General features: G+C 35.7%; 4 protein-coding genes across 4 annotated transcripts; 1 reads left to right on the top strand and 3 right to left on the bottom strand.

Moving 5' to 3' along the window:
• Positions 1–8,061: 8,061 nt before the first annotated feature.
• LOC133864664 (probable N-acetyltransferase HLS1) lies at positions 8,062–10,535 on the bottom strand. The gene is made up of 3 exons (XM_062301066.1): positions 10,249–10,535; positions 9,918–10,045; positions 8,062–9,129 (listed from the first exon to the last, which is right to left on the bottom strand). The coding sequence occupies exons 1-3, from the start codon at positions 10,465–10,467 to the stop codon at positions 8,274–8,276; spliced, it is 1,203 nt and encodes a 400-aa protein (XP_062157050.1). The 5' UTR covers positions 10,468–10,535; the 3' UTR covers positions 8,062–8,273.
• Positions 10,536–15,623: 5,088 nt separating this feature from the next.
• On the top strand, positions 15,624–23,087 carry LOC133863006 (phosphatidyl-N-methylethanolamine N-methyltransferase). The gene is made up of 2 exons (XM_062298969.1): positions 15,624–15,882; positions 22,683–23,087. The coding sequence occupies exons 1-2, from the start codon at positions 15,638–15,640 to the stop codon at positions 22,930–22,932; spliced, it is 495 nt and encodes a 164-aa protein (XP_062154953.1). The 5' UTR covers positions 15,624–15,637; the 3' UTR covers positions 22,933–23,087.
• A 259-nt stretch (positions 23,088–23,346) lies between these two features.
• LOC133863005 (photosynthetic NDH subunit of subcomplex B 1, chloroplastic) lies at positions 23,347–27,374 on the bottom strand. Its single transcript, XM_062298968.1, has 6 exons — positions 26,761–27,374; positions 25,093–25,283; positions 24,701–24,958; positions 24,407–24,512; positions 24,008–24,093; positions 23,347–23,658 (listed from the first exon to the last, which is right to left on the bottom strand). The coding sequence occupies exons 1-6, from the start codon at positions 27,334–27,336 to the stop codon at positions 23,493–23,495; spliced, it is 1,383 nt and encodes a 460-aa protein (XP_062154952.1). The 5' UTR covers positions 27,337–27,374; the 3' UTR covers positions 23,347–23,492.
• Positions 27,375–40,686: 13,312 nt separating this feature from the next.
• Positions 40,687–42,677, bottom strand: LOC133863781 (probable WRKY transcription factor 40). Its single transcript, XM_062299873.1, has 5 exons — positions 42,432–42,677; positions 42,274–42,333; positions 41,857–42,177; positions 41,636–41,752; positions 40,687–41,356 (listed from the first exon to the last, which is right to left on the bottom strand). The coding sequence occupies exons 1-5, from the start codon at positions 42,504–42,506 to the stop codon at positions 40,982–40,984; spliced, it is 948 nt and encodes a 315-aa protein (XP_062155857.1). The 5' UTR covers positions 42,507–42,677; the 3' UTR covers positions 40,687–40,981.
• Positions 42,678–61,549: the final 18,872 nt, after the last annotated feature.

Raw genomic sequence — 61,549 nt, 5'->3', positions numbered from 1 at the left:
ATATTTGGGTGTGCACTTTTTTCGTATTGTTTTTAAAATTGTGAATACCCAACAAAAAAAAATTGAAATTATGTTTGCGTGGTTTATAAAACAAAAAGTAAAATTGGGTTTGTGTAGGTGAATTAATTTGAATATAATACAAAATTCATGTTTATGTGATTCTGGTTTTTGGTAGTTTTTCTTTGCGAAAATCAAAGGATTTAAAAAAATAAAATAAAATTGGATTGAATTTTTTTTTTAATAGGGTAACCAATGAATTGAGGTGGGTTGCAAGCCAAACATAAATTAAAAAAGAAAAAAAAAAAAGAGTTTTAAACATTTGGTCAGCCAAACAAGCCATTAAACATTTCCTTTTTGGGGGTGATGATATTTACAATATGGCTAAAAAAAAAAAAAAAAAATTCAATTGCCTGTAAAGGAGGAGGGCCTATGTTCACTGTACGATGTGCTTTTCTTTACAAGGATGATTTAACCTAATTAATGTACTAGAATTATAGAAAGCAATTTCCAAAAAGATTGCCTAAAATGTGTTAACTTTATTCCTTTTCCAAGACTCTTTCCTCTCATCACTATTTGAAAAAGAAGTTTTACAAACAAAATCTATTACTCCAAGTAAACTATGAAAAATTAAAAATAAAAGAATTTTTTTCTAAGCACGTGCATTGTTTATAGAATATTATTGGGTAAATCACACATATTCCTCTCAAATTACTATCCAATCGACAATATTCTCACAAAAAAAAAAAAAAAAATTGCAATTAGGACAATACCCCAAACTACTAAAAATTGTTAATATTCCCCTCAATGACGAAAATACTTTTAATAAAATAAAATAAATACTAAAAATTAAAAAAAAAATGAAAAAAATAAATACATATTTTTGAAAAATAAAAAAAGTTTGGGGTAATTACCATTTCTCCCATGAACTACCAACTTTTGCGCAAAGCCCGCACAAACTACCAACTCGACCAAAATAGAGCATTCAACTACCAAAGACAACTATTTTCTCCCATTCTGTCAGTTAAAAGGGTTAAAACAAACGGTCAACGGGTCACGTAATCGTCACACGCCGTTTTACCCTCATTTTCTTCATCTTTTCCCCCATGAACTACCACCATCTTCCAACATGCCCCCATGTAAAACGGCACATGACCTGTTGACTGTTTCTTTTAACCCCTCTAACTGACGGAAGGGGGGAAAACGGTTGTCTTTGGTAGTTAAATGCTCTATTTGGTCGAGTTAGTAGTTCATCGGGGCATCGCGCATTTTTTGGTAGTTCATGGGGGGAAAAAGGTAATTACCTCAAAAAGTTTTTTCCTTTTTTTTATAAATTAAAATTTTTGTTTTTTTAAAGAAATTATAAATCTTCGTTTTGTAAAAATAAAAAATAAAAAATTTCGTTTAGGTTTACCAAAAATTGACAACTCCAAAATTACCAAAAATTGTCAATGTTCCCCCTAGTGAAGAAAATGCCCTTAGTAAAATAAAAAATAATAATAATTAAAAAAAAATAAAACTAAAAAAAATACGTAAAAACCATGGGTGGCCAAATTTAAAAATTAAAAAGTTTTTTCCTTTTTTTTAAAAAAAAAAAAAATATTTGGTTTTTTTTTTTTTTTTTTTTAAAGAAATTATAAAATTTCTTTTAAAAAAAAAATCAAAAATTTCAAATTTCATTTTTTTTTTTAGGGGTATTTTCGTTTTATTGAAAAAATTTTAATGTCATTTTTGTCTTTTTGCTATCCTTACGCCACATTGACAATGTTGTAGTAGTTTGGGGGAGGGGGAGGGACATTGTCAATTAGGTGGTAGTTTGAGGGGGTTAGGTGGAATTTTCCTAAATTAGCTTTTGTTCTTTCCTTCTTTTTTTTTTTCTTTTTTTTTTTTGAATTTATAGTGGGATTTTTGTTTTATTGAAAAAATTATAAATTATTTTTATCTTTTTGCTGGCCTCTACGGGACATTCACAATGTTTTGGTAGTTTGGGGAGGAACATTGTGCCGATTGAAAGTTTGAGAAAACGTTGTCAATTAAGAAGTAGTTTGGGGGGATATGTGGACTTTTCCTAATATTATTTATGATATATATGATAAGTCTTGAATTATTCGATTCAAGACCCCTTAATTTGCATTTGTTAGATCTAGTTTGTGTTGTATATATAACGTTTTGTTGTAGTTTTATTTTATGTCTTATTTTCAGGTCTTAGTTGAAATCTAGTTTAAAACACTTAAATTAGACTTGAAAATACATCAAGGGCAATTTGGTCATTTCTAGAGTTCAAGGCTGATCTTGAAAAGATGAAAAATTGACGAAGGGAAAATCAATCAATCGATTATTTCTTCAGTAAAGAAATCGATCGATCGCATTATTGGTCGAAGAAAATCTATTGATCCAAAGTCGATCGATCGATTATTTATGCAACCACGAAATCGATCGATCGAACCTAGATATTTTTCGAGAAAATCTCCGGATGTCGACATGTTTTGTGTGGATGAAATTAATCCAATTTGGGCGGTTCACAGAGGATGTCAACACTATTTTGTACGTCCAAAAATCGATCTTTGATGTCACCTTTGTAAATTAAATCTCTATATATATGAGATTAGGATTTAGGGTTTAAACATGCATCTTTTAGGGATTTCGGATTTGCTAAGGTGTATCAACTTAATTTCTTGTATTTTTAGTTTCATTTGATGCTACTCTCTGGACCGAAATCCAGAGAGCTTAATTCATTTGTATTTCTTCCTTAAATTTCATGTTCTTAGCTTAGTTTGTTTTTATTTTCCTTTCTTTTCTTGTAATCCGAATTTTAGAAGTTTTAATCTACTTTTTAGTTCATTTTTTTCTTGTTTCTTTACTGTTTTCCATAGATTTCATGCTTAGATTAGATTCAATTATGCATAGCTAAATTAGTTCTTATAATTTGATCAAAATCTTTTTCGAAAACCATGAAGTGTTCTTGATGTTCTTGAGTTTTTCTAGATGTGTTTAATGATTGTAAAGGGCTAGAAGATCTCAAAACCCATGCTGAAAGATTTTCTTTTCAAGATTCCAATCTACTTATTCATGAAAAAGAGTTGAACTTGTCTATGAGTTTTCTTAGATTTCTTGAATAAAATTAACGTTCTTGAAAGAGAACGATGTCTTTTGCAATGATTCCATTTGACATGATGTGTGTTTACCTATTAGAGTCACCTTATAGGGTATGCTAGGGAACATCGGTCATTTCATACCTTTGGTAGTGTAAAATGTCTTTCCATTGTAGTTTAATCTTTACGTGGAATAGATCGGTGTGAAACTAGATACCTTATTATTGTGGCCTAATTAGGGTGTTCACGCATTGTGTATACTTATTAGGATGTGTTATAGAGTAGTAAGTAAGGGAGCATTAATCCCTCACACCTTTGGTAGTATAATCGTTTTTCAATTATAGTTTAAATCTTTACGTGGTAAGTGTTTGATATGAAACTAAGTGCTTTATGATTACGTCCTAACAAAAGTATTTTCATGTTGAGGTCGTCGTAATGGTTGACACCCATTACGCGCTCATATCATGCATGTTAAGAAGATCCATATAGACTTTTAGCATTTCATTGGTTGAGGATTAGATAAAATCAATACCCTAAGTTTCATTTAAGTTTGTTTTCATTTTCCGCTTTCATTTCTTCATTTTACTTGTTGTAGCTTCAATTCTATAACATTTACTTTTGTTTTCTTTTCCAAAGTCAAGTTTCACACACTCGTTAAGTATTCTGTTAGGCAAAACAACCTTAAATCTCTGTGGTTCAATAACCCTTACTATAGTACAATTGATTCGTACTATTGCGAAGTGGTTCAAACTTATAAATTTAAAATCCACATAGTCAGTTTGCGACTACCAATCTACTTGTAATAGTTTGTTTTACAAAAAGAAGTTTTTTAAAACTAAAATTGATACAATCTTATTTAAATCATCACCTTTATCATTAAAAAAAAAAAAAAGGAATAAGAAGAAGAAGAAGAAGAAGAAGAAGAAGAAAACTTACATGAATTGATCGACCTTTTTATCTGTTGCAAATAATATAAAGTTTGGTATGTAAATTTAATTAGTAATTTTTCATTTTACAAAGTGAAAAAAAGTAATTCTATATACCATTTTTTTATATTGATCATATAAATGATCATTTCTCTCATCACCCAAGTGTATAATATTATTCAGTAGTCCGTTAACCTTCCATCTTTTCCTTTCTTTCTACCTTATTCATATTTGATTATCCATATTAAAATGTTTGAGTTGCTAGCTGTTGCCTAAAAATTTGTAATCTATCCTTTCAATTTCTAGCTCTATCTTTAATAGACAAGTTATTCATAACTTTCAACCAAAATTTAAAACCATTGATTTAAATATCTTAATCTGTGAAAATTAAAGTACATTTCATTCTTTTATTGTATGTAAGAATTAATTAAACTAATTTTCTTCTAATTCTTTCCCAATTACATTTCATTCATTGAAATCTCTCGAAAAGTGCGCCTTTGTCATACATATTCTAGGGATGGCCCCTCGTAGGGGTTGTAGCAACCTACTTAAGAAAAATATGAAAATAAAATGAAATTAGGATAAAAATAAATAATATAATGAAAATGGAGAAAGATTATGGTGTTATATATATATAGATGGATTACGAAGAGATCATAGGTCTTTGATCAATAGAGTGTCAAATTTGGACAAAAACCCTTCAAATAATTCAAACATGCATGTGTAGGTTCGATCAATCGAAAAGGAAATCTCCATGTGGAGAACGATCCTATGTGCACGCAGGAAAAATCAAGCTGTCAAAATTTAAAGTTGAAAAAGTTGATCGATTGAGATTGGGGTTTGTTCAATCGAAATAGCATCTTCATGTAACAGTGCTCTGCAAGAGCGGTAGGTAAAGATGGATGGCCAAGATCGATCACACATGTGGGTGTGTGAGATTTGACGAGTATTTAATGCATATTAACGTGTTTCAATCTATTGAAATTAGATTTTGCTCAATTGAAATTGTTTAATTAGCAGCATGCATGAAAAGCTTTTAAACAAATGGGTCAAAGAAATTTTTCGTTTTCCTTCACCCACATTGAGGGGGGGAGAGAGAGAGAGAGAGAGAGAGAGAGAGAGAGAGAGAGAGAGAGAGAGAGGGTGGAAAAGAGGAGACCGGAGGAGAAGTGCTACAAGGGTAATTTTATGTAACGCTCCAAAATTAGTTAATTGTATTTACTTAACTTGGAGTGTTACTGGCGATTCTTCCAGCTCAATTAACTAGTAACTAATTAGTGGAATTACCCATAAACTTATCAAACTAGAAAACATGTAGGAAGCGGTAATCATGATCTAAGACTTCTAACAACAACCCTTTAGACATGATCATACATCATTAATCGTAAACTCATAGCTTCCAAACAAACATTACTATAGCAATAAACCACTAATTACGTACCCAACTTGATAGTATGAGTCATTCGCTTGGCATCTTCATCTCAACGAATTTCTCACTATATTGCCTAGTAACCTGCCTTTACAGTGGAAGAGAAGTAACTCTGTAAGTTCACGACTAGTTAGGTAAGCAAATTATTACAAAATCATTTATACACCGAGCCTTAATTGACAGAACATAACCTTGAAATATTAGACATGGGTTTCACAAATATATATATATATATATATATATATAGAGAGAGAGAGAGAGAGAGAGAGAATTTCACTACATATATGTTTGTGATAAAGAATAGCAGTAGTAGTACCTTAGGGTAATTATAATTATCAAGATGCATTACGGGGAAGATGCGGCCACCCCTCATCTCATTTGGTGAGGGGTACGTGACCTCTTTAATTTGTTTTAAATTTTAGTACTTATTTTAAATTTAAAACAAAAGAGGTAAGAAATTAAAATAGACGGAATTGGAGGGATGACGGATCAATTTAATACAAAAAGGGAAAAAGGCTTATTACAAGGAACTTTAATTAAGTAATCTTATACAAACCTAAACTTCAATTAATTAGTATGATGAGTTTAATAATTAATTTGTTTTAGAAAGAAGTACCAATCCTTCCTTCCGATCCCTTTGTGGAATATAATCTAGCTAGGGCAACTTCAAATATATATTATTTTAGTCCTTGGTGCATGCATGCGTAATTGCCAATTAATGCTTATGGTGCATTTTGCATGGAAAAACAAATCGATCGAGGTCGATGGTCACGTAAAATAACCAGAAATGAGGAAATGGGCGGCACCTGGCCTTCATGCCTTTCTTTTCATTATCCCATGGACATATACATATATATATATTAATTAATTTTGACACTTGTTAGATAGGGCATTTGTAGTGGAGCTAATTAAAGTTGACACGTACGTACATCCCCCACATTCGATCTGGCCGGGTATTAATTATTTAACGTTAGTTTAGATTAATTAATTTGCTTATTTATTTTTATACATTTTATATGATTTTAATTAATCACACTTAATTAATTGCTTCAATTCTATCGATTCTTTAGCCGAAAGGGTCGATCTGCATGTTATAAGTAAGTGGCCGGCCGGGGACCTAAGACTGAAGCATTCTATCATGACACGTCTGTACGTTTATGATATATTAAGGCTGTATAGTAATTAATTAGTTTCTAATTAATGAACAAGTCTTGATTAGCTAGTGGCCGGCTGCATCGTTACATTATTGTGCTTCATATGCTACTTAATGGCCAACACGTGCATATATATATATATATCATGCATGTTCTCTGGCCTGCCGGGTCTTTTCTCTCTCTCTCTCTCTCTCTTTATCTTTATTTATTTTTTTAACAAAAGAGAAAAGTATATTGAGGTTTCTCGAGATTTTCACAACCATGTTTAGTTTGTTCGATCTCCCTATTTCTTGAAAATCTTTCTCAATCCTTCCCACTAATCTACAAAAACCAAGGTCGAAGGGAACAACAATGAAGCATACAATTTTTAATTTTTATAAAAATAAAAAATAACCACAATCGAGCTCGAGCGAGCCAAGTACTCGATTGAGGCTCGGCTAGAAACCCTTGCCGAGTTTGAGCTAAGCTCGAACAGTCCCGATGAGCCAAGTTTGAACATGAATCCAAATCTTGACTTGAGTTCAAGCCAAATTCGAACAAATGTGTGCCGTAGCCGAGTTGAATTTAAACACTCAATAATCGGTTCGATTATATCCTATTCATGGTTGCAAGTATGAGGCCACAAGCTCCCTCTATATATCTTATCTCTCTTTCTATCCATTGATATTAAGTAAAGATTTGAACCTGGCCCATGCAAACCTAAAAAAAAAAAAAAACATAGAAGAAAAAAAATTTGAAAACATTGGAAACCATAATTTCATGGAGAAGGATTCTCTCTATTTCAAATAAAAATGAGAAACCAATTAGTGTATTTAAGAGGGGTAAAATCGTTCAAAAATTAATTAAAATGACTATTTTACCCTTCCTAAATGCACTAAACAGAATGGAGAAGGATTTCGTTTTTGTAATTTCATCCGATACGGTACATCTGATTTGGATCTTACACGGTAATATTTTGGTAAAATAGATTTGCGCAAGAGGGAATATATATATGTATATATTGATCCACTTATATATAAACCGTTCAGATCCTTTTTTATTTTTTCAAATCACAAAATCAAACAAGGAGAATCATGATAATTAGCAAATATATAGGAACGTGATTAATTATGTTTATCTTTGATTAGATGCTTCCACCTTGAATTGGACAATATGTTAGAGCATTCTCAATGGTTTATGTATTTTTCAATTTAGAATAGCTAATCAAAATCTATTTTATATAGTTTAGCTAATGAATTTTAAATGCACTATACATCCGATTATCTATTCTTAACTCTATATTATTTTTTTATTATTTTTAATTTATTTATTTCATTATAGTATTTGGTGGAGGGAAAAAGGAAAAAAGCAAAGCTAAAAAAGTGGAGATAAAGAATAAAAAAAATAGATAAGTGAATAGTATAACTCTACATGTGGAGTTCCACTATTTATGGAATTAAGGAAAATCTATTATAGAGTTGGAATACATAAGCTGATGGAGTCTCTTTTTAACACTTTTATTATCTATTCTAACTTAAAGTTACAAATAGATAATCCATTGGGAGTGCTCTTACAATATGCGCGTTACAACTTAGCTTGTGATCGATCATCTTTAATTTCTGTTCTCTTTGAGAAAACATGAGTTCCACGTGATCGATCAGTCAATCAAGGTTAAAAAGAAAAAAAGAAAAAGGTGTCAGAAATCACGTGGATCAACAAAAATCACCGATGAAGACGATTGGTAATAATTCATCCAATCATCAGATTGCTCACATTTTTCACCTGCATCTCCAAGCTTCTTAATGCACCACATATCTTCAGCCCATGAAAATCTCTTCCAATGTGGGATGGCCTCTCGAACCGGGTCCCGCTGTCCCACCTCGGCCACCACCGCCCCACATCCGACGTCGTCCCTAGCCAGGTTATGCGCAAATGCGCATAGCGAGTTCATGAGGCGCGATGCATCCTGACCTTCCATGTGTAGCCCGTACAAAACGTACACCCCAAACTGTCTGAAAACGTCTGGAAATGAGGGCAACCTCAGCCACGGCATACATGCATCCAACAACCTCGTCCCCATGCACCCCACGTACGTTAATGCCGACACGCCCTTCACCTGCAACTTGAACACGTCCTTTGTGTTCCACACGCTTAGGATTGCGAAACTTGCCGGAAGAACTCCAGCCTTTGGATCCCAGTCGTACTTCTTTTGGACGGCCATGAAAGTGCCATAATTGAGCTTGTTTCGTAAAATGTTGTCCATGTCTCTTGGGAAGAACTCTGAATTTGCAAAGATTCGACGATATATTGACTCAGCGAGTTGTGGGGTGAGTTTGACGATCTCATGGCCCGAGCCAATTGGCTTGTAGTGAGCGTGAACGGGCTGAACCAACATGGTAGGCGTGCGAAATTTCTTGTATGCACATTTTATGGTAAATAAATTGATGGAGGCCTCATTGGTGCAGTCTGTGGCCATGTATGCATATTCCGCGCCCTTTTCCTTGCACCATTCTTCTAATTTTTGTACTAGTTTTGTGCCAATTCCGAGCCTTCTGCAAGCCAACAAGTTTAATATAATTTAGAATTAATTCATTCTGGAACGATCAAGCTAGGAACTGAGAACTCCTGACCAGCGAATTGAAAAAAGAAGCAAATGGTACCCTAAAGCATGTTGAAATATATTAAAAACATGCAGGTGGAATGGAATAAATGTGAAGTAGTACTTTATAAAGCGGCTTTATTGGGAAAAAGCAAGGAACATTTTAGAAGATACAATAACATGATGAAATAAACAAATCCTGGTCTCAGTCACAGACAAAGGGAGGCTTCAATTCGCCTGATGACATATATATCCAATATTATATATCTAGCACTCTATAATTGAAAGAGATGGAAAATTTTAGTTAATTAAGAAAGGCCAATTATTTAGGACACACACCATAGACGTGGGTTTTAAATCATTTGTAGCGATCCGTACTAGATAAAGCTAGCTTCTCTTTTTCAATTCCTTGTTCTTCTCAAAAGAACATATATAACAATATAAATATATTAATACGACATATATAATATTAATTAATTAATACCAAAGAAGAACGAACCAAGAATTGATCATGAAAGAACAAAATAATAGTACTAGTGGACCAGTCTCTCTCTCTCTCTCTCTCTCTCTCTCTCTCTCTCTAGCTTGTTTCCATGATACGAGGAATTAACATTATATTACCCTCTTTTTTATTGTCGAATCTAATCCTTTTCCTTTCTTTTTATTGTGGGGTGGCAATGGGATTAGAATCTAGAAAGCACACAAACACAGAGAGAGAGAGAGAGAGAGAGAGAGAGGAACCTGTGCGTGGGGGAGACCCGTAGGCCGAGAATATAAGCCAACTTTACATAAACAGAATTCCCTCGTGTCACAGTTTTTACACACCCTCTTATCATCCCCACAATCTCTCCCTCTCCATACTCGGCAACCTGCAATTAATCACATGATCGATCAGTAAAAGCAAAAACAAAACTTTTAAAACCGATCGACAAGTGCAAACTGTACAACGTACATATATATCAATCGGTGACGTCCACATTAATTACACAGTTTTTCTTTCAAAATATATAGTTAAGTACTTCACAACCAATGTGGCGTTGAATATATTGATGTAAAATTAGAAATAAATTACCAGCATGATGTGATGTGGGAAGTGACGGACGCGGCAAATGGGATCGCCCATAAGGTCAGTGACAAGCGAAGCCTTGCCCTGCTGCCCCAGTACTTCACACTCCCTCTCCAGCTCTTCCACCTCCACCTTATCTCTCCCTTCATCATACTCTCTCACCGCCACCACTGCTCCAGGTGGCAGCTGTTTTGGCAAGTACTCGGCCGCGATCTTCACCGACATATATATATATATATATATATCACAAGAAATACGAATGCTAGCTTAATTGAGAAATTATCTCAATGATCGATCTCAGCTCTGTTTGTGCTCTCTATCTCCTTATCTATATATATATATATATATAACATAAGGGGCTGGGCGCCTGATCGACGTGGCAACTCCACCAGTTTCAGTGGACCTTTTAATTAAATTCAGGCATTGTTACACTAATCATATTATGTCACATTCTCTCCATCCATTTGAATAGTCTAAGAAAGACGGAAGATGATGAATATACTATATCATTGGTGAGAACCAGATATTCTTTCAATTTTATATATCGCTTCATTAATTTCATTATAGTAATTAATACATATGTTGATCTATGATATGATGTCTATAAATCAAACAAAAGAAAACAAAGTACTTACATATTTATGATCATGTGTAGTACTGTCAAAGTCTTTATTATATATCCTGTGTATACAATGATGAGAACGATGACGGCATGCAGTAGCTTTATAATTTATATGCATGGCACCCTTTGACATAAATAAGAGGGTAATTATAGAATAAATTAAAATTGGTTTAATTAATTGGTTATTCAATCCTATAATTTCTGAACTATATAGTAGTATATATATAGTGGATATAGTAATTAATTGGTCCGACACCTGCAATGATGATGCCCATATATATAGCCTAATTCCATAAAGGAATATCTCTTCGATGACCAATTATTGATGAGGTGGATGCATGGTATGTGGTGCAACACGTTTTTGTTGAACATGCATGGTAAGGGACACATGTCATTTTATTAAACTCGTTTGTGACTAATTTATGTCCGGTAACTGCTATATATATATACTACTTCAGATTAATTAATGTTATACACCACTAATTTAGCCACCAAAAGGAACCATTAATGGCCGGGTAAACTATGAAGTAATAGTTCGAACTCGGGACCTTATAGGTATGATACCGTGGTAAATCATCATTTATCTCAAAAGCTTAAACTTTTAAAAAATAATGAATTTAATCATTTAATCAATACTTCAACAGTTAAGCATATATGTTTTCACAAACGGCTCACTCACAACTTTTAGCTTTTGACATGCAATTAATGGTGCATGCATGGGCAGATAGGTCTTGTGCATACAAGATAACTTAGAATGTATTAGATAATTATATATGGTCGAGCATATTCTGCTCCAACAATATTGTATTGGCAGGTAAGAATGATCGTTTAGATCTTTGGAAAATATGATTCGATCATACTCTTCTTTTCATCTCCCTTTTGAGATTTCTTGCATTTTTTTTTTCCCCTCATTTAGAATGGTATAAAGTTCAACATAGAATCTGCCTAGTCTTATCTTTTCTCATTCCTATTGTCCAGTAAGATTGATAGGTGACAGCAGCTTCTTATAATTTGTAGCTAGGGCCACTGGTTTTACTCATCTTTTTGTCCTTGTAATTAATATTGGCTCTTGCATGTATTAATTGCTGCTTAATAACACTAAATATTCGGTTCTGAGGTTCATTAGAAATGATTATGTTGACTATATTCTTGATTGATTACAAGCAAACCAAGAGATAAATAGGATGATACATGGAAACTGATCATTCTCATATGAAAAGATCCTTCGAACAGCGAATGAAGTTTAATGTGGTGGGAGTATAAGAATATGAACTTATGCGAGTTCCCTTTATAAACCTACTTTAATTAAATTATATAATTAGATGGTCTAAGTGCTTAATCCAATAATTGTTAATTAAGCTGTGAAATAAATAATTAGAAGGACATTTAGCATTAGCGTATGCAGCAAGTATAGGTTTCCTTCAAATTGATCATTATCCTTTTTGTCCAGACATCCGGCAAAAGATGTGTACTTCTCAATCTTAGATTGTTTAATTATTCTTTCAATATTATTTTCCTTGGCAAAAATTGCACTTGCAACTCTCAAAATTCATACATGCACTTCAGGTTACTTCGAAAGTGGAAAAAGAAAAAAAAAAAATTGAGTCAAACAATATAAAGAGAAGGGAAATTTGGTGAAGTCTTTCACCAGTGGAAAAAAGAGATGAAAGGAAGATGAGTCACACCTTAAAAGAACAAGTTATTTTTGTTCATCAATTATGTCTCAATTGGAGTACAATAATTCTCTTAAATAGATTTAATGACTAAACCCTAATCCTGATTTGACTAACTTTGGGCCAAACCCATGTATGTATTAAATTACAAAATAACAAAATTCTTAAAATTTAAATAAAACATAGAATTAAATACTAATAACCTCATTAATTAATAAAATCCAAATAAAACTAAGGACCAAATTAACTCTGTCTCATCCCATGCACATTATCAACCGTTATCAGTTAAAACTTAAAATTTGTGGTAGTAGAATTAATCGTACTTATACAAGTGCGGCCTTAGCTTAATTTGTTTATAGATTAGTTATTGGGGAATGGAACACAAATTTAGCCTAAAAGATCACCACAACGCTTGTACCCCTCAGGCGCAACGAGGTGTCGAGACCCAATCCCATGTTGAGTCTTTCAGAGTCGATTGCTAATCTAGGGATAAGTCCAACCCCTGACCTTAATCACAATATGGGGACGAAACCACGACGCATTAAACAAGGTCTTGTCAGAGTTATTAGACCCTATTCCCAATTCGACTGTCTCAAGGCACGAGTATTGTCCCTTCGAGCAAATAACAATGAAGGGATAATATTGGTATCCCACGACACCTAAGTTCAAGCTAAGGTCCTTTCTAGCGATTGGGTGGTCGGTACCGATCTTTCGATCGCCACCACCCGGATTCGACCAACTACAAAGCTCCCTAAGCACTGCGATGTTAAAAGAGAAAGACTCTTAATCTGACCATCAGCAACAAGTAATCACAATAACTATTGTTCGATCTCAAATAACCCTTCTGCAAATGGGACCCAGTGTGGTCTAGTCACTTCATCTTGAGTCTCCCCAAAGCTTCAAGCTAAGAGTACGAAAGTTCCCCCCTGCTAATGCGCGGTAGGAAGTGACATCAAACTAGCTTTTGAGATAAGCAGTAATTTAATATGGTATAAGAGCGGAGATTTTGAGTTCAAATCATATCTATGTCATTCATCTTTCATTTCAATTAAATATTTCACGTGTTGGATATCACATATTAAGGGATCGGTCCACACGTGAAAATGAGTGTTGGAATATAAATTAAACAATTAAATTCATTATTTCTTATAAACTTAAACTTTTTATACGATCGATGATTTAATAATTTGTAACCGCACTAATTCTTCGTAAATATGTGATGACTGAATTATGTCTACTTTTTCAAAGAACAAGATGCATTTCTTCATTTGGAAAAGATGCATGTATGCATCATTCACAGGAAGGAGAAAAAAAAAATCTTTGCCGATTATTTTTCTTACTTGATTATCGTGAAATCACTGAAGAGAGTCGAAGCTTACTAAAATAAGTATAGTATTAGGTCCGTTTGAATTTGAGATTTCAAAAGGTGCAATTTAAGAATAACGATTTTAAAATGTACGATTTGAAAAAATAATTTTTAAAAAAACAGTTAAGTGTTGGACAAAATAGTTTTGTCTTTAAAATCGCAAGTTAGGCTTTAAAATTTTGTATTTTCAAAAAAGCACCCACTTACATTCGATTTGGAAAAGCAAATTTTCAGCGTTTTCAAATCGCAATTTTTTAAAAACGCAATTATCAAACGATTCATTTTCTCAATCCTAAACGTACCCTTAGAAATATTGCATACTCAAAAAAGAGTTGATTTCTTTTCAAAATTGATTTAAAACACCCTCGTAAGTGTTAATGTGTTATAATATAAATTAATGATTAAATTCATCAATTCCTATTAATTTAAGATTTTTTTGAATAAATGATAATTTAATATTCTATTATAGTAGAGGTCTTGAGTTCAAACTCTACTAAACTATGAAAACATTGTCAATGTCCCCACACGGCCAGCAAAAAGACAAAATTGACTTTATAATTTTTTCAATAAAACAAAAAATACTCCTATAAATTCAAAAAAAAAAAAAAAAAAAAAATTCTTTTCTTTTCTTTTTTTAAAAAAAATTATTTTTATTTTTTGAAAAAGGAAGATTTATAATTTCTTTTAAGAAAATAAAATTTTAATTTAAAAAAGAAACGAAAAAGTTTTTAATTTTTATTTTAATTTTAATTTTTAAATTTGGCCTCCCTTTTTTTATGTATTTATTTTTTTAAATTTTTTTTTAGTATTTTTATTTTATTTTATTAAGGGCATTTTCGTCATTGGGGTAACATTGACAATTTTTAGTAATTTTGGGGGACATTGTCAATTGAGTGTTAGTTTGAGAGGGGTATATGGACTTTACCCAATAATATTTTATAAATAATGCATGTGCTTAGATTTTTTTTTTTTTTTTTTCTTTGTGTGCATAGTTTACAATTTCAATTGGAGTATTAGATATTGTTTGCAAAACTTCTTTTGCAAATAGAGATGAGAGGGAAAGAGTCCTGGAAAAGAAGTAAAGTTAATACATTTTAGGCAATCTTTTTGGAAATTGCTTTCTATAATTCCATTACATTAATTAGGTTAAATCATCCTTGTAAAGAAAAAGCACATCCTACAGTGAACATAGGGCCTCCTCCTTCTTTACTGGTAATTGATTTGTTTTTTTAGCACATCCCTTGATTTTCACAAAGAAAAACCACAAAAAACCACTATCATCGAACCAAACATGATTTTTGTATTATATTCAATTTAATTCACTTTCTTAAACATGTTTTTTCAATTTTATTTTTTATTTTCTAAACCATGCAAACATAATTTCAAAACTTTTTTTTTCTCGGTATTCACAATTTTAAAAACAATTTAAAAGAATACAAAAAAATCGCACACCAAAAGATTTTGAAAATAGTTTTTTTTATTATTATTATTTGTTTCTCGGAGATAGGGAGGAACTAAACGACATGTAGCTTAGTTATGAAGTGTCACCTAATGCCTAAACTACCTGTAGTTTCTTCTGGTCTGTGGACTTCTACAGATGGGCTTGAAAAAAAAAAATGAAATTGCTTGAGGATGAGTTGAAGGGCTGGACCGTGTTGGCCCAAACAAAATAAGAAATAAATAAATGAATATAAGAGGGGGGAAAAAAGAAAGAAAGGGGAAGCACTGAAACAAATGGGGATAGCAGCAGCAGTTGGGGTTTTGGTGCCGTTCCCATTTTACTACTGGCTTTGGACCAGACCACAGTCATGGGTGGACCTGTGTGGGAAGGGGCGGGACCCATCAAAGGTGATGGCCCACGTATCTCATTTGCTGAAGGTGGTTCAGTTGGTCTCACTCTTCTCTGTGTCCTCCCTCTCTTGGCCTCCCCCTCTCTACTTCTGGCCCCTCCTCGCCTTTGGCCAGTTCCTCAACTTCAGGTCCGTCGCTTCCTCTCTTTATGCAACATACATGTGCGTGCGTGTGTGAGATGGGATCTTGGGATGCTGTTAGGTGTTTTGAATTCAGATTTTGGTTCTGGGGTTAACTTAGAATTATGAATGTGTTTGTTTTGGAAAATATTTATGTCCCACCTTTAACGTCTCTTTAGAAAATCATTTTAAGTGTGGTGTTTGCAAATGATGTACTGTGTAATTCTTCTCCTTATGGTGCCTTGTATTTTTGAAGAATAGAAGTATCACTATGTTTTTTGATAGGTAATAAGTAGGTCTTATTAAAAGCGTAAGGCGCCCCTCAATACACCGGCAGTATACAAGAGAACGCACCTAGCTAGAAAGAGAAAAACGAACAAGAAATTCATCAAAGGTAAACGACAACGGTGACACAAAAGCCACCGTCCAAAGATACAAAGTATGAAAAAAAGAAGCTAAAATTTCCTCCAATGATCTCTCCAAGTCCTCAAAACACCTATCATTTCTTTCCTTCCAAACACACCAGAGAATGCATGTTGGCACCATCTTCCAGATAACAGCACTCCTTTGCCTCCCAGCCGTCCACCAACACTCAAACAAGTCAAGGACTCTTAAAGGCATAACCCAAGACAGCCCAAAACGAGAAAAAATAGCACTCCACATAGCGTATGCAACATCGCAGTGAAGGAGAAGGTGATCCACTGATTCCCCGCTTCTCTTACACATGCAACATCTATCCACCACAATGATATGCCTCTTCCTGAGGTTATCCCCCGTTAGGATCTTGCCTAGAGCCGCAGACCAAGCGAAAAAAGCCGCCCGCGGAGGAGCCTGAGTCTGCCATACACTCTTCCACGGAAAGTGACTTCTCACATCGCAAGTCAGAGAGCTAAAGAAAGACCCTACCTTGAACAAACCTTTTTTGGAAGGGGTCCACCACAATTTGTCTTCACTGCCTCTATTAAGACTGACCGAGTGCAATACCTGGAAAAACGCAGCAAAGGTATCCACTTCCCAATCATGCGCTTCTCTAAAAAAGCACACTCTCCACTGATTGAAGCCCCCCACAGGCTCCACATTATCCGCAACTGAAGCATCCTTCGCACGAGCAATTCCAAATAACACAGGAAAAGCTTCCTTAAGAGTTGAGTTCCCACACCACAAATCATGCCAAAATTTTGTTCTAGCCCCACCTCCCACCTCAAATCTAGAGAATCCTACAAAATTCTCCCACCCTTTCCTGATGTTCTTCCATAACCCCACCCCAAAAGTACATGTAGGCTCTAGGGAGCACCAACCTCCCCATAGACTTCCAAACTTGGAATCCACCGCTATTCTCCACCAAGCATCCCTCTCAATCCCATAACGCCACAGCCATTTGCCTAATAGAGCCTTGTTAAACACCACCAGATTTCTAATACCCAACCCGCCTTCTGAAACTGGAGTGCACACTTTAGACCATTTCACCAAATGATACTTGAACTCATCACCAATTCCTCCCCAAAGGAAGTCTCGTTGTAGCTTCTCAATACGAGCACCTACACTTGCCGGGATAGGAAAAAGAGACAAAAAATACGTGGGCAAGTTGGAAAGAGTACTCTTGATTAGGGTAACTCTACCTCCCTTGGAAAGGTATAACCTTTTCCAGCTGGCCAACCGACGTTCAACCTTCTCAATAACACCATCCCAGATATGAATAGATTTGTAGGAAGCCCCCAACGGAAGGCCTAGATACTTCACCGGTAGATTAGCAACCCCACACCCTAGAATATCGGCAAGACCTTCCACTTGAACTACGTCTCCCACAGGGATTAAAGCTGACTTGGCCAAATTAACCTTCAAGCCCGAAGCAGCTTCAAATAGAAGAAAGAGGCTTCTAAGATAACGCAACTGAGCATGGCGAGCATTGCAAAAAATCAAAGTATCATCTGCAAATAACAAGTGTGAGAATGAAACATTACCCACACTAAATCCTTCGAGTAAGCCCCCCCCTACCGCAGCTGAAATCATTCGACTCAATGCCTCCATCACAAAAACAAATAACAAGGGTGAGAGAGGATCCCCTTGTCTCAATCCACGTGAACTGCTGAAAAATCCATTGGGAGAGCCATTAACCATCACTGAAAATCTCACAGAGGATATACAATGTTTTATCCAAGAGCACCATTTTTCTCCAAATCCACATCTCCTCAATACAAACAAGAGAAAATCCCAATTGACATGATCATAAGCTTTTTCCAAATCCATTTTGCACATGACTCCAGGCTCTCCAGATCTTAATCTACTATCCAGACATTCATTAGCAATAAGTATTGGGTCCAAAATTTGTCTCCCCTTGACAAAGGCGCTTTGAGATTTAGAAATAACCTTTTCCAGAACCGTCTTAAGCCTATTTGCAAGAACTTTGGCAATGATTTTGTAAACACCACCCACAAGACTAATAGGTCGAAAGTCTTTTAAATCGTTAGCACCTGGAATCTTCGGAATAAGAGAAATGAACGAAGTATTGAGGCTCTTTTCGAAAGAACCCCCGATAAAAAACTCCTGAAACACATCCATAATGTCCCCCCTCAAAACATCCCAACACTCTTTGAAGAAGGCCATAGAAAAGCCATCAGGACCTGGCGCCTTATCTCCTTCCATTGCTGAAACTACATTCCTGACCTCCTCCTCCTCAAAAGCTCTCTCCATCCAACTGGCCTCAGACTCTAGAATAGAATCAAAGGATATACCCTCAACCGAAGGCCTCCACCTGCACTGCTCCGTAAACAGCTTCTTATAGAACTTGACGATGTGCACACCGATTTCTGACTGATCAGAGGATATAGAGTCCCCTATCACTAAGGAGTTCAGAGAATTGTACCTTCTATTGGAATTGGCTATAGAATGAAAGAATTTAGTGCACTTATCCCCTTCCTTTAACCACAACATCCTAGATTTCTGCCTCCAACTCACCTCCTCCAAAAGAGCACACTTCTCTAGCTCCCTAACAGTCTCAGCCTTTCTCAAGATCTCTTCTTCCCCTAATGCCCTTCTTTCTTCAATAGCATCGAAAGCCTGAATACCTTCAGTCAGCTTCCTCTTGTTATGCTCTATGTTGCCAAACACCTCATCGTTCCATTTCTTCAAATCCTGCTTCAAAGCCTTCAGCTTACACGCTAGAACAAAGCTAGACGAACCTTGGAACGAGTAAGAATCCCACCATTGTTTCACCAAACCCACGAACCCTTCTTCCTTTAGCCACATGTTTTCAAACTTAAAAGGCCTTCTCCCTCTAGAAACATCGCCGCAATCCAGAAGTATCGGAAAATGATCCGAAAAAAGGCGAGAAAGCCTCTTTTGCGAAACCAAAGGAAACCGGGCTTCCCAATCATGTGACACTAGGAAGCGGTCAATCCTTGACCACATGGGAGGATCATGAGCAATCGACCAAGTAGAGGTGCCTCCAGCTAGGGGAAGATCTATAAGTCTATGGTCTGCAATAAAATCCGAAAACTCAGTCATAGCCGAGCAAAGACGAACATCACCAGATCTTTCACTCGGAAAGCGTGTAACATTGAAGTCTCCCCCTATACACCACGGCAGACTCCACCAACTACACAAACCAGCCAACTCATCCCAAAGACGTCTTCTATCGAACCCAGAATTCGGGCCATAAACCCCTGCAAAGGCCCATACAAAATTATCCGCAACGTTCTTGAATGAGACTGCGAGAGTGAATTCCCCCACACACTTCTCGACCATCTCCACCACCCTTGTGTCCCACATAATAAGAATGCCCCCAGAGGCCCCACTGGAGTCTAAAGAACACCAGTCAAAATGGTTGCATCTCCATAAGCTGCGCAAAACACTGCGAGAGAGACTTTTAAGCTTAGTTTCTTGAAAACAAATAACATCCGCCTTCCAATCTCTGAGCAAGTTACTAATCCTAAGTCGTTTTCTCCTCTTGTTCAGCCCCCTCACATTCCAAGAAAGGATTCTTGGCTTCATAACACAACTTGGTCCCCCCTTACCTTCCTGTTCCTGCGTCTGGAAGAAGCGCCTCTAGCATCGTAATTGACTGCACTTTTCAGATTCTTGACCTCCCTCTTACCTTTCTCCCCAATACTAGACCGCTCACCCATCGCTTCTGAACGTCGTTCCCCCTCCAGAAATGTTAAGAGTGCCAACAGTTGTAGCTTGTGACCTTCAAACGAAATTCCCACAATGGGATAAATTTCATTTGCACACTGAATAACCCAATCAGAATACCCCGAAAAGCCCCCTGATGTTGGAGAATATGAATGAAGGGGAGGCAGTGTACCCAAATCAGCAGCACCTCCCACCTCCTCCGCTACAGTCAACGCTCCTGCCCCCTCTCCAGCAATACTCAATTCCTTCCTACTTCCAGCTCCTTCAAGACCCCGAGTATCCTCCTGAACCTCAGCCAATTCAGAGCATCCGGAACAGACTGCAAGCTGCCTTGGCCGGTTCACATGAGGAGAGATCAGCGGACTCTTCAACCCGTTCTGCCAGGACACTGAAGAACCAACACTATGTGTAATGATTATATCGTACGCTTGTACCTTGTGAATTGTTTTGCATTCATTCATTAGTTCCACTAGTTTATTGATTGAGATGTCAATAGCATCACTGAGAGATTTAAAGTTTTAAAAGATTAGGAGAGGCATGCCACAAGGCTCTTATGTGTTTATAACATCCAAAAACGATTTTTGTACTTCAAGCTTTTTGAAAAGAATGACATATCTCTAATAGGGCTTACCAAATTCTTGCTTGGATAATCGGTGTCAACTAGCCATTGGGATGATCTCCTTTTCCCGTACATATGGTTTTTGATAAAATGATTTACTTCCTTGATTGTGACTTAGTACTGATCCATAAACGGTTTTCACCGTAGAACTAAAGGGTCAGAGCAAATGCAGCCATGGTCCTCTAGAATGTATGTCATACTATAACAATTCCGAGGCTCTAATTGAATTTCCCTTCTAATTTGAGAAATGGTACTGATGTTAGGTTCATGTTGATGCCCCAAGTGCACACATTAATTTTCACCGGCATGTGTGTTAGCATCCTTGTCATTTAGACTCGTAGGAAAATGGAATGGAGAGCGGTATATGGAGAATAATAAGGAAAAAAAAAAAGAAAAAAAGAAAGAAAGAAAAAAAAGAACTTTTAACGAACAGATTTGGTTGGGGTGGGGAGCAGAAGTCGAAGACAAGTCTGCAGGTAGAGTGATTGGAACCTAATCGTAAGTACCAGATAAGATGAAGATAGGGAGGCTAGAGCGTTAGTTCAATTGGGTTTCTTATTGTTGTTCGTTATAAGGGGTGTTAGTTTACTTGGTGTCCTATTATAGTCGATAGGTTAAGTTAATAAGTGCTCTGTTTTGTTATAATCAAAACAAAGAGTGGGATGAGGATGTTAGGATTTGTTCTCTTTGATTTGGGTTATCTTGAAGTAGTTGAATATGGATCGGGTGAACCTTTTATATAAAGAAGTGAACTTTATCTATTAGAGTTCAGTGAGTCATTTTATCAAAAACATTGTTTGTGGTTTTGTCTCCCACCCGAAGTAGAGCACTTTCTTCAATCAATAAACTTGATTATCATGTGCATATCCATCATAGAGTGGTTCTTCATCTCCTTGTCCGAGAACTATGTGTGTGGGGCTTCATTTGAAATTTTGAATCCCAGCTGAGAATGCAATAGTTACAGTCGTGTGATCCCAGGTACTGAAGGAAGGAGAAACGCACACCGGAATAAAAATAAAAATACAAATTACAAAAAAATAAAAAATAAATAAATGTTAAGGAGAAGGGGAAGAACCTGTAATAGTCAGGTTTGGCAGTGCTTCAATTTGAAGAGCAGATGTAGTTTTTATTGTTTGTAAATTTACTGAATTGCTAGATAGTTTCTGGAGCAAATACTTGTTTTCTTTGTAGGGTGCAGGAAATCCCCTCTGGGGGGACTGAGGGATCCGGTGGATATAAAATTTCAAAATGCAAAGCCAGCCTTTGGTAGGGGATTGTTGCTATTGAACTATGTAATAAGAATGGCCAAGGATTGTAAGGGTGAATCACCTTCTAACCATAACCATATCTATGCCTTAGGGTTGAGGATTCCCTTCCTAGATTGCAAAAGGAAAATTGCGACAGTCAGAGAAACTTTTGACGATGTCTTTTCCTTTCTTCTTTGCCTCAGAAGTATGTAGCATCTTATGTAGCAGCAGGTCATTTGTTTCCCATGATGATATCCTGGCATTTCTTATATGTTATGGTTTTAAGAACTGGCGGAATGAGTTTGTTAATAGGAACTAGGAAAGCATATTCAAAGCACTGCATTAATCTTATTTGTCAAAAAAAAAAAAATTGCACTAATCTTAACATAGAAGAAAGGCATAATTTGTCTCAACCAGAAATAAAACTAGAGAAGAAAACCATGAGAGCTGTTAGATCATGCTTGTAACTTTATGAAGGATGTAATACTTTGTTCTTCTAGTTATCACTAAAGTGTTGCATACCATGGAATGACCAGAGCATGCACAGCAAAATGAAAAAAAGGCGAATGCTGTGTCTTCATTTTGGAGGACCATTGTTTACTTTCAGATAGAATGTCAATTGCTTATGCTCCAGTGGTGGTTATCTTAAATATTTTCTAAACTACTTAGAAATTTAGCCGGTAATTTATTTGCTTTCCATGAATAAATTTGTGGTTTGGATTATTGCCTTTGCTTCGGTTGAGTTTGTGGTGCCGTGTTATTTTCTTTTTTTTTCTTCTCTTATTTGTTGTGCTAAAACTGTCAAATTACAGGGTGTATCAGTTGCTTGGTGAATCTGGTACTTACTATGGAGTTCGCTTTGGACAGAACGTTCCCTGGGTGACAGAATTCCCGTTTGGGGTTATTAAAGATCCTCAGTACGTAGGAAGCATTATGAGTCTTCTTGCATGCCTTTCTTGGGTGCCCTTACAATACATTCTCCTCTGGTCACTCGGCTATGCCTTCATGGTATATCTAGAATCAAAGGAAGATCCATCCACTCGGGCAAAGCTAGTCTCATGATTGCAGCAGTTGCAATGGACCAACCATTGATCATGGAAGAACCAACTGTGCCTCAGATTGTCCAAAGTAGATTGTCTAGAGGTGTTTCTTTTCTTTGCTTGTCTTTCTTTTTCCTCTTAATAAAAAGAGAACCGTTTTGCTCGATCGAGCTTACACCCGATTTTTTGGACTTGTCTTCTTCTTTTCTTCCTTATCAGGGGATTTCTCTTGTATACTTAGGGTGGAGAATGACTACGGCAATGTCATGAAACCTCAAATTCCTAATGTGCACGAATAGAATTATAGAAGAATCTGCCAATGTTGGTGTCTATTGGATTAGGGGGCATCAGAGTGATGCTAAACCCAACATCAATAATTGCAATGGGTTCCATTGCCATATTTGAACCAAACGTTGGCAGAGGTCCCCAGAAAATGGATTGAAATTTGTGAACTATTTGCAGAAAATTTGATATTCTTCTATACAATTGAAAGGGAAACACATCCAAAATAACAGTAAGAATAAAAAATAAAATGAAAAATGAAAAAAAATAAATAAAAAAGGAAGTGGCCCTCTTCCCCTTCTAGGCTAGAGCTAGGGACACATCAAAAATTTGAAGTACTTTCTTAACAGCTTGAATGTCAATATCTATTAATTTTCCGGTCTTGGACGAAACTATGACACATTTCTTCTCTTCTGCATTAGGAACAAATAGCTTCCCCTTTTCTTCAGAGCAAAACAATGCAATGCTGCAACAAATATGTGTAAGAAGTAATATATGTTAAATTATTACTTATTTCAAAAGCTTAATAAGTGTGGTTCAATACATGAAATATTTAATTTGAATGAAAAGTAAAATGTGGAATCAGGGTTTGAACTCAAAATTTCTAACTTTGATACCATGTTAAATTACTACTTATTTTAAAACTTAAATTAATAAAAAAATATTAAATTAAATTATTTAATCAATACTTTAACACACATATCAAACTTATGCCTTTTTAAGTTCTACATAAACTTACCGAGTTTTACCGAAGGTTCCCATTAGCATCTCAAAAAAAAAAATAGTGAGTTTATTTGTCAGATGAAATTAATTACCTGGGTTTTTCCCGTGTATTTGCAAGTTGGATGGCTGCTGTGTTTGTGGCAATCACCCCTGCTGAGTCATTGATAAGGGCTGCCAGCTGAAGCAGAGAAACCCCAAAATGAAGTGACAGTATTGGAACTTGAAAATACTCCATGTTTTTAATCATCTAGCATTATCATTCTTTATCTTTTTTTTAGAATATTCCTACCATTGTTGTATGTTTGGAACATAAGATGCAATATCACGACCAGAGAAATGCTACAAGTATATCCAAGTACTTACTTGTGGCAGTAAAAATCACCATGAAATTTTAGACTGATTAATCTGTTTTGGCTAACATTTGCTTCTTCTTTTTCCCTTTTCGTACACAATTTTTCTACAGAAAAATATGTGAAAGAAGAATTTGTTACCTGGCCAGGAGTTGTAATGAACACAATACTTGCATCATCTCCAACAACTTCTTCAACATTCTCCCTTTCTTTCTCATGTGGAATAACAAAAATTGGCCTAGGTCCCCTGTTAACAAATACAATCTCATGTCAATGCTTCCCACATGAGAGTGTCTTTTAACTTGTTTTTTTGGCTAAATAGCAGATTTAATGACTAGTCATTGCATTTAACAGAAAATTTTAACGGTGGAATGAGATTGCAAAAGCGATGAAGTTCAAAAAAGTTGTATGAAGTTTCCCTAATAAATTTAGTACCTTATAGAATCTGCTATTTCAGCCCAAACTTCGATTGGTAGCAAGCTATCAGTGTCCCCCCTAGACTGCATTGAGGCCTTTGAATCTGATTTTATCCCATGAATGACAACATATCTTCCTTTCTCTGCACCTACTTTCCTATATTTGGCCTCAACAACTGCCTTCAGCTTCTTTGAAATAGCTACTTTGAGAGGGGGCACAGGTTGCCTTGGCACGCTTCGAAATGGTCTCCCCAACCAATCAAGCATCTGATGATACCTAACCAAACAAACAAACCATGTCAACACAACATAGTAAGCCTCTCTGTTCTTGTGTTTTTCTTTTCTGGTTAATCCATATACATTTTTCTGCTAATTTAATATTATATATCTTGTCTTGTGTTGTACACTCACATGTGATATCCTTCGTCAGAGAGATTATTACTATCTGGTGTAAATGTTTGGGATAGAAGTAATCCTGCCCCTGCAGAATTTACATTTGGGTAAACGTAGCTAACTCTATCTCGAGCTGTTGTCATGAACAAGAATGCCGCATGCCCTAGCCCTGCTAGTCTGGTTGATAACACCATGTCATAGTACCTATTCTGCAGCAACAATTGAATATAAAATTGCAATTACTTATAAAAAAAAAAAAAAACAATTGAATAATAACTTGTTATATATAAATTAAAGTTGCAAAGAGAAACTTAGCTTTTGAGATAAGCGGTAATTTAATATGATATTAGAGCAGAAATTCTGAGTTCAAACCCTATCTTTCTCATTCATCTTTTATTTCTATTAAATATTCCACGTGTTGGATATCACCTATTAAGGGAGAGTTTCAGCTCACATGTGAGAATGAGTGTTGGAATATAAATTAAACGATTAAATTAATCATTTCCTATAAACTTAAACTTTTAATACAAGTGATGATTTAATAGTTTGTAACCGCACTAATCCATTGTAAGTATGTGATGACTAAATTATATCTACTTTTGCCAAAAACAAGATGCATTTCTTCAATTGGTAAAGATGCATGAATGCATCATTCACAAAAATATTTAAAAAATATATAAATAAATAAATTCACTAATTATTTTTCTTACTTGATTATCGTGAAATCACCTGAAGAGAGCATAAGCTTACTAAAATCAGTATAGTATTAGGTCCATTTGAATTTGAGATTTCAAAAAGTACGATTTAAAAATAACGATTTTAAAATGTACGATTTAAAAAAATTATTTTTAAAAATGCAGTTAAGTATTTGACAAAATCGTAGTTTGGCATCTAATCGCAAGTTAGGCTTTAAAATTTTGCGTTTTCAAAAAAAACACTCACTAACCTGCGATTTGGAAAAACATATTTTTAACGTCTTTAAATCGCAATTTTTTAAAACGTAATTATCAAACGATTCATTTTCGCAATCTCAAACGCACCCTTAGAAATATTACATACTCAAAAAAAGAGTTGAATTCTTTTCAAAATTGATTTAAAACACCCTTTTTAAGTGTTAATTTGTGTTAACGATATAAATTAATTCATCGATTCCTATTAACTTAGGATTTTTTTGAATAAGTGATAATTTAATATAGACAAAAATTTCCTACAAACCAGTTTGTATGAAATTTTATACAACCCACATATAAGATTGACATGTGTCCCTTAACATGTGAGAATCACATGTTTTTTTAATAGCATTTGCTTCTCATATGCTTTTTTAATAGCATTAATAAAAAAAAAAAGTGATTCTCACATATTTAAAGGACACATGTCACTCTCATACGTGGATTGTACGAAATTCCCTACAAACCAATTTGTAAGAAATTTCTGTCAATTTAATATTGAGTAATGCTACATATCATCTATTTATCTTCCTTTTATCCTCCTAAAATTGATGTGGCTCTTAAAATCATCATTAAATTTATAATAAATTATTATTAGATTTTGATCCAATGGTATAGCATTACTCATTCTACATATTGAGTTACTCTCAAATAATGTTAGAATATTAATTAAATAATTAAATTTATTCTACCTTGCCAATTTGGAAGGACAAAGCTAAAAGAAATCGGAGGAACCAACCTTAAGAAGTCCAACCATGTCAGTATACTCGGCGGGCTCGGGGAAATCATCGTCAGGATCATAAACATTAGCCCACCTCACATTCTTGTTCAACTCGTACGTCTGCTTCCCTCTCGCCGACGCCAACACATCCACCTGAACACCCGGGTACCTATCCTTGATCAGCTGAATGGTCGGAAAGAAGAGCAAATTCTCATACACACCGCCAGAGACCATGCAGCAGCACCTCCTCACGTCGCCTCTAATTTTCAATCCCAAGGACGCGATTTCCACGCTGTAACCCGCCGGGAACTTCAGGAACCCATTGGGGCTGTTGGGGTTATCCGGCGGCCGGTCGTCCTCTCCTTGCTTACCGTCGGAAAACACTGAGCCGTACTCTATGTCGGGGTCCTCACCGTCGTCGAAAGGATCGAGCCAGCGGTTCTTCTTCTTGGGTCGGGCGTTGAGACTGCTTGGTCTCTTGGCGCAATGAGGGTGCAAGAAGGAGAGTTTGGTGAAGTGGAGTGAGGGAGACGAAGCTGGGTTTGTGAGAAAGGGTGAAAGGGGTACTTTGGGAATTAGAGAAGTTGTAGCCATGAAAACTGAGGTTGAGTGAATAGTGAGCCGTGAGCGCTTCTTCTGCTTACTTTTTTTTTGAGTTTCTGGTTTTATTGTTAAAGATTTGAGTGTGTGGACGGTGGCTGGATAAGTGGGTCACGTCAATTTAATAATTTTTAAAATTAAAAATATTTTTAATTAATTCTAAGATAGTTTCTATTATAAAATGGTTTTAGAGAAGTCATTTTTCAGGAAAATATTTTTCGTCAAAAGCATTTTTTTATGTTTAGCGCGTACGAAAAATCACAAATATTTTTTATATTTTCATTCAATCATATTAACCTATAAAAATCAATTTTTATTCAGAACATATAAATATTAATATAAAAATTACTAGTGACGAGATTTCGTCACTGATCGACAGGATTCTGGCTACTATAACCAGAATCCGAGATAAAAGCCAAAATTCAGACATATTCGTCGGAAGCTAGGTTGGCCGAATTCCGGCGAAGGTGGCTAGATTCCGAAAATGGCCAAAATCCGGCACAGAATAGCCGAAATCCCGCCAAAACGGCTGGAATCCGGCCATTCTGGCCGGGATGTTCTAGCTAGATCCGTTCGGCCAACGGCCGGGATCCAGCCAATTTGGCCAGATCCTGCTAGCCCGCCAAAATACTACTTTTGGTTGCCGAAATCTAGGCTGATTAGATTCCGGTAGTTGGATTCCGACGATAGTGACTAGGGGTGGGGCGGGGCAGTTTTCCGCCCTTTTTGGCCTCGCCCCGCACCTATGTGGGTTGGAAATTTCCAACCCGCAAACCGCACTTAATAAAGATAGCCCATGCGGCGCGGATCACTGCGGGGCAGGGCAAGTATTTTGAGTGGCATTTACGTAATTTTGATTTTATTTGTAAAAAATAAAAATTCAAAAAAATACTTATTTTTTTAATAAAAAAAATTAAATTCATATTATTTTTTCACAGAATCTTATGAATGCAAAGTCAGATTTTAAGGGATTGCACTCTGTTTCAGTAAAGAAAAAAATTATAATTTCAAAGCTCCTTAAATTTGGTCCTTCAACATGTTGACACATATCTTTTAATCGTTCCTAGTTTCATACAAGAACATTTTCCATGGAATTAGCCTTGTAAACTAAACTAAAAGCCCTATTAGTTATAAGATAAAATTCTAAGAAATATGATTTCTATTTTCTCCCATCAACAAAGCATAATGAATCAATGACAAGAATAAAAAGCTATAATATTTCACTATTCCATGTCATCAATTTTCTTGCCTTTTCCAGAAGTAATGAAAAGATTATTTCCCATGAAATTGAACCATAAAAATTGTATTTTCTACACAATGAAATGAGTCCACTAGTTAGTAAACAACTAAACATACAAAAATATAACAGTCCATTGGTTAGTAAACATGCAAAAATATAATAGTCCACTGGTTAGTAAACATGCAAAAATATAACAGTGAACCAAAACAAATTAAAACAAAAGGAAAAGAGGAAGAAGATGAAGACAAAGAGAGAGAGAGAGAGAGAGAGAGAGAGAGAGATTTCTTCTTCTAGCCTTCTAGGAAGCTTCATAACCTGCAACACAAACAAACAAATCCTAAAGTTTCAACACAACCAAAATGTCCAAACCAAGCTAGTAGCACACATAAAATTTAAGTTAAATAAAAAAACTAAAAGATAATAGCAGAATGTCAGAATGCAACTTCAGTCTTCTTCACTCTCCAATTTCTACTCTTCAGTCTTCACGTCACTAATCCTCCTCAAGCAAAATATTGATGTTCTTTAAAATCATTTCTACAAAAAATCAAACAAAAAATAAAAATAAATAAAAATAAAAAAAAAAAAAAGAAAGAAATAAAAATAATAATAAAAAAAAAAAAAAAAAAAGAATTACATTCTCGATTGAAATCAATAATTAGTATTTATAAATAGCAAAATAAATTAAGAAATGAATAATAGGAAGCTTACCTGAATCAAGCTTATAACTTTCAACATTTTCAACTATCTCTGTGTCACTGCTTAGGGGTTTAGAGCTTAACCAATTTTGTGCACATATCAATGCTTCAACCGTATTTGGGGCCAATGAACTTCGAAAAGGATCCAACACACGCCCTCCAGTGCTAAACGCTGACTCTAAAGCAACTGTTGTAATGGGAATGGACAACACAATACGTACTTTCTGGGCAAGTACTGGAAATTTAGTTGAGTTCACCTTCCACCAATTTAAAATATCGAAATTTGCATTTGGTTTTTCAACCTCCTCCATCAAATATCGATCTATCTCCGATTTGCAATGAACATCACTTTTAGAAGTTAGGTACTTATAAAACCTATTCATAAAGTGAAGCGAAATGTTTTCAGTTTCTTCTACATTGATTGAGGAACCTTGAAGAAATGCACTAGCACTACCATGTTCAACTTAAGATGAACTCTCTCCAACATTAAAGTGATCATATAATTGTTGAAGGTTGTGCTTCGATTTTTTCACCATTTTAGTACATTTCTCTTCACTAAGAACATCTTTGAACCAATATTCTAATGACCCCAACTTGGTTTGTGGATCAAGTATAACAACAATAAACATCAACACATTAACCCTATCAAGATCCCCCCAATACTTATTGTACTTCGTCAACATTTTCTCCGCCATAGAACTCAATATATAATCCCCACTCTCACTATAAGCTTGTAAATGTATTTGAATGCCACAAATTTCTTGAAAATATATATTACATGTCACATACAAAGACCCCTAAAGTTGCATTGTAACTTCATAAAAAAGTTTGAGAAACTTGAGAAAAATCCTAATACGAGCCCAATCATCATAATTAGGAGGTCCCAAACCTTTTCTACCATTCTTTTCATCAAACAACGAAGAAACATAATTTCCATCATGCTTTTCCATTAATTCAAAAGCACTTTGATATTTTTCAGCACCTTCCAACATCTTAAATGTAGAGTTTCATCGAGTTGGAACATCAAGACTTAACAAACCCTTGAAAGTAATTTTTTCTCTTTCTATACAAGTCTTAAAGTTCTCAAATCTTGAAGGAGAATGCTTCACATATTTCACAGCACTTCTAACCTTCACAATTGAGTCATCAACATCTTTTAAACCCTCAGACACAATTAGATTTAAAATGTGTGCACAACATCTCACATGCATAAACTGATTCTCTAATATGGTGCCAGCCTTATGAGCAGTTCTCTTCCTCAAGCAATCCAAAGAAGTATCATTCGAAGACGCATTATCAACTGTGACAGTGAAAATGTTACTAATACCCCACTGAATCATACATGTCTCAATCTTTTGCCCAATTGTCTCACCTTTATGATTAGAAATTAAACAAAAATTTAAAATATTTTTGTGCAAGTTCCATTCACTATCAACTCAATGAGCAGTGACATACATGTAATTAAGGTTCTGTACCGAAGTCCAACAATCAGCGGTAAGACAAACATGGGCACCAGTTGTCAAAAACATTGCCCTCAACTTTTCCTTTTCAGACATAAAAAGCTTAACACAATCCCTCATTATAGTATAACGGAAAAGGATTAAAAACCTAGGTTCAACTGTCTTCATGAACTCCTGAAATCCATCACCTTCCACAAATTTAAATGGCAACTCATCAACAATTATCATCTTAGAAATTGCTAACCTTATTTTTGAAGTATTGTATTTAACTATCACAAGATTACCACATGATCCTTTCCCCCTTCCCACTCCCACTCCCACTTGTCCTTCTCTCTTAGCCTTAAAACTTAACTTTGATTGGAACTTATCAAACCTACCAGGAAATTTTTTGCAGCTTCTCCTAATATGTTGTAGCATGGATGAAGTATCATGGCTTCTAGGGTGACAACTAAACAAACCTCCACAATAATTACATTTTGATTTAGGATCCTTTGGATCACCCTCCTCTAACTTAGTAAAATGTTCCCAAATCGATGATGTAGTCTCAGTTTTTTAAAATTTTAATGGGAGAGCTGAACTAAGATTTTGAAGGCCAATAGTTGCTGTAGATCCAACCCTAACACATTCAACATTATCATTATCAATGGGAGGCATGGTACTATCCAAAAGACTAGGCCTAGATAAAGCAAAACTAGAACCAATAGTCGTATGACTCTTATTACTACTACTTGAATTACTATCCATGACTTGAATCTATATTAAGTGGGAAAAAAGAAAACCATAATCAACAACAGCTAGAGCATAAATTGATAAACATATGCCAAATGATATGATAAACAGGAGATGGTTGCCAAATGATATGATATTTCCAACAGGAAGGTTGCTGGGATGTTCTGGCCAGATCCGTGGCCAATCGGGCCAGATCCTGCCAGCCCACTAGAATACTACTAGTTTGGTCGCTGGACTCTAGGCTGATCGGATTCCAGTAGCCGGATTCCAGCGATAGTGACTGGACGTTGTCAGATTCCAACACCGGCCAAATTTCGGCGTTGGGCAATTGCTTGAACGTGAAGGTCGAATGCATCTGCCGTCTTCGAAAAATGATATACGCTTTTAAAGCGTAAATCATATTCCGAAATTTACTAAGCAATTTTGGTCAAACAGAAATCATTTTCCGGTTGACTTTTATTTTCGCCCTCACCAAACACCGAAAAATACCGAAATTATTTTCTAGAAACTATTTTACGCTGAAACAAACGGAGCATAAATAAATAATAAAGAAAAATGTAAAAACAATTTATGTTGTTGGCCTAAATTACAAATCGCTCCTTATTGTATCAACATAAATTCAGAGGTATCTAAAGTATGTCAAAAAAATAATTTAGTCCTTAAAGTCAAATTCCGTTAAAACATTTGATAGATTTCATTATGTGCCAAAATTTAGTCTCTTGGGTCAAAATAAATTAATTAATTTTGTTGGAAAATTATCCCGACCTGCCAAATGGATCAAGCTTCATATCAACCGAGCCCAGCAACAAATCACAGGAATCAGATCCATTGGGGGGTACTTGGTAAAAAAAAAAAATGCCGAAAACAAAACCACAAGGCAAGGAAGATAAAAACTCCGAAGTATCAAGTTTTATTAAAGATGGAAAGTTTACACGAAGTATCAAGTTTCATTAAAGATGGAAAATTTACATGAAGTATCAAAACAAAAAATTGCTGAAGCTACAAAAAAGACTAAAAAAAGAAGCTAAGGCTCCTTGGCACTCGAGTCATCTAAGTCTCGGTTAGCCGCAGAAGCCTCAACGTCAACAGTCTTGGTCGGAACATATGAGTACGCCGGCTTAGCATCCTCTCTAACCTAATCGGGGACATCTGGAATCAAGTCTCGGCCTATCCCTCTAAGCACTTCGATAACTTCTTCAGGAACGTCCATAAAATCTGTGAACTGCAGGTCAGTGTAATTCGGAGAAGGCGTCGAAGGGTTAAGAACAAAGTTCTTAAGAGAACCAAAACCCCAGCTAAAACCATTAACCCAAGTTTGGTCTTGAACTTTGGTGAAGGCCAGAATCTGGTTGTGATATCGATCGGCCTTCGACTTGTAATGTGCAGGCTTCGACTTATAGTGCTTGGATTTCTTCTGATGCTCCCGGCACTTGGACTTAGACTTCAGCAGATTTGCCTGAGCGGCCTGCCTGCCGGACTCGGCCTCTTTCAGCTTCTCTTCCGCTGCTCGTTGAATCTCCTCTACATCCTTCCAAGCTTCTTTGGCGGCCCTCTTTTGCCCCATTGCTACGCCTAATTTAGCCCGCAACAGAGTATTGCTGGATGAGGTGGCTGAGTACTTCGCCTCGACATTGTTGAAAAGAGTCTTAAACTCCGACAATTCTCGAACCCTCACATCCAGCTCGACAGAAAGTTCACGGCTAGTTTACTTGGCCGCATCTCGCCTCAGCCCAGCGTCCACGATCGACTCATCGTATTTAACCAACTCCAGCTCCCGCTTGGCAAGGAGCTTGCTCAACTTAGCCACTTCAGACTCCAGGGACTGTCGTCAAAGAAGCTTAAACTCAAGCTCGGAAACACATTGCCTAAGCCCAGCAACAACCAGAACTTGATCCCGGGAAAATTCCCTATACTGGTCAAAGAAAGTAAGGGTGTCCACCAGGCGGAATACACCCGGCTATACTCCCTCCAAGATAATTGGCAAGAATGAGGGCCCGAACCGCGTTCATAATAGGCTCGGCCAAACGCTTTCCTCCAAGGCCTCCTCATACTCTCGAGCAGGCCTGAAGAACTCGATGGAATCAGGAAGAGACCTGTTGCTTGGACCGGTTGTGTCAGCTCCAAGGCTAGGGCATGTTGCTCGGCCTAGCCATGTCAGCTCTGAGGCCGACAAAGGGCCTGCTGCTCGGCCCGGTAGCTTCACCACTTGACCTAGCTCGGGCATCTATGGACCTCGTGGCCCCACCAACACTAGCAGTCGCATCCGACGTAGGTTTCTCCCAAGTCTCAACCTCAACTTCAGCACGAACAATCGACGACTCTGGCTGATCTAATTCAATCACTAGGATTGAAGTAACTGTAGCCTCAGTCTTGGCTGTTGACGGGGTTGCTCCACCCTTGTCCAAAGCATTTATCTCGACCTCATCTTCATCACGGAGCTTCAAAACTCCATCGATTTCGTGGCTCGAGGCACGGCCTCCTCAGCAGCATTCTAAATTTGTTGGACCTTAGGGAATAACGATCGACAGCGGCTCAGCACGAATTGGGGCATCTCAGACCGCCGAACCCAGGACGATGGATTTAAGATACGATCGAGCGTCCTCCATCCTCAATTTCTTCTTGGTTGGCACTTCTTCTAATTTTTTAGGCGACCGAGGTCTCTTCTTGGTAGCCTTCGCCTGGGCAACCTCCTCCTCGACGGCCTTCACCTTGGCAGCCTCCTTCTCAGCGGCCTTCTCCTTAGTGGCCTTTTTCTCAACAGCCTTTTTGTCGGCAGTCTTCTTCATCTTCAACTCCTGCTTGACTCAATTCACTGGGCGTCGGCCAGGAGCTTCTTTACGGTTTTAGGAGCCTCATTCAGCTCCTTAGACTTTTTTGATCCCTCCTGGACCTTTTCTTTACCCTTTTAGGCAGCAACCTCATAGCTCTCCTTCGGCTTTTGAGACTTGTTCTTCCTCACTTTTAAGAAAGGAACATCCGATATTGGGATGTTGTATCCAAGAACATTCCGCATGTTCTCGTTCGTTACAAACTGGTCAAAATCTAGTCTTTCTTCGTTGGACTTAACCATAGAGAAGGCAATCATAGCATCAACATTATCGGTATGCTCGTTGGTAAGCTGAGGAAGTTCGGTTGACTCAGCCCTCATACTGGCCCACTCCTGAGGCACTCTCTGGTCCTCGAGAAAAAATGACAACTCGGCCCTTTCCCACTGGGCGGAGATTCTAAAGACTTGCTGCTTTCCATTCTTTGTTATTTGAGAACCTCTAAGCAAGATGAATAAACGTCAGCTTCTTTCGGACGGTGAACTCCATAGTGCCGTCCCGTTGGAAAGCAACATGGTAAATCGTGAGGAATTCGGCGATGGACATCCTCTTTTGGAGCTTGGTTCTCCAGATAATGAAGGAGGCAAACAAGTACCTCCATCCATTCAGTTTGATTTGAGAGGGAGTCACCCCTAATTGCACCACAAGCTCTCGAGCTATTGCCAGGAAAGGGAATCGAAAGCCAGCCATTAGCATCCGTACAATCATAACCACATCGCCTCTTGTGATGGAAAGCTCACCGAGCTCTTGAAAGTGAAGCTTTACCGAGTTTGGAATGTTGTAGCTTTGGTGAAGACAAGTTTCGTCAGATGCTAGAACCAATGTCTTAAATTTGTCCTCGTGGGGAATGAGATTTCGAAACACCACCACCAACATGACCTCCGTCAGATTCGGAACCAGATGCCATGAAGTATTGAAGACGCTAGGAAAAAAAAGGAAGAAATGTTGAAGACAGTCGGGAAAAACAGAAAAAGTTTGCCAAAAAACAGGAAAAGTTCGCCGAAAACTTAGAAAGTTTGAAGGAATTTGAGAGAGTAAAAAGTGAAATGCGAATAGGGGTTTATATAGGACTTCCTTCAGATACCGAAAAGACGCGCATTAAATGCGTTGAGTCGAAGGGACAGTAACTGTCGAATTGACAGCTTGCCTAAAAAGACAAGTCACACGCGTATCTTCATGCATGACTCGGATATCAAGACTGAAATAACTAGGCGTAACTGCACGCGCCATATCAGAAGTCGAACCGACCTTACAGCATCACCCCAAATCTCATCATGACCAAAATAACGTCATTTCGGACGTTTCCGTTTCCAAGGACATTTGAATTTCAAATTTTTCGGTATTCTTCAAAAGAGCGGATAGACATGTTTCAAATTTACGAAGTATCTCCAGTGAACCGGCGCAACCAGAATCTGACTTGGAAGATATTGACCTCGGCAGAATCACACAAAAAATTCTTTTCACCAAAGCCATCTCGGACAAAAGGAATTGGGGGGAGGAGGGGGGGTAACTATTGGGAAATTATCCCGACTTGCCAAATGGGCTGAGCTTCATATCAAACGAGCCCAGCAGCAAATCACAGGAATCAGAACCATTGGGTTTGTCTATGGCAAGGCCCAATGGGTTCATAATGATTTTCTACCCAGTCCACCTCATCTAGAGTCGGTAAAACACCGACTCCCTGATTATTATGGCACACACACCACAATCCCTAGTCGGTTGTTTAACTGACCCTTCGATCATCACGGAAGGTACTCCATAATCCAAAATTGGTTAAAGACCAACCCCACAATCATCGTGGCCCATGTACCATGATCCCACGATCCGGATTGTTGACAAATGCTTCAAGCCCGACTCGTGACCCAATGAAGAAAAATGGATTACTCTCACCACTCTAACTATAAATACCTCACTAATACGCGGGTATGAGAGAGATTGCTTTCTATTATTCCAAAAATATATACACTTGAGAAAAATACTGACTTAATCATCGGAGTGGAATTGTCGGATTCTCCCGACGCAATTTCCTTTTTTACAGGTTAAAGGTTCTTGCAAATCGACGAGCCACCAAACCGAAATCTGTGCTAACAAATTTGTTTAGTGATATATATATATATATATATATTATTAAAAGTGACACATGTCATTTTTGTATTGGTGCTGACGTGACATCTAGCGGAATCTATTAAATGTTTTAACGGAATTTAACTTTAGGGACTAAATTATTTTTTTGACATACTCGAGATACTTATAAATTCACTTTAATACGGTTGAAAGCGATTTGAAATTTAGACGGCACTAAAACTGATTTTAAAATTGTTCTCTAAATAATAAGAGTTACAGTTGATTCATTTTATCCAATAAAGTCAAAAAAGAAAAGAAACAGAAATACGTGGCACCTGTATATCCACTAATTTTTTTTTTTAATAAAAGGACCCTTTCAATAATTATAAAAAAGAACAAAAAGTCAAATGTTTAGGATTACAACAACCTCCTAATAAATTAAGTTAGAGGCAGGGGTGAAGTTGTCTTTACCCGTGTAAAGTCAGACTCAGCTACTAAAGTATAATCTGAATAACAAAAACTGTCTCTACGTTTCAAGAAAACTTATAAACATATAGGAGAGGAGAGGCCAGACATTCTCCGGGTTTAATCTAAAAAAACAGTGCTGGCTACGTTAGAATACTGAAAAAAAAACAAACAAACATAAAACAGAAAAAAAGTTCAAACTTTTCCTGCCTATCCGTACTGTTGGTCGGGTAGTCAAAAACTCCAAAAGTTTTTGAAAAATAAACTAACCATAGGCCATAACAAGTTCATTACATGACGTGGCAAATTTGGATTGGTAACCTGACTACCTGAGAAGCTTTTTCTCCCTCTCTCTCTCTCTCTCTCTCCGATATTCATTTATTTTCCGACCAAAATATTCCGATTTTCCTTTACACTTCCAGAGGCCAATTTCGGAATAGTAAGAAGTAGGAATCGTGGCAATACGGGCTCATCGCGAATCCAGTCGATGAACATCGCCGAGTCCGAGTCCCGGCCTGTCCTCGGCCCACCCAACTCCAAAAACCCACGAAGAAATCCGATACCAAGCACAAGAAATCAACAGCTAGCTGCTAGCACCGTCATCGATCGCAACCGATTCCCGTAAAAGCGAAACGGCGCCGTCTGTGACTGGGTTGGCAGGATTCAATGAGCTGCGTCGTCGTTGTTGAGCGGGAAGGTTGGGGTGAGGCGGAGGCAATCTGGGTGGAAGATGGAAGAGGTTGAGAAGGTCGAGAGAGTACGTCGGTGGTAGTGTTGCTTGGATTACACCCAATACCGGTATGCTTATGTGTCTCTTCTTTTTAATTTCATGTTACTATAAAGTTGGGGAGTCTTCGGATTTCTTTTAAATGTGAAAGCTTTGCTCTTCTGATTTTGGTAACTGCAAAAGGCTCAATGGTTGTTCTTTCTATTCTAAAGAGTGATGAAGGTGAAATATTTTTCTTTACATTTGCTTCTTCTCTTCATCTCTTGTATGTATATTAAGCAGATCGACGATATGCCCTCTGCACCTCTTAAAAGGGGTGAAAGAACTACTTCTACACCTTCACAGGAGGCGCAGAGGGGGGTGGTTAGAACTTAGAAGACCCCAGACGGCTAGACCTATGAGGGGGTGGAATACCCACCCGGTGCCTCTCCTCCGGGTAGGTTTCCATCCCCCACTCCCCCTTCTGCAAAGGTGGACACCGAAGGTGGGGAGGGAAGACCTACCTCTGGCGAAGGGGCAACCTCCGCCCGGTGGAGCCGAGCATCCACTTTTTTTTAAAAATTTTTTTTTTTTTTTATTTTTATAATAATTCCATATTTCACATTTAAAAAGAAATGAGTATGTATTTTGAAAATATTTTCTATGAATTTATGAAATGTTTTCTGAAAAGTGTAAAAACAAAATAAATAAAGAAAATTGTGGTTTGTTTTTCTAAGTGTAAAAGCTTATTATTTGATTAACTATGGTCTGAAAATTGTTTTTTAACGTTTGAAAATCAAAACAATTTGGGGATAAATCCAGTCATTGTGGTCTAAAATAATTCAGAAATTTTTGAGGTGAGTCAAAATAACAATTTAGTCCATATAGTAAAATTTTAATGAATTCCATTAGTATGTTACGTTAACGGTAATAAAATGATGACATATGTCACTCTTAATTAAAATATTTTATATATATATAAACTGAAAAATTGAAAATATAAAACTAAAAAATTAAATTAAAAAAAAGAAAAAAATACTGGCAGCCATCACTTGGAGAGGGGCAAACCCCAAAGGAGGATGGGGTTGGTTTGTTGCTATTCCCAACCACCCGAGAGGCGGCCAGTAGTAACCTTTGGGCCACTCTTATCTTTGGAATGGATCGTAGGCCATCCCCTCTCTCAAAGACTTTTGAATTAGTTTTTATACAATAATAAACAATTTAATAATTTTATTATTATTATTTTGTTTTTAACTTAACAATTTTATAATTTAAGCTAACTACATAAGATTCATTTTACATTTATCCCACAATTTGGTACCCTTTTTAGAACACATTTTAGTTTTTAAACACCCAATACCGAAAACTTTTTTGTTTGGTAAAGTGTTCAATTCAGTATTTTTTTTTTTTTTTATTATTTTTCTTTTTCTTGTTAACTCTTTACCGAAAAGTGTTTTATTTTTATTTTTTATTATGCAGTTTGTTTTGTTTTTCTACTGAGCTACAATGGGTGGGTGAGGTGAGTGATAGCCTAGTCCCACCCAACCGCGTTTGTTGGACTAACCAGTCATCACGGTAGCTGGGTAAGCCATGTTGAACAGCAGCAGCACCGCCTCTCCCCCTCTCTCTCCACCGGCATTCTTCCTTAGAAATCTCTGTTATAAAAGAGAGGACCTTGCCTCTCTCCTAGAGCTGTGGTAAGTGAAAAGTGTGTAGAATTGGTGTGTGAGGTCTTCGGCCGTGTGTTTTGTGTGCTGCTGTTTGTCTTTAAGAAGGAATGTTACGTACGGGTCAAATGGCCTTTAGAATTTTGTGGGTTTTAACGTGGGCTGGCTTGGATGACTTGTATCTGTCCGCAAAAGTGGTCTTTATGTACTTTGACCCAACTGCTGTCTCTAAGATTAAATGAGAAAACAAAAAAGATAGGAATCCCTTTTTCTCAAAAAGAAAAAAGGGGGGGGGGGGGCTTTTGACGGTATAGATTTAATCCTAGATATTTTATGAGAAAGAGAAAGAGTCAATTAAAATGCATGACAAATGTGCAAAGGTTGAGACCATAATTTCTTGTTCATGTCATCTTGTGTGTTTTTTTTTTTTTTTTTTTTTAACAAGTATTCATGTTATCTTGTTATACATCAATGATATTGCAGAATGAAAATGAGCGTCTTTTGGTTTTGAGAATTGTTGATGATTTGTTTGGTGAGAAAGCTCTTGATTATAACTATGTAGTGCTGTTGATCGAAAAATCATTCTTCTCCCATTAATCTCAAGCCACATTACCCATACAAATTACCAATACAAATGAATATGATATTCTCTATTTCAAATAAAATGGATAATATTTATTTCATGGTTAGAATTTAAATTTGATTTGTACGGTACTTTAACAACATTCTTGTGTGTTATATTGATGAGTTTGGGTCGTTCAACATGTACGTAGGTATATATGGAACTTTGCGAACCATAAGCCTATAGTTAGCCAGTTCTGGTACCCTCGCTAGGTTCGGTTCCCAATAACTGGAAAAGTTTATCAATTTTGATATTTTCCGAATTGATCGATATTCTCAAATATAAGTTTTTTATTTTTCCAATGGCAATATTCAGTTACACAACGGGTAAGGATCCCCTATGAATTTAAACAAATTACAGATTCTTAAATTATGTGAATTCAAGCCTTTGTTTTGCATCGAACGACATAAAAAGTGCTACTTATTAAAAATGTGACATGTTACTAATGAGAATTGAGTATATTTTCATCATATTCTTGCGTTTTATATCGTATAATAGGTAACTTTTTCAAGCCGTTCGATACAAGGAACGGCCTGATTTAACATAATTTGAGAATCTACAATTTCTTTGAAATTGTTGTGAATCCTGATGCTTTACACAACATAGCAATATTCCTCATTGCCGATTTCAGATTGAAATGAACATATATAGCTGTTAGATTTTCTAAAACTGGTTTATTTTATAGATAACTTGTTTCTTGGTGGCCTGAGGTGTATATATAGGCTTCCTACTTTCGTAGAATTAGAACCTTACAGAAATGAAAGGACCAGAAAGGTTGCAGGAGTGAGACCAGCAGCCTCCCATTGTTATATATCGAGGTTTAAGAATGCATGGTTTATGTAAGCAATCCATACTATGATGTCAAGCGATGTATAAAGAGGCTATGATTGAGCGCTAGAACCAGATTCTTCAAGTGTTTTACTGCTTCAATTGATCAGCTGGCTCTAATGCTCAATCCTTAAAACCACGAATATGATTACCAGTGGCTCAAACTGAGCTTGGATTGCCTAGTGTACAACCTGCCCAAATTGCAGTCCCTCACAGTTGAGGAAGTTCAACAATATATATGTTCCAAACTCTTCTTTCCCCCTTCCCAATGTTGTATTTACATAAACATCCTAATTAATCCTCTAAATAGTCCAACAAAGCTATGGAAAACATCGTACTCAATTTCTTGACCATTTTTCTGTTGGATTTTGGTGTAAAATTCTTCCAGAAATGGCTGCCGCAAGTGCTGCTGTGAAGTTGGGATCTTTCGTCAAGGAAGAAGCCATCTGTTCCACCAAGAACTGTCTGACTTCCGGCGAATCCATTTTGGCCACGGGTTTTGATTGCTTGGCAATAATTTGATCAGTACTACTGGGTTTCGCTTTTGTCAAGTCAAGAGCTGTGAGGGTTGATCCAGCCGAGCAAGGTAGTGAACCGATGGTCACACAGCGATTCGAGCCATTTGTTGCCTCCAGCTGAGAAGTGTTTGGATGGTTGTGCTCACCTTCGTAGGTCGCAACCAACACAGATTGGTCTTCCACACTTCTTTGCACCTGAAGAGCCAAATTCGAGCACAAACACCTTAGCATATATATTCTTACTAAAATAGATTGAGTTTGTAGTTGGAATAATTCTATTTGATAGACTCATGTACGATTATCATATAACTGCAATAAGGTAGACAATGAAAATCAACTCATTTTCCTTTTAACAAGTACTTTCAAGTTATATATAGCAGTAAATTGTAATCGGTTCATTTTCTTCATTCTATGTATGTAAGTACTGCAATGAACTGATCAAAGACAACAGAACATTTCATGAAGTTCACTGACCTTCTTTTTAACGGGGCAGCTTGGAGCAAAAGAACATTTGAAGTAAGCTCTAGGACAGGGATTGTCTCTGGTGACCTTCTGACCATATTTCCTCCATTGATATCCATCCTTAACAACCTACAAATTCATGCGAAGGAAAAGCTACCATGTTATTTTATGCCCAACATATATGGCCGGAGAGAGAGATCGAGAGAGAGAGAGAGATTTTGCTAAAGACTTACGAGGCTGGAATCGGATGCTTCAGTCCTGACATAAGCCTTGGAAATCTTTGCCTTGATGGTTTCTTCTCTAGCTTTCTTGCATGGCAATTCCTCATCAGTTGAGCTGCTCTCGGAATTTCCGTTAACTCCATTAATGTTGTTGTTACTGCTTTCGGACTTTCTTTTCCTTGAACCGCTAAGCTCCTTGTCGGAGTTCTTGCTCATATAGTCCGACAACTGGTTCCTCAAAGCGTTGTAATTCTCGCACATCACCGTTAACATTTCCGTCAGCTTCTTATTTTCTGCGCTCACACGGTTCATCTCCTCCACTAAAGCACCACTCTGAACATGCACACCACAACAAAATTTGAGCACCCACATCTAAAAAAAAAAAGGAAAAATAAAAAAAGAAAAAAGAAAGTTAATTAATTAACCCACCTCTTCTTTTACTGAAACCTTCCTTGCAAAGTCTACAAAATGGCTTTCCACCTCTTTGTTCTGAAATCGAAAACAGAAACTCCGATCAATAATATATTCAAGTGAACATGATCGATGATCAGTGGGTAGGTAACTAATAAGAGCAAATTTCGACGTACCGAAGCATCCTCAAGAACTCTGACAGGATTAGCGTTAAGATCGAAGTGAGTGCTTCTCCATGAAGAGCAATCCATAGCCGCCAATTAAGATCGAAGCTGTCTCAGTTTTGACCAAGAGAAAGAAAAGATCGAAGGCTGTAATAACAATTGAGCGTGTGAACCAAAGGAAGGAGGGTCTATATATAGAGAGGGGCTGCGAGGAAACTGGGTGGAAGGGGGAGAGAGTGGCCGTGGGTGAAGATCTAGCTGGCATGAGATTTGTAATGGGTACATACAAAGATATATATATAGGGGGAGGACTCAAAGGAGTGTCGTTTTGAGAGAGTCCCCTGAAGGTTTTGTTTGGTGTGCGTTAATTGGGAAAAATAATAAAGAATGTGATGGGTAGGAACGTGTCGGTTGCATTGAAATTCTTGGAGCATAAATTTCAAAGTCAAGCACGCCATCAAATGAATAAATTAAAAAAATAAAAACAAAATATATATATATATATATATAGAGAGAGAGAGAGAGAGAGAGAGAAGAAGAAGTTCCATCTTGACCCGCCAGCTGCTTTCTCTTTCGTTATCTGCTTTTCATAATGGGGCTCGGTATCACCCCATGTATGCCTTAATTTACTTTTGTCCCCTGCTCTGGCATTTTCCACGTTCCATGCTTTTTTATTTATTTATTTATTTCTCTCTTCTTTTTTGTATATTTGGAAAATAAATATATATTATTTGTAAAACGGCAATTCTTTTTTCTTTTACCTAAATTGCCAGCTCAGAGCTTTTCTTTCTCAGGGCCTCACAGTTCACCCACTTGTACCTTTGCTTTCCTTTGGGGGAAAAAAATTTACGATATTTTTTTCTTTAAATAGTTTTAGTAACGGTTACGATTTAATTTTCCATTGAACGGCCCCCACTCAGTTGGAGGGAATCTCCGACAATAATAGTTTAAAATAGTTATTAAAAATATATATATATATATATATAACTCTCTATTTTAGTTATTATTTATTTTATAGTGTTTATTTTACTCTTTACTTGCATTTAAATATTATTTTATGTAGAAAAAAAGGTGAAAGAAATGGGGAGAGAGAGAGAGAGAAAGAAAGAAGAAAAGGGAGAGAGAAAATAATAAAAAAAACTCTTAGTAAATAAATAGGCTATTGTGCCTATTCACTATTCACACTAGAAGAACAAAGAAAAAACAATATATATATATATTTTGCCTATTCTCCTAAAGACGAAAAATAGTTCATAATAATCAAATTTGACTATTATAAACCAATATTGGCTTATTCTGCTGGAAATACTTTAAGGTTTCAATTATACAACACCACTCGAACTAAGACACCAAACGTAGAACCCTACTTAATGTAAATCTTCTCATATCTTTCATAACTTATTACACATAATCATATTTTCACAACATTTTAACATATAATGATATTTTTCACAAATCACTTTTTCCTTCCAAATCTCAATCATTTTCGTAAATCCTTTTACTTTTAAATTTATTTTTCAGTAAAAGTATGTAAATGATATAATTTCAATATAGTTTCCCTATTTATATTCAAATAATAATATCACAAATAAAACATATGCATTTATAAGATATTTTATTACAAGGGTTACTAAGTTTATAATTACAATTTAAGCTTAAATCCTTGAAATGATTATTCAAATTCTGTATTTTCTCTATATTTATACCATATCTAATGGTTAGGTTCATATCCTTATTTAATCCCAATGACCTTTATCAAATCTTAGGGTCCTTAAACGTCTTAAATTCATAAAGAAAACTCTAGACATTCTTTATTGACTGGTCTCGTTCGACCCGGGGTCAACCGAGGATTTATTGAAGGTCACTAGAACCCTACTAGACCTTATGCTTCAAGCTCAATCGACTGAAGATTGATTTAGGCATCTCCTAAGACAAATTTAAACCAGCTGCAGTGCTCGGTCGACTGAACCATTAATGATTTTGCTCAATGAGACCTTGCCATGTGTCACTATTCATCTACCTCAGATTTATCCACTTGCCAGTTATCTCGATCAACCTACATGACACTTTGACTTCCTGACCAAGTTTTTCAAAATATATTATGCCACGTCATTATCCCGTCTCGGTCAACCGAGCTCCTTCTGATAAAAACCCTCATATTTTTTATTTGGTTCGTGATCTGCTTAGTCCTATCTTTTTAGGGTATTCCCGTACTTCATAGATTGGACCATATTCGCGCACATGGTAGTGATTTGGACGTAACTTATGCCTTGAGTGTCGGAATCGTGCATAAGACCTTATCTGAAAAATATATTTTTCATGCGCTCATCGTGATCAGATAGCTATATGCTCGGTGATTTTACTCTCGAGTTCAAAATTTACCTTTTTCTCTTTTAAAAACCAATTTTCTTTTGCACTCTCTCTTATTTTGACAATATTAGTGGTATTTCATGCATTTCTCTATTTTCTTAATATGCATTCTCATTTCTTGGGCATTATTTGATTTGAAAAAGGTTTTGATAGGATAGAAAATTAAGAAATATTTTTAGTAGTCTACATTTAAAACATATGTTATGTTATGTTATGTTTTTTTATTTTTTATTTTTTTAAAAGCATTTCGTGTTTTGCATTTAAAAAGTGAATCAATTTATAAATGTTTTTAGCAAACTCAAAAGTTTGGCAAAGATAGTTCACTTTTTTCTCCCCTTCACGTGTGAGTATGTGACTTACGGTACACAATATTTCTTTCTTTTTTGCTTCCCTCGAGGTTAATTGTGGCTTCTTAGAACATCTTTTGTGTTTTTTTTTAGGTAGACAAAAGATGCTATTGATTTGGACATTGACTTCATCGAATTATAATTGGAAGCTAGTACGGAGACTTAAAGTTAAGCCATTTATAAAGCAAACAATTATAATTAATAATTTATAAACTCCCCATTCTTTATTTAAAAATAAATAAATAATTGGGATCGATGGGGTCTCCCCCCATGAACTCTTCTTCATCAGACATTTGGTTGTGGTAGAGCCCATAATTAGTTTAGCACGAGCTAATTAACAAATAAATTGACACGTTTTAAAAGTGGTTTTTTTTTTTGGGCCTTTTGAAAATTGTTAAAACTTCAAACATTTGATGACGTGTTATCTCTACTTGGGCGGTGCCGTACGTCACAGCGTTGAGGTCATCCGGTTCCTAACATTATTACCGGGTCAAAAATGTCAAATACCTAATCCGGATTAAAAATACAAAAGCTGGTTTTTTAAAACATAGAGGAAGACCGAAGCATGGACCGGGACCAGATTGAAGTATTTGGGTCCATTGAATTGAAACCACAAAAATTTGTTTACGCATGTTTTCGTTCATGAACGGATTTTATTCGGGTCGACGTCAATTTAATTAGGGGGGGAAAGTTAATCAAAGATTTGTACAACAACCATGAAAAACGACTGTCGCGGTCTTGCTTCTCCGCACATGTTTGACAAAACTGGGTCGAATTCAACCAGAAAGGTGGTTTGGGCAGCTCCACAGCTGAATTACATGGACTTTAACTGCCTTTACAACAGCAGTGTGGGCGCTAATCAAGCAAAAGTAAATCTGGGGACTAAACAAGGGGCGGAAATTAATGAGAGTGGAAGTATGCATATAAACCCTAACCAGAATATTCTACTTGTGATGTAGTATTATTATCATTAATTTGTAATAATTTTTCAGATTCTATATCATCAGATTCAGATAATATATTTAAGAGTTGAGATTTTAATTTATCATTAATATTAAGTTCTTTAATTTTGTCTTTTACTTTGCAATTATTTTTGTGATGACCAGTTTGACCACATTTATAGCATACAGGTTATTTCTTATTATACTTAAATTTATTTGGCCGAAAATTTTTAGAGTTTTTTGATCTATAATATTCCTTATAAGGAAAATATTATTTTATTTTCTTGTTACAATATTTTTTTTTATCGTTTATACTTGGTGGATGGTGCTAACTATTAAGGGAGGACCGGAAAACCGTATTACTTTTTGTTTAATCTCGTTTTCTGATAGACCTTATACTCAAATTTCTTAATATTTTTATCATTCTTATGATTGGTTATTGAGAAGAGAGGGAGAGAGAGAGAGAGAGAGAGAGAGTCCTACAAGTGTGGCTTTAAGCGAGCAGAGCTACTCGTGAACATGCTCGGCCTCAGCTCGAATTAACTCGGCTTGAGATCAGTTCGTTTATTAAAAGAATAGATCTTGAACAAAAAATTTGAGCTTGTAAAATTGAGATTATATTATTTAAGATTTGAGTTAATTTATCTAATTAATCAAACAATAAATCTTAACCATAATTAAGTAAGTATTAATTAGTATTTTTTTTTAAAAAAAAAATTAAACAATTACAATATTTACTTTATATATAGAATGACTAAATAAATTGATTAACTCGTGAACAAGTTCGAGTTTGTTAAAAAAAAAAATGAATAGAGCTTGAATAGGTTATCTGGTTCAAAGATAAGCTCGAGCTCGGCTCGTATTATAAAAAAAATTAAACGAACTGAGCTTGAACATTCGATATTCGGCTCGACTTGGTTCGATTATAGCCCTACCTACAAAGAAAAAAAATAATTAAAAACTTGATTTTTTTTTTTTTTTAATTCTTTCATTTTCTTCAAGACCAAACAACAGGGGATTCCAATTTTTTGTGAATGAGAGTATAATGTTTTATGCGAATATGTTAATCTTTTTTTTCGTGTGTGTATATATATATATATATACTCTTGATTGATATTACATTACCTCTTTAAATAGAATGACATTTGACACAAATTGAAATAACTTGCTCATGTGAATAGCTCCAAAAGTTTTAAATTACAAAAATTATGCCCTTTTGCGAAATATATAAATAGTTTTTTTTTTTTTTTTTCGGAATATTATCATAAATTGATTAAATGAGTTTGAACATTGCCTTTTGAATGGTTCATGAATCGTTATCTCTGTTCCTTATTTTGAAAACTTAGGTTGAACCATATGGACAAACCACAGTTGTTGAATTATCTTATCCACTATCCATGCCTTGCCCTAATTAAACGTCTTGGCTACTCCTTACCCTCCATGACATTTCCATCCAAAATGCTAATAGAACCATTGCAACAAGTAACGTTAATTTTCTCACTTATTGATCATAGATGGTGGATTTCGACGAACCTTACGGGAATTCGGTATAGTACAGCCAAATTCCGGTAAATTGGCCAAATTCTGACGAAGGTGGCCAGAATTTGACATAATACAACTAGATTCCGATGGACTAGTGCCAGATATCGGCACCGACATCGGAATCCGACAATTGGATACCAAAATTCATAGACTTTTGGCGGTAGATTCAGACTTCCAATAAACTCCAATGCCCAACGGTGGCGGATTCCCACAAATGTGTCTGCAAAAATGAAGAGTTTAAACCCAGAAAACGATTTATAGTTTTTAAAATTGTAAATCGTTTTCTGAAAATTAGAGAGACTTTTACGGTCAAATTGAAAATAATTTTTGTTGATCATCATTTTTTTTTGCCCCAAACTCCAAAAAATACAGAAAATATTTTACACCTAAATAAACAAAGCATAAATTGATGCAGCAATTGCATTTTTTTTTTTTCCTAAACAAGGGCAAAGCTGCCAAAAAAATGAATATTACCATGCCAGCTTAGTGGAATAAGGGTATGGCGAATAACACAACCCACAAATTAAACGCAAAACCACTACTTAAATGAAATTTTAATTGTATTATAAAAATTAAGGGTGCGTTTGGGATTGCGATTTCGTAGATAATAAGTGCGATTTTAAACTAAATCGTTTGAGAACTGCGTTTTTAAAAATTGCGATTTGAAAACGCAGAAAATTTGTTTTTTCAAATCACAGGTAAGATGATGCTTTTTTGAAAATTCAGAATTTTAAAGACTAATTTGCAATTTTAAACTCTAAACTGCGATTTTGTCAAACGCTTAACTGCATTTTTAAAAATCACTTTTATCAAATCGCACATTTTAAAATCGTGATTTTAAATCGCATTTTTTAAAATTACAAACTCAAACGGACCTAAAATTATCACGCCGCTATCGGGGAAACCCCTTTTTAAAAAAAAAAAAAAAAAAAAAAAGAAGAAAAGAAAAAAGAAAAAAGAAAAAAGAAAAAAGAAAAGGTAAAGCGGCAAGTGTGGACTGTGGAGGTTCTTAATTTGTCGTGGTCTTATGTCGGCTGATAAAATTGACCTAGAATTGAGAAGTTTTATTTTTGGAATTGCAGTAAAATAAGAGTTCCTTTCAGTATTTCCAGCTGTCCCTCTTTTTCATTACTAGTGTTTTTCAAATTGTCAGAGACAGCTAATTATTTCATCTCAAAGCAAGCGCGTTCAAACTTCTAAAACATTGGACAAGTGAGGAGTGTGATTGTGTGAAGCTATGAACAGTGCAGTTCACTGAGATTTCCCCATATTATTGACTATGGAGGTTCCACTCATCTTCTTGTGTCGGCCGGCAAAAAAAATGAACCTTAGATGTTGTCGTTTAGAAACAGATTTTCTTCATTTTTCAACACTTTTCATTTAGTTTTCTCCATGTGGTTTAGGGGTGGGCATCGGTTCGGTAGGCGGTTAAGTCTGTTAATTCGGTCGGTTAACCGACTTTTGTTGGAATGCAGTCGGTAAATTTATTTCAGCTAAGTCGGTTAATAGGTGGTCGATTAAGTCGGTTAAGCGGTTAATAGGCGGCCGGTTAAGTCGGTTAAATTGGTTAACATTCGGTTAAAATGGGTAATGAAATGATGTCGTTTTGATTTTTTTAAAGGAAAAAAAAAAAAAGAAAAAAAGAAGAAGAAGAAGATCAAACATTTCATTCTTACTAAAACGACGTCGTTTTGTTTTATGTTGGTTCGGTTAATCGGTCGGAATAAAAGGCGGTTCGGTTCGATTACCGCTTAAAAGGCGGTTCGATTCAATTCAATAAGTGGTCGGTAAGCAGTAGGCGGATAATTTGCCCACCCCTAATGTGTTTTAGCCATCATGCACCTTAATTATAGATAGGATTAACCTAACCTATCTAGTTTCTAGCGGTTGCTGTTTTCTCCGAGCCTCTAGGGCTATTGGAATTTTGTTTCTTCCTAGTGTTAGTACTGGTGGAGACTGTTGGTTCTTTTTCTTTGTTTTTGTTTTTCCTGTGTAAGCAGAGGATTTCAGGTTTTAGCTCGTGGAGAAAGGCGGGTGTTTGAGGATTTCAGTTGAAGATGTTGTTCAAAGCTAGATTTATTATCCACGGCTGGTTTTTCTTCGACAAGAACCTTCCTGTTGTGGTCGTCGGCCCTCTCCGGTCATGATGATCACTTGACAAGACTGTGTAGCTCGCTCCTGTTTGGTGCATGACCAACACACACTAGGGGTCTTCCTTCCTACCCTCGCAGGCGTGGGTTACAGTTTACTTTTTCGGCTTTGGAAGGTGTCGATCTGGACTCCTGAAGGTCATCTAACGTTGGGGGGGGGGGGGGGGGGGGGAGGGGTTCCCAGAGAAAGCGTGTGTTCTACACGCGGGTTGTTTTTGTTTTTTCCCGGAGCTTGTACTCCTGGGTTTTTTAGTTATTTGATGTATATTCTTATCTTGTTTCACAGCCTATCATTTGGTAGCTGCTTTAAGTTAGGGTTTTTCTAACTTTGTGGGTAGAGATTCTTTATCTCTAATCACTACTTTCGCCTTCGGGCATTGTTGTTTCACCTACGAGCATTGTAATTGCCTTCGATGCTTTGGATCTTGTATTTGGCCTTCTGATCTTTGTAATCCATTGGGATATGCTTTTTCAGTAATGAAGAAGGTTTTTTTAATTCATTCAAAAATAAAAAAAAAATAAAAATAAAAACCTAACCATTCAATGCATTTCAATAAAACCTTTTTATCTATGAAATATTCTTGCATGATATTAGAGATAGTCCTTACAAGTAGGTTGAACTTGTTCTTATTATATCCCTGCGTCCTTCTTGATCATCACCTAAGAGGGAAAAGAAATAATCAAGAATTGATGATGACCGAAAAAGATCCCTACTATATACCATGTATATGTATAATCGAGGGAGAATTGATTGAAGTCTGTATATGCAGTCACCCCTAGAGGAGGGACAGCTTGCGTGGTTACCACTCGACAAGGGGGTGACTCGATCGTGCGACCACTTTACCTTACAAAGAAGAAGTGTTGAGAGGTGGTTCGTGTGGCTACTCCAAACTGAGGGGATAGCTCGCACGACTACCCTAAATTGAAAGGTGGCTCACGTGGTTACCCTCAACTGAGTGGTATATTGTGTGCAGGGGCAGAGCCAGCTTTTAGGCTTTGGGGGGCCAAATTGAAAAAAAATAATTTGGGGGGGCCAAAACTACAAATTTTTTAAAGAATAGGGGTAAAAATTATATTTTTTCTTTTTTTTTTTTAGATTTTTTTTTTTTTTGGGGGGGAGCCCTTTGGCTTGGGGGGGCCCAAGCCCCCTCAAGCCATAGTGTGGCTCCGCCCCTGATTGTGTGCATGGTTGCCCCAAACAGAGAGGATTGCTAGCGCACTCAATGCGACTGCCCTCTAGAGCTGTACAGTAGGTTGATTCTAACCGGTCCACCTTCGCCATCCACCTACCCGTATGGGTTACGGGTGAATAGCCCAGTTGTAACACGAGTGGGCGGATGGCGGAATCAAGGTAGGCGAGGGCGGGTATAATAATAATTAAAAAATGATAGAACCAATAAGCAGAATATTAAAAGTGATGAAAAAAAAAAAGAGAGAAAAAATAAATATAAAAAGAAAGTGTGTGGTGCTTTAGTTTCAATATTTTAAGATTTTAAACATGCTACATAACTTTTTGTCTTTTTTTTTTTTTTAAACCCTCATGACATGTCAAATGGTCTCTTATCATTTTAAATTTCTTGAGCCCTTTTACCTCGTCCTCCTTCTTCTCTTTTTATTTTTATAAATTAGGGACCTTAATCAATGAGCTAATTGGCTTAGCCATGGAGCCGGCCCTGATGATGCAAATTTACTCTTGGCGGGCTAAATGTGTGGGTGGATTGTCATAGTTTTTGTTATTTGATTAATTTTGGAATAAACTTATATTTTCTTTTTCTATGCTTTATAATAAGCTTATATATATATATATAGTTGATTATATTCATCATCTCATAAATTTTAGCTCGACCGTGACCACCGGCTTTATAATATTTAAAGAGTCAAAGGTTGGTTGAATTCAAGCATGCAAATTAACCAATCATAGATAGAAGTAGAAAGCCACCTCTGACCAATTCAGGACGGCTTTTGTCAGATTCACGGCACAAAGTAGAAACCCACCGCCACCTACTCTTCACCTTGGAAACAAATTTTGACACTTCACCTCTTCCTTTCTTAGCTTTCTAGGCTCAGACGTCAGACCGGATCCACAACAATAAACTTTTTTTTTTTTTTTTAAAGAAAAAAATCAATTTCATAAATCAATTCATAATACCTTGATCAACAAGGACAGTAAAGAGGATACAAGGTGTTTTCCCAGACCTAAACATGATCTGACATTGACCTTAAGGCAGATTTAGCTAAGTAATGCGTAGCTTTGTTAGCACTTCTACAAACGTGATGATTCACCTCGCTAGATTGGAACTCCTGCAACCCGATCCGAGTGTCTTCAAACACATTCTCGAACCTGTTTAGGTAAGAGGACTCTTACATAGTTCCAAAACAACCGTTAGTGAGTCACCTTCAAAAATCACCTGCGAGAAACTCAACTCCCTACATAAATTGACTGCCCTCCAAGTTGCCATCGCCTCCACTGTTGTAGGGTCAATGATGTAAGGGATAACCAACGCTAAAGCAGCCATTACCCTCCCATCATTTATTTTGCTTCTTTTGCCGAGGTTCCATCCCAATTACACTTGAGCCACCCGGTTGGAGGTTTGCACCAACCAGTAAGAGATAAAGCAAGGGAGGTCGCATCGGTAGAAGCCCGATGCATATCAATAAACTGTCTAAACAACAATTATGAAAAAAAAATTAATATGAGACTCAACTGTCTAAACAAAATTTTAGATAATCCGATAATCTATTCGAACAACTGAATTCGACCGGCATGACTCTTATCCTAACAATTTGTACAGTTAATTATTATAAATTCTAATCTTTAAGCTCAAGTACAGATTGCAAATGATGGCATGCATGAGATAAGCATTTATTTTTTGGTATAATTAATTCATCAACTTGTCAATTTGTTTAAGAGAACCAATATATTTCTTCTATTCTCTTCTATTCTTATTCCAATTTAACAACTCGTGTTGGTTTTTTTACTTGCAAGTGACACTTTGTCTTGTTCTATTTTTCATTAATTTATTTATGGGGGTAAGAGTACTATTTTCTTTTCAAAATAGTAACAAATTCCAAAACGTTTGAATTGCCTGAAATTGTGGAGGAGCACCTGCTACAATCCAGCCGAAATAGGAACAGTAATGGCTAAATATTCGTTTGATTTTAATCATAATAATAATTAATTAATTAATTTTTTTTAAAAAAAGATTTATTTCGTGTGAGTATTTCGAAGTGTAGTACTAGTAGTGGGAGTTGACGAAACTAGTTGTAGTAAACTCACGCGTGCATTGACAAACGTGAGTCGCACGTCGCGCACCGGCGCACGTGTTATATTAAAAAAAATAAAAAAAATAACCGTTCTCCCATATTTTCAAAGTCATCTATTAATGTAAATGCCTTGAAATCCAGTGAGCATTGCACCTAAGATAATAATTTTTATTTGAACAGTTCAATTTAAATAAATGACTTAAATTATAACATGAAATTAAAAAAAAAAAAATTGAATTGGCTGTTGAGGTTGCGTGGTTCAACTATCTTTAAATACGCCATAAAGAGTGGTTCAATTGCTCTTAAATTGGTCACCAAGAATGACCAAATTATTTCATAGTCAAGAGGGTGATTAAGCCCCCGTTTGAAATCTCCTTCCCCTTTCCCTTTCCCTTGGAATTTTTTTTTTGTGATTGAAAAATAGGATTGATGTGATATAAAGTTGAAATAATTTATATGAAAAAGTGAGAAAAATTTGTATTGTAGTGAGTTTTTTATTTAAAAAGTAATAAAAAAAGTGTTGATGTGATATAAAAAGTAAAAAAAGTAAGAATGGTTTGAAATTGATATTTTTTGGAAGAAGTTAAGGGAAAGGAAGGGGAGGGGAAGGGGGATTTCAAACGAGGCCTAAGTCACGTGCCCTATATTAGCAATTATAGGTGATTGAACCATCCCGTGGTCAATGAGTTGGTTTTTCACCTTTAAATGATCATCAGAGGTGACCGAGCCTCCAACTTAGACTAAAGAAGGGATTTAACCACCCATAAAACAATTTTTTAGAGTGGCCAAACCATTTCTGTGACAAAAAAAATGGTCATTTTTATATTGTATCTCAATCCAATGGAAACTATCTTATTGGTTATTTTTGCTAGATTTTATATATATATATATATATATATATATAATTAAGTTTATTATATTTGGATGCATGTTGTTTTCATGATTTTGAAAACACTTTTTTATTTTCAAACTTATTTTTTTTTTATAAAAAAAATATTATAAAAAAACAATTCAAACATAAAAAATATATTTCGAAATGGACCTATAAAAAAAAGGGTTAAATATATATTTGGTACGTGTGGTTTAAATTTTTTTTTTGGTACCTCAATTTCAATTCGCATTACAGATAATGCTTGAGTTTTGGGAAAATATAGACTTAATACCTACGTCTAATATTTAATGGTATGCCACGTGTCATAATATAAAAAAAATTAAAAAATAGAAAATAATATCTTTAAAATTTAATTAAAGAATCAAAATAAAAATAAAAACTTTTTAAAAAATAAAATATTAATAACTTAAAAATAAAAAAAAAAAAAAAATGGGTTGGCTGATAGATAGTATCAGAATTCTGAGAAAAAATTGACTTGGTACCTCCGTATATTTTTTTGTCCCAATTTTAATGGACTACCACGTATCAACCAATAAAACTTAATAACTTTATTTTTTAATACCTTAGTTTTTAGTTTCAATTCTCATATTTTCAAACAAGTCAAAACACTTATATATATATATATATATAAAAACATATTTCAATACTATTAGCAATACTATTTGTTTTCGCTCATCTCTCCAAAGTTCATTACATTTTCAAATTTTTTTTATTATTATTTAATTTAATTTTTTTAATTTTTTCTGGTATGGATAGAATTTGGTTTTGAAGTTTTCTTGCCTAAATTAAGAGACACCTGCCTCACGGGTCACGGTTCTTTGTCTTGTTAATTAAGCTAAGGTCAGTCAGCACACAAAAAACAAGCCCAGCAGACAAGCTGTCGATCAGTCACATCAGCATTTCCGTTTTCCCAGAAAATTAAACACGTTTTCTCCTCCTTCTCTATATCAAAAAGTCAATTTCTTTTTGTACGACTAAACGCATGTTTGGTTCAAAATTGGAAGGTGCGGTGGGGTACCTCAGAGGAATTACGTCACGGACTACGTCACACAAAACCATTATAAAAAAATAAAAAATAAAAAAATAAAAAAACAAAAAAAAAAGTCTTCCTAAATAAAAGTACAGGAAGAAGAAGAAGACTCTACAATTGACCACGAGTCACGACCGACTTAATCCACACCAATTTGGCCCACTTGGTAATAGTCATTCCAATGAACCTGAAACACAAAAAAGTCTCTCCACGTTCACATTCATGAACCCATTTTCATGTCCACGTCCAATTTATTACGAATTCCTAGTCTTCCATGGAAATCACTCCTGGTCTTACTTCTCACCCCATGCATCTTTGACAAGAATTTCGATTTTCATGATTTTCATGATTTCTCTTTTATATATATATATATATATATATATTACAAATTCTTCGGTGAAAATCAATTGTGGCCGGTCTAATAGATTTAATTATAGATTTGCACATTTTTTGTATGATATGACTTTTAGGTACGTAGAATTTACTCTTAAAAATCGGGTTTGAGTTGGTAAAAAGAGAATACCCAAGAGATTGTATATATATGGTTAAAATTGTATTTAAGTCATGTTCAACATACACTTAAGATCATAATATACCACTATACTCTCTGCAATCGACGGTTCGCTTTATCAACACTAACTTGATAGTAGTCTTTTTTCTTTTGTGGGTTTTACTATTCTATTAATATTCAATGACTTAATACTGAGATCATACATAATATCAAAACATTTTAAACTAGCGTAACTATATATAGGCTACTCTCTCCGTGACTTGACCATGAAACAGCAATCCTTTCGATTCTAAGCTCGACGTGATGGTTAGTTTTGATATCAACAGATATAAAGTATCAGGTAAAACTCACCCTTAAAAACTGACTCGTTTAGAGAAACCGGTGAGCACGCAGCACAAGACTTATTCAAAAGACGTACAAAATAAGTCTCGTAAAAGTTTTCTTACAATTTGTTGTCTGAATTGTCAACTATTTGAATAATAATAATTTATTAAAAATTGAGACGGAATTGAGAATGATAGTTGTTGTCACAGCTGCCTCAACTTGGGGATTGGAAGTTGATAAACAGCTAGACCCCAAAACTTTCAAACTTGGCTGAACGTAGCGGGCCCTTTAATTCGGCCGTTTAATACAAGTTAATTAAGAGTTGATTGGTCCGGAAATAGACTTATACAACTACGATACAAAACAAGTAGCCAAATGGGCAAACACGAGGTTTGACTTCGATCTGGACATTCTTTTCAACATCTAATTATGTACGTCCTTGTTCCAATGAACATGAAATACAAGGATTAAGATTAAAAAAAAAAAAAACTATTCAGTACTGTCGATCACACTTTGGTAGGAAAAATAGTTTATTTATTTATTTATTTTTTATATATATACAGACACATATATATAGATGGTAGGAAAAATAGTTAATCAAAGACTAAACTATAAGAAACCATAAAATTAGCTATTTGGTTAATTCGTTTCTTTATAATTAAAATATTTCGACAATCATGAAATATAGTAGTTATCTTTTTAGGCATATTAATCATCTTCATAAGGTTATCGATGTTAAATCATCACTTAATAGGTGAGCCTCAACACGTAGAATATTTAATTAAAATTGAGGGTGAATTGTGGAGTAATGTTCGAATTCATGATCTTTGCCCCTAATACTATGTTAAATCACCCGTACGTTATCCCAAAAGTTTAAGTTTGAGAAAATAGTTAAATTTAATCATTTAATTAATATTTATTATATATGAATTTTCGCATATCTTTGCTAGCTGTGAACCTATAATAAACCAACCCTTAAAAGCAATAGCTTTAATAACTGAAAAAAAAAAAAAAAAAAAAAACTCAATTTTGCATTCTTTCCCAATTAAGGGACAAAATAGGAGTCCAAAAGAAAGATATAACTGAATTCCTCAATTTTATCATTCTTTTTATGAATTATACTTGTTAGGTTTGTTTGTTTGTTTGGGTTTTTTTTTTTTTTTTTTTTTTTTTTTTTTTTTTTTTTTAAGCTTAGCTAGTTTTAACAATATTTATGGCTGAAAAATGGTCGTTCAGTAATTGTGGTAGAAACGGGAAGAGTAAGTACAAATACAACAACTCGATAAACAAGGTGGCAGAGAGTTGATCTTCTAGTGTTTACCAATCATTGGCACAATTTAAAAACATTTGACAATATAATCGATCCCTGAAAGTCTGGATATTGAATTACATTATGCTTGATCATAATGCTAGAGTTCTATTTTCAATTGTTATTTTTCATGATCAATCAGTAAAGTTTTACGAATAAAACATGTTTACCATGCAACCGACAAATATAATCGGTTTTGGTGTATATTTAGACCAATTAATTAAATAGGCGGTTTGAGACCACATTCGTTTGTGTACTTAATTTTTTGGACTAGCTAGTTCTTAAGGGGCTAGGGGCCAATCTAAATATAATTAGCCCAAAGATGTATGACTAAAGTATATTTATATAGAATGTTTCAAAAGTAGAGGGATCAAAATTGAAGCCGAAGCCGAAGCCGAATCCATGGCCTATGTAAGTCCCCCTACTCTGTCTACGAGTAATGGCCGGGTTACTCCATGCATGCATTCAAACCGTGATGAGAAAAGTCTTTACTGCGCATCCCTTTCAGTTCACGCAGGGTTTAACTTCATGTTAATCCACCAACCTAGCTGGAAAATAATGCCTTTGTTATACTCTTTATGACTTGTCGTTTATTAGGGAATATAGAGATGGAATCTAATTAGGGTTTATCTTCTCTATTGTAACTACCCACGTACACTATCGATCGAGAAGAGTCAAACTTCTAAGCAACACGAACTTTGACGGAATGATTGTGAATTGAAGGAGATCGAGGGGCAGCTGTGTGGAAACATCAACATCCAATGCACCACAATTTCGACGTATTATTCTCTGCTTAATTTCTACGTTCATGCACACATTTTTTCTTCTTCTTCTTCTTCTTTCTTTGCTTTTTGGATTGACATTCGTGATCATAATAATTTGTTTGATAATCAGATACACGTATCTTTAATTTGTTTGTCAATATAAAATTTCAAGACTATAAGTTGGAAGTTTGGTCCTCCATCTTTTGCTAGGGTGTATTTAAGTTTGCGATTTCAAAAAGTGTTATTTAAAAATATCAGATTTTTTTAAAAAAAAACAGTTAATTAAGCTTTTGGCAACATAGCAGTTTGGCCTTCAAAAATCACAGTTTAGCTTTTAAAATTTATGCGTTTTCAAAGAGCAAATTTTTTAAAATTCAGCCCCAAAAGATCAATTTTCTGCGATTTAATTTAAAATCACAATGTCAAACACGTCTTAAATACGATTAATTAGTTTTATTTTATGTTTTCTAAAAATCAGAGAGAAGGCTAGCTAGGGCCCAGCCCACCTCCCAGAAATGCTGAGAGGCCCAAACCTCCTTGTAATTAAGGAGGTTAATTGGCCTGCTTGATGATCGATTCCAGAGCATTCTTTTGATGGTTCCTACTGTAGATGGCCCTTTGACAAGTACTTCACCAATCATCTGACACAACGAAATCAACAAATTAAGTGCAATTAGGCCTTCAAAATTGGAGCCTGCCTTTAGAAATTGTGTTGCTGTTCAGCTTCTCACCAAAAAAGAAGTTACTTAATTTAGAATTACCAGCTACTTCTAGTGTTTCCAAAGCTGATTAGACAGTTTAATTAAACTTCCTTTTACAATTGACTCTATGCTTAATATATATCCTAAAATAACATTTAAAATCTGCTCTTCAGAGCTATAGGGGTGCTTCCATGACGAATAGCAATATTCTTCTGTAGCCAAATTAAATATGATAAACCACAGCAGCCAAGCTCAACTTGCATAGAATGGCACTCAAGCTACCAATCCTCCAATTCCTAACGCCAAGAGAAACAACCTCATCCCAATCAACAGGAGGATCCACCAAATAATTTTTCCACAAGAGACATTTCCATAACGGAGCACTAAAGCCACAACCAAAAAATAAGTGGTCAATATATATAGAATTTGATTGATTTCGATCTGTAGAATCTACCTACTTCAAACGTAGAGCAGTATGTTCTATTTATAATCAAAGAGATTGTTATGCATTACAAGACTTGTATGATAACTCTCTAATAGAAACCTTTTGATATATACACAATGAACTTAAGATGAAACTTATTGATACATAATGATCGTAAGATATGATTCACTATATATATATATATATATGAGTATTGGTCTTGATTGTTCTCTGACTTGGAGAGTTTATGCTTGAACTGATTTCTATCTGTTGTGCCCGAGTTATCTGATCCAATACAATAGACTCAATACAACCACGACAAAAGGAACAAGAAACATCCCCTCCATAATCCCAGCCCAACAATTTATCACCCCTAGAAAGAACATTTCTTTCTTCTTTGTTTAGTTTTTAAAAACCTTAAAGGCCCGGTTAATAACCCCCTCCTCTCCCCCTTTTCCTTATTTTTATCTTTTCCAAAAAACATCAACTCAAAACATTCTTAATTTCTTTTAACTTTTTATATCACATCAACAATTTTTTATTATTATTTAAATAAAAAAATCCTCTACAATCCAAAATTTTTCTACTTTTTCATATAAATTCTTTTTATTTTATATCACATCAATCACTTTTTACTCACACTCAAAAATATAATTCTCCCATAAGAGGAGGGGAGGAGAGGGGGATTACTAAACGGCTAGATCGAGTACTCTGTGGCCAACCCACTTTTGCTGCAATATATGCTATTTCCAGCAGCTCATGATTATGCTGCTCTCCTTTACTCCTTGGTTGTGGCAGTCTATCTCTGCTCGGAAGGTTCAACTACCACCTTTGGGTAGGGTAGACATTCAATGAACGAAGCATATCAAAGCTAAAAAAGGGAGATGAGAGGAACTGGGCGCGAGGGAGCTAGAGGCGGGAGGAGAGAGAGGAGGGTGGAGGAGGTGTTGTGTCATGGCCATTTCTGTAAAGTTAGAAGCTTGAAGATGAAGGAAGAGAGGGAGAATATTCATCCAAAAAAAAAGAAAAAAAGAAAGAAAGTGAAGACTGGTTTCTGGAAAGTCAAGAGAGGAGTTCTAGAAGTCAAAAGAAGATGAGGGTGGAGTGGCTCTTGGTAGAACACGTGGCAGCTTAAGGATAAATAAGGGCAGTTTTTTTTGTTTTTTTTTGAGAAAAAATAAGGGCAATGTTGGTTCCAGCTAGAAAGCACACTTGGTGAAGATCAAAACGGTGTGCGGAGAATTGGGAGTTGGTTGGTAAAATAAAATGATAAAAAGCATAAAAGAGAAAAATAAAATAAAATAAGAGTAAAAATGAATATTTAATTAATGTAGAGTTAATAATAGATAATCGGACGTATGATTTTTTTTTAAAACTCATTATCTAAACTAGCAAAAGTGGATTTTGGTTATTTATAATAGATTGAATTTTACATCATCCAATGGAGATGCTCTATAGTGGGTTACGTAAAACTCACTTTTAGTTAGAATAGATAACAAAAGTGTTAAAAAGAGATTTCATCGACTTATGTATTCGAACTCGAAACTAGAGTTTTGATAGATTGGTGAATAGTGTAACGCCAGGTGTTACACTGTTCATCAATCTACCAATTATTTTATTGTCTCCTGGCAGCTTTCTCTTTTTCTTTCTTTTCTTTTCTTTTTTCTCATCTTTTTCTTTCAGCTTTCTTCTTCTTTGTGTCTCCACGTCTCTCTTTGTGTCATCGATGGACAACCTCATTGTCGATGGAGTCCCTGATCCTCCAGTTCCACGAGATCTTTGCCGTGAGGTTCTGTAGCTTCAAGCTCAAGTCTGGCACACCAAAAAAAAAAAAAAAAAGGCTTTTTGAGCCATTTTTGTTAGAGCCATTTTAACAAAACGACTCAAATTAGAGCTGTTTTTAGCTAAAATAACTTCAATTAGAGCCGTTTTAAAAAAGCAGCTTTAATTAGAGCCGTTTTAAAAAAGCGGCTCTAATTAGAGCCATTTTAATAAAAACAACTCTAATTTGAGTCGCTTTTTTAAAAGGGCTCTAAATAATTTTGAGCCGTTTTTAATAAAAACGACTTGAATTAGAGCTGTTTTTTTTAAAACGGCTCTAAATAATCTTGATCCATTGTAGTAAAAATAGCTTAAATTAGAGCCGTTTTCAAAAAGAAAAAAAAAAAAAAAAAAAAAAAAAGGCTCTAATTAGAGCCGTTTTTAAAGCAACTCTAATTTGAGCCGTTTTAACAAAATCGATTCGAAATTGAGCCGTTTTGATTAAAACAACTCTAAAATGCAGCCGTTTAAAAAAAAAAAAAAAAGTCTCAAATCAGAGCCGTTTAAACAAAAAAAAAGGTCTCACATAGATCGTACCACAATCGATCATATGATCGTGCCATGATTGATCACATTGATCGTACCACGATCGATTACCCTTAGATCCTACCATGATTGATCACATAGATCATACCACGATTGATCATATAGATCGTACCACGATCGATCACACATGATCGTATCACGACCCCACAACCTACCACATAGATCGTACCACGATCGATCACATAGATCGTACC

This window comes from Alnus glutinosa, chromosome 3 (genome assembly GCF_958979055.1).
Source record: "Alnus glutinosa chromosome 3, dhAlnGlut1.1, whole genome shotgun sequence".
Taxonomy (NCBI): Eukaryota; Viridiplantae; Streptophyta; class Magnoliopsida; order Fagales; family Betulaceae; genus Alnus; species Alnus glutinosa.
This window is presented reverse-complemented; position numbering and strand designations above follow the sequence as displayed.

Coding starts and splice junctions, on each gene's coding strand:
- LOC133864664 (XM_062301066.1), bottom strand. CDS start 10,467: ATGTCGGTGAAGATCGCGGCCGAGTACTTGCCAAAACAGCTGCCACCT. Junction 10,046..10,248: donor TCCCACATCACATCATGCTG/GTAATTTATTTC, acceptor GATTAATTGCAG/GTTGCCGAGTATGGAGAGGG. Junction 9,130..9,917: donor CGGGTCTCCCCCACGCACAG/GTTCCTCTCTCT, acceptor GTTGGCTTGCAG/AAGGCTCGGAATTGGCACAA.
- LOC133863006 (XM_062298969.1), top strand. CDS start 15,638: ATGGGGATAGCAGCAGCAGTTGGGGTTTTGGTGCCGTTCCCATTTTAC. Junction 15,883..22,682: donor GGCCAGTTCCTCAACTTCAG/GTCCGTCGCTTC, acceptor GTCAAATTACAG/GGTGTATCAGTTGCTTGGTG.
- LOC133863005 (XM_062298968.1), bottom strand. CDS start 27,336: ATGGCTACAACTTCTCTAATTCCCAAAGTACCCCTTTCACCCTTTCTC. Junction 25,284..26,760: donor ACATGGTTGGACTTCTTAAG/GTTGGTTCCTCC, acceptor TTGTTGCTGCAG/AATAGGTACTATGACATGGT. Junction 23,659..24,007: donor AATACACGGGAAAAACCCAG/GTAATTAATTTC, acceptor TATTTGTTGCAG/CATTGCATTGTTTTGCTCTG.
- LOC133863781 (XM_062299873.1), bottom strand. CDS start 42,506: ATGGATTGCTCTTCATGGAGAAGCACTCACTTCGATCTTAACGCTAAT. Junction 42,334..42,431: donor GAGTTCTTGAGGATGCTTCG/GTACGTCGAAAT, acceptor TTTCGATTTCAG/AACAAAGAGGTGGAAAGCCA. Junction 41,753..41,856: donor AAGCATCCGATTCCAGCCTC/GTAAGTCTTTAG, acceptor ATGAATTTGTAG/GTTGTTAAGGATGGATATCA.